We start from the raw sequence: 58146 nt of genomic DNA, 5'->3' as shown, positions 1-58146 counted from the left end.
AAATTTAAGGGACCTCACATATTTCTTGGGACTGGAAGTGGCTCGCAACAAATCTGGTTTACATATCAGTCAAAGAAAGTACACACTTGATCTTCTCCATGAAACGGGAATGCTGGATTGTGCCACCATGCCTACACCCATGTCCCATTCCTCTCGCCTTTCTTCCACGGACAGCGTCCAACTCAATGAAGAATCATCATCTACCTACCGTCGACTTATTGGACGACTGATCTATCTCACCAACACACGGCCTGACATAGCCTTTAGTGTCAACAACTTAAGTCAGTTCGTCTCTTCCCCTACAAAGCACCATCAACAAGCTGTTTTTCGCATCCTAAGGTACCTTAAGGGTAATCTTGGCTCGAGAATTTTTCTCCACAAGAATAGTAACAACCAGCTTCGAGGTTACAGCGATTCTGATTGGGCCACATGTTCTGAAACCAGAAAATCTGTTACTGGCTTCACCATTTTCTTGGGTGAGTCTCTTATGTCATGGAAGTCCAAGAAACAACCTACTATCTCAAGAAGTTCTTCGGAAGCCGAGTATAGAGCTCTTGCAGCAACCACTTGTGAAATTCAGTGGCTGACTTACATTCTTAAGGATCTTGGTATCCCCTACATTGAACCTGCAATTCTATACTGTGACAACCAGTCAACAATTCATATTGCCTCAAATCAGGTTTTTCATGAACGAACGAAGCACATAGAGATTGACTGTCATATTTTCCGAGAGAAAATTAATGTTGGTCTTCTCAAGTTGCTTCCAATCACTTTCTCCATGCAAACTACTGACATCCTCACTAAACCACTGGCTGCTTCCACCTTTACTGCTCTCAAGTCCAAGCTGGGAATGCAAAATATCTATTCCCAGCTTGAGGGGGGTGTTAGTTAGCATATTTTTTTATTATTATTTTGGATTGTTTGGGATTTGGGGCCTTCTTTTATTTCTTTCAGCATGTATCTTAGGCTTAGTATTACTTTTTACTTGGTAACTTTTGTAATTCAGTTTTTTCCCAATTCAATTTCACAATACTATTTCACGTTTTTCCCTTCTCTCTGGTCTGATTCTTTCAACCCTTTTATGGTTTATCTTCCCTTCATCTCTGCATCTTTCTCATCACAGGTTCTTTTCATCATTCATGGAGTTCTTCCGCACAATCAACACAAAAGATTTATTTCTATTAATCCATTTCTTCTGGTTAGATATTTTATTTATTCTTGTTGTCAAATTTCCTGGTATAAAATAAGCTATTTTTTTCATTTTACTTGATCTTACAAGGAGTAATTTAGGAATTAGAAATTTAAAATTTTCATACATTATATTTATTTGGTAGGAATTATTGATTTAAGTGGTCATATAAGATAACAAATAATATAGCAAAGGATTTTTAAAGCATATCTATTTGGTATTTGTCACGTAAAAAAAAAATGACTCATTTAAATTTTAATAGTTTTTTTATTACATTATAAAACTCTAAACTCTAAACCTTTACCATAAAAAATGTATTTTGCTTCTTTAATACATCATTAGTGCATGTTTCACTCTAAGTAAAAGAAAAAGACATTATCATACCTGTTTCTTATTAAGAATTAAATATTAAATAAAATAATAGAAAATGTTAGTCCTATGTATTTTTAGAAAATAATTTTCCATGAAGTTAAGTTTTGTAATTACCATGAATAAATCACATAAACAAATTATATCCAATGTCTTTCCCTTTATGTTTTTAGTCATTATGAACTATATGTTGCTTTGTTGAGAAGTTCTTCTCAAATTTTCAAAAAACCCTTATATGATAATTAAATATTATTTTTTGTATGATGATTTTCTATAATGATGTCTAACAACTTTTTTTATATTCATATAAATCATATTTTTCATTGTAAGATTATCGTTTGTAAATTTATTTTATTGGGTAATAAAAATAATTTTTTTTTGAGACACATATAAATACACACACCTACATATATGTATTTTTCTAACCTTTTTAATTGTCTAATTTTTTTATATAATAATACATATATTCCAATTTTCCTCTGAGAAAATTCAATAATAAATAATAGTTATAATAACAAATTTTGTGAAAAAAAAATCTACCCATTGTTATTTTTTATTAAATCTTTTATCATAGATTATATATTATTAATGTGTCTTGTTCTTACAACAGGGACCAAGAACACTCGAAATGGATTAACAAGATTAATTCTTTATGCAAATCCTTCAATCTTGGGCTGGACACTCGGTTTCTCTTCACGACAGATGTTCTCGGCTTCTCCTTACGGCAAGGGCTCTCGGCTTCTCCTCACAGCAAGTGCTCTCGGCTTCTCCTCACGGCAAGGGCTCTCGGCTTCTCCTCACGGCAAGGGCTCTCGGCTTCTCCTCACGGCAGGGGGGTACCTGCAAGTCGCTCCGATGCCAAAGTCAGAAATAGTTTAATGTTCATCAGATAAAATCACTCTTACCTTTTTCTTACTCTGAACTTCTATTTATAGGGTTTCTATAATGGGCTTTCCCCTTTACTTTTGGGCTTTCTTTCTACACCTTTTTATTATTTTCACACCCCTCATGTAAGTTTTATCTTAATTGGGCTTTTATTTTTATAATAATATTTATATTTTGTTTTATTCTTTTATGTATGTCTTTTTCGCTTTCGGTCTAAACCTCTTGGTTTTAGCCTAACACCTCTTGGTTGTTCAATATGTAGTTCTCGGCCTGAACCTCTCGGTTTTAGCCTACCAGTACACTGGCCCCCCGAGACAGAAATACTTTAAGTTTAAACAAAAATATTTGTGTCTTAATATAATATAATAATTTTGACATTTGATTTGATTTGATATTAAATGCCTTGGTTTTCGTGCTTTAGTTTGCTGAATTTAAATTATTTGACGTGAATTTGCTGTTTTAGCCGTTATATTATATATTTTTGAACGGTTTCATATTGGTGCAACGTTTCGAATTCTAGGGTGTATTTTTGGGTTATAAATAGGTTCTTCATTCAAACCTTTATGAATGTGTGTTTCGTTGCTATTGAAAAAGGGAGCTCATTTTCAATCTTCAATCAATTCTTGCAAAGGTAATATGTCTCTTTCGAGTTTTTCTGCTTCTGATGATTTTTCGAGTGCGAGTGGTGAATCAACTGGGCGAGTGGTTCGAGAAGAAGATCATCCAGACTCGAAGTCTTCATCTGCTACTCCTTCTTGTATGAACGATTCAAATGGAGCTCCGACTATTGATGCTCCTCAAGAATTCGGAATTGTATTGCCTCGGAAAAATCTTCGTCCAGGTTATCAATGGGTTAATCCTAAGGTCCGAGTGTTTTTTCGAAGTATCGTTCTGCTATTGAACTTCGTAGTTTTCTTTCCCATTCTCAAATTTATTATTCTGATATTGAAAATGATATTATTTCTTTTCGGCGTGTTGGAGATGTCGATAATGTTTGTCATGGCCGAGAGGGTGATAGCTATGAATTTTTTTATTTTTATGCTTGCTTTTTTAGAGATCTTCATATTCGATTGCCTTTGAACAACTTTCAAATAGGCGTTCTTAACTTCCTTAATGTTGCTCCTACTTAGCTTCATCCCAATGGTTGGGCTGCAATGCAAGCATTTAGCATTTTGTGTAAATTATTATCGCTTTCTCCCAGTCTTGCTTCTTTCTTGTACTATTATAGCTCTCGGCCTGGGAAACGGCCAGGGTGGTTATCCCTTATCAGCAAATCCAATGTTTGTTTCCTTAAACCTTTTACATCATCATATAAGGATTTTAAGGGAGGTTTTTTCAAAATTTTAATAGAACCAGTAGGAAGAGAGTATTTTTTTGATGGAGATTCTCCAAAGTTTCCTCTGTATTGGACGAGGGATCCCGTGAAGTTTAACTCAATATCGTTTCACTCAATGGGTGCGGCCGATCGTCATGTTATTGAAGTTTTTAGTCGTCTCTCGTACCAGGTTCCCACTCGCGCCTTGCTACAATTGTACACTTCATCAAGTCCTCGAGAAGATCTTATTAGTACGTGGTTGTTCCACATTTTCCTGCTTTATAGGATGAGTTTTTTTAACTTTGCTAAGTTTTTTATGGATTTTCAGCTCTGATGGCAAGCACGAATCCGAAAGCTCGATCTTACTTTTCAAAACTACTGAACAAGGTGGGCGATGTAACTCCGCGACGTGAGAATGTGGTGAATCCTGTGGTGGAAGTAGAATTCGTGGAACCGGTTGCACATGTTGAAGTGGGTGAAGTTACACGTAATGTTGATGCTGCCGGTCCCTCGAAGAAGTCAAATAAACGAGACAGAAACAACAAGAGATCACATTCGTCGTCTCGGCATCATCGCCATGTTGAAAATGTTTCATCTGAACCTCTTTCTGAAACAATTTTTAGTGCTTCAACAAAATATGCGAAGTTTGTTCAAACTTCTTTTAATGAACCATCTTACAACATGTTAAAAAATATGGATGCTGCTTCGTTGTCAGATTCTATTATTGAATTGTCAAGTAGAGGTCTGCTGTTTGGAAAGATGATGAAAGAGAAAAATGGAAACTGTGTGTCTCTATCTGAGTTTGAAAAATTGAAGACTGATCTTGCCAAGTATAAGGAAAAAATGAGCTCTTTGTCTTGGCAATTAGAAGAGATGAAGAAACAGAAAAATGAAGAAGAAGCTGTAAAGGAAGGCCTTGGGAAGGAAATTGCTGAATTGAAGAGTGAAAACTCAAGATTTGGTAAAGAGAATGCTCAACTACTTAAAGAAAACCAACTTTTGAGCGAGAAGGTATCGACATTATCCTCTGCAAACGAAGTTGACAAGAACACGATCAAACTTATGGATGAAGAGATAAATCAGCTGAAGACTAACGTTTTTGAAGCTGAAAGCTTTATCTTTGAACAACACAACCTTGGTTTTGAGAAGGCCTTCAACAAGCTAAATATTTTTATAAGATTCCTATTGATGAAGGCAACTTTGATGTTAAGAAGGATTTTTATAAGGGTGAATTAGTTCCTGTTAATGAGATTCCGGACAATGACGTTGAAGATATTAATATTGAGGATTAGGTGGGCACAAGTTTGCTTTGCTGAAAGTGAAATTGTTTTGGTATGCTGATCTATGTATGGGTATCTTGGGAATGCTGACCCATGTATGGAGTTTTGTGGAATGTTGAATGTAATCTCTTTTTTGGAACCTCAATACGTATAAAGTTTAATAGTTTCTTTTTATCAGTTGTCTTATGCTGTGTTGGATACTTTTTATTTGTTACTTCATCGATTGTTATTTAATGTGGTTGTGACCTCTCGGTTGTATGATTAAGTGTCGTGATAGACCTTTCGACTTTTACCATTAGATGCTTAATTTTTCAGTCTGGTAATTGAAAATGTTTGAAATGTTTTAAATGCTTTTAACTTATACTTCTTAACTTCAGTATTTTTAATGATTACTTTTCGGTTTAAGCACTGAGTATCTTTCGGTATTTACGATGTTAAGGCACAAGTATCTTTCGGTTTTGTATGCGAAAGTGTTCCAAAATAGAGGATTCTGCACGAATTTTGTAACTATTAAAAAGGAACTTTTTAGAAGACGTGAGAAAGCGTTTTTGGGCGAACATATAAGATAAAGTTTATGTAAAGTATGATAATGATGGATGAAATTTAGACAACCTTATGCAATTAATTTCACCTTTTCAGGTTTTTTATGCGGTTTACCCTGCTGTGAAGTATGACAGTATGCTTTATTTAATGTGGCAATTATTCGCTATTTGTGTTTTCGGCATAGAATGAGATGTTTTCGGGTGGGTTTTCACTTAGAGTGAAATCATCCAGGATCGAAAGTTGTGTAAATATGTGCCTTTTCGGGTGGGTTTTCACTTAGGGTGAAGTCATCCAAGACCGAAAACTTTGTAAATATGTGCTTTTTCGGGTGGGTTTTCACTTAGAGTGAAATCATCCAAGATCGAAAACTTTGTAAATGTGCTTTTTCGGGTGGGTTTTCACTTAGAGTGAAATCATCCAAGACCGAAAGCTTTGTAAATACGTGCTCTTTCAGGTGGGTTTTCACTTAGAGTGAAATTATCCAAGACCGAAAGCTTTGTAAATATGTGCCTTTTCGGGTGGGTTTTCACTTAGAGTGAAATCATCCAAGACCGAATAAGAATGTTTATGTGTTGTGGAAGATTAAGTATGAAAGCTAACAAGATGAACTTTGTTACTTGGTAATGCTTCTTGATTAGATGATAAGTATGTACACGAAAGTCTTCTATTTACATATATTTGAACTAAAATAGAACTTTAAATGACTCGCATTCCATGTTCTTGGTATTACTTTCTCTTCTAGAGTTTCTAATCTATATGCCCCATTTTGTAAATTTTCCAGTACCCTGAAAGGACCTTCCCAATTGGATGCTAGCTTTCCATGTCGTGGATCTTTTCGAGCATCAGTTCGCATTCTCCAAACCAAATCCCCTTCCTTAAAATCTCTTAGTTTTACTTTTGCATTAAACCTCTTCGTTGCTCTTCTCTTCACTGCTGCTTCCTTTATTTTTGCTCGTTCTCTGAGTTCTTCAATAAGATCAAGGTCAGTCCTTAAGCATTCGTTGTTGGCATTCCAATCTTCCATTTGCCTTCGTAATGTTGGTTCAATAACTTCTACTGGTAACATTGCATTTGTTCCATACGTGAGGTTGAATGGTGTTTCTCCAGTTGACGTTTGAGGTGTACACCTATATGCCCATAATATCTCTGGTAACTTCTCTGCCCATAAACCTTTAGCGCTTCCTAACCTCTTCTTTAAGTGTCCGAGAATAACTTTGTTTGCAGCTTCAACTTGTCCATTTGTTTGCGGATGTTCAACTGAAGTATTTGTTGACTTGATTCCCAAATCTACATAAAATTCCATAAGTTTTTTGTCAATGAATTGTCGGCCATTGTCAGTTATAATGGTGTGTGGGATTTCAAATCGGCATATTATATTTTTCCATACAAACGTTTGAACTTGTTGAGCTGTTATCTTAGTTAACGCTTCTGCTTCTATCCATTTTGTGAAGTAGTCCACAACTACTATCATGAACTTGGTTTGTCCTCGTCCAAGTGGGAACGGGCCAAGTATATCAATTCCCCATTTTGCAAATGGCCAAGGGGAAACAATTCCTTGCAACTCTTGTGCCGGTATGTGGTTTAAACTTCCAAACTCTTGACATTTTTTACATGCTTTAACATAAAGTTCACAATCTTCTCTGATTGTCGGCCAATAGTAACCAGCTCTACAGACCTTTGTTGCCATTGTTCGAGCTCCACAGTGTAGTCCACAAATTCCTTCATGAAGTTCTTTAATTACATATTCGGCTTGTTCTCTTGACAGACATTTTAACAAAGGCATAAAATATCCTCTTTTGTAAAGTTCATCACCGATTAACACAAAACTAGCTACTTTCTTTGCCGTTTTTGCATCTGGTTCAACTCCTTGTTCTTGGCTCTTTATTACTTCTATGTACGTTTTTATCCATTCATCTTTTAAGGTTGCAATATTGAAGCATTCTTCTAAACTCACTGTCGGTTAACTAAGGGTTTGCTGTATGACTGAATTATGTTGCCCTTGTCTCTGTTGGCTTGCTAATTTGGATAATGAATCTGCCTTCATGTTTAATTCTCTCGGAATATATTTCATTTCAGCCTTATTAAAGCATTGCATAATATTTAACACTTTATGGTAATATTTCATTAATAATGGATCTTTTACCTGATATTCCCCTTGCACCTGTCCCACCGAAAGTTGAGAGTCACTTTTGCAAATGACATTCCCGACTCCCATGTCTTTGGCCAGTAGTAACCCTGCAACAAGAGCTTCATATTCGGCTTGGTTGTTGGATGTTCTGAACTCAAACCTTAACACCATTTCTACTTGGAAGTTATCTGGTCCTTCAAGCACAATCCCTGTTCCGCTTCCTCTTTTGCTTGACGCACCGTCTACATATAATGTCCATTGCTCCGGTTGTGTTGCTGTCGGCATCTGAATAATGAAATCTGCAAGTGATTGGGCTTTGATCGGTCCTCTTGGTTCATACTTGATTCCGTATTCTGAAAGCTCCATCGACCACGTCACCATTCGACCTACAAGTTCTGGTTTTCTCAAAATTTTAGATATTGGATAATCTGTTCTCACAATTATCAGATGATTCTGAACATATGGCCGAAGGCGTCTTGCAGCATACACTAATGTTAAGGCGACTTTTTCAACCTTGGGATATCTGGTTTCGGCGTTTTGAAGGGATCTACTTACAAAATATATCGGTTTCTGCTATGGGTTTTCTTGTATTAAAGCTGCTCCTATGGCCTCATTTGAAGTTGCTAGGTAAACTATGATAGGTTGGGTTGACACAGGTTTAACTAAGATTGGTGGTTCGGCTATTATGCTTTTGATCTGAGTAAAGGCTTGCTCACATCGGTCATTCCACTCAAAGGTTTCAGATTTTTTCAACAAGTTAACTATCGGCTTGGTTCTCTCGGCTAATATTGGTAGAAATCTTGACAATGAGTTCAGCTTCCCCACCAGTCTTTGTACCTCCTTCAAATTCTTTGGACTTCCCATTTTCATTATTGCCTCACATTTATCAGGATTTGCCTCGATACCTCTGTTGGTTAACATGAAGCCTAAAAATTTTCCACCTTTCACACCAAAAACACATTTTTCCGGATTAAGACGAATATTGCATTCTCTTATGCGTGCAAACACCTCCTCAAGGTCTCCCAAATGTTTCTCTACCTCCTCCGATTTCACAACCATATCATCCACATATACTTCCATGTTTTTCCCAATTTGATTTTTGAACACTTTATCCATGAGTCTTTGATATATTGCTCCAACATTCTTCAAGCCGAAAAGCATGACTTTATAACAATAATTGGCAGTATCTGTGGTAAAAGCTGTTTTTGGAACATCCGGCTCATACATTTGTATTTGGTCATACCCTGAATAGGCATCGAGAAAGCTCATCATTTCTTGTCCAGACGCCCCTTCTACCAATCGGTCTATGTTGGATAATGGATATGTATCTTTCGAACAAGCTTTATTCAAGTCTGTATAATCGGTACACATTCTCCATTTTCCATTCGGTTTTTTGACTAGCACCACATTGGATAACCATGTTGTGTACTGAGCTTCCTTAATGAAACCAACTTGCATTAACTTCTCGGTTTCTTCAATTGCTGCTTTTCGTCTTTCTTCACCCAACTTTCTTCGTTTTTGAGATATCGGTTTCGCTTCTCGACATACCGACAATTTGTGACAAATTACCTCTGGATCGATTCCAGGTATATAAGATGGTTTCCAAGCAAACAAGTCTTTGTTGTTGCGTAACAATGTGATAAGTTTGTTTAACAATTCTTTGGGCAAACTTCCACTTATGTAAGTGCATTGCTTCTCGTCCCGTCCCAATACTACAACTGTTGTCTCTTCTTTTGGTTCTAACCTCTCATCATTTAACCTGGGGTCCAAATCTGCCATCGCCACCATTCTTTCAGTATCTCTATTTGTTTTCAAATTCATCTTTAAGCCTGTTGCGTAACATTCCCGAGTATCTTTTTGATTGACATATATCGTGGCTATCTCCCCCTTCTCTGTTGGGAATTTCATGGCTAAATGCGGTGTTGAAACTATTGCTCCCAACTTATTCAAAGAAGATCGCCCTAGCAACACATTGTATGATGTGGAAGCGTCCACCACCAAGTACCTGATTTTGATCTTTTTAGTTTTACTGCCTCTGCCGAATGTTGTCATTAAATCAACATATCCTTTAGTGCTAACTCTTTCACCCGAGAAGCCAATAATTTGTTCTCGGAAAGGTACAATATTTTCTTCTCTCAAGTGCAACCTTTTGAAAGTATCCCAAAACAAAAATCAACTGAGCTCCCCTGATCAACCAAGGTTTTCATGACAGCATACTCGGCTATTTCTACTGTTATCACCATAGGATCATCATGATCGGGATCGATTTCTTGAAAGTCTTCATCTGTGAAAAGCATCGGTGGCAAAGTTCTTTTTTTAAAAATGTGATTAATGGTTCTGATACTTCTCCAATGTTGTTTTCTTCCCGATGAAGATTCTTTGCCAGAGAAACCACCTGAAATTGTATTTATAAATCCTCTGACCGGCCTTCCCAGACTTCGTTCCCTACTTCGCCTAACCGACTGGGTGTTTTGATAAAACCTATCACATCTTCGTTCTGGCCTTCCCTCCCTCCTATCATCTCTTTTTTCAACTCTTCTATCTTCTCTTCTTTCAAATCCTTCCACTCTTCTTTGTCCTACCTCTCTCCCTTTCAACACTTTTTCAGGACTTAATCTTGTTTTCGTATTTCCTCCTTGAATGAAGCGTTTCAACTGTCCCGCTTGGATCAATTCTTCTATTCTATCTTTCAACCCGATGCACTCTTCTGTATGATGGCCATGATTTTTATGATACTCACACCGCTTGGTATGATCTACCCTTTCTGGTGTTCTTGCTTTTCTTGGTGGTGGTATTATTTCTGCTGCCATGGCTTCTTGCAAAATTCTTGCTCTATTTGTATTCAAAGGTGTATATTGTTGGAATTTTCGACTTCTGAACTCTTCTCGGGCTCTTCTGACCATAGGTCCGCTTTCTCTTTCCATCACCCTCTTCTCACCTCCATCAACCCTCACTTGGTTTCGGAACTCTCTCAGTTCTTCCATCTGCATAAATTTTGAGGCTCGCTGCCTTAGTTCATCCAAATTGGTTGCAGGTTTTTTGCAGAGGCTATCGGCGAATGGTCCCAGCTTCAATGCTATTATCATATGATGCATGGTAACCTCTGGGCTAAGATCTCGAATACCTAAGGCAACCTTTCCAAAGCGTTCCATGAACATTCTTAATGACTCTCATTTCTCTTGTCTTATGTTCACCAAAGCAATTGATGTTAAATGATGAGGGCGACTGGTTGCAAATTGAGCACCGAACTTTCCTACCAGTGTATCGAAACAATCAATGCTCAAAGGTGGGAGGCGCGTGAACCAACTCAAAGCTGCTCCTTTCAGCGTCGTAGGGAACACTCTACACATAATAGCATCATTCCACGTATACAAGCTTATCTGAGTGGTATATATTGCAATGTGTTCATCAGGGTCTGTACTTCCATCGTATTTGTCAATTGTCAAATTTTTCCAATTGTCAAATTTTTCCAATTGTCAGGTAATGGAGTATCAACTATAACATCATAAAACGGATGCTTTATGGAGGATGCTCCTGAAAAAACCCCAGAGGTATCAAGCAATCTTCTTTTGGTTTGGGAACTTTCGTTGTGATGAAGTCTTTCATTCATTTGTGCTTTAGGTTGAACAGTTTCAAAGGACGAATTCAGAACTGTCTCTTCCTGCAGTTTTCTCCTCATATGTGCATTTTCGGCTCTCAACATGCTTAGTTCTTCTTCATTATTCTTTTTTAACATCTCGAATTCTTTTTGTAGTTGTACCAACATTGCCATTGGCATGTTAACATTGTCTTCCTGTTCTCCACCTTGTTCTTCTATTTGGTCCATCTTGTCTTTAACCCTTTTCAACTACTTCTCGGCCCCACGGTGACCGCCAAAATGTTCTTACAACAGGGACCAAGAACACTCGAAATGGATTAACAAGATTAATTCTTTATGCAAATCCTTCAATCTTGGGCTGGACACTCGGTTTCTCTTCACGACAGATGTTCTCGGCTTCTCCTTACGGCAAGGGCTCTCGGCTTCTCCTCACAACAAGTGCTCTCGGCTTCTCCTCACGGCAAGGGCTCTCGGCTTCTCCTCACAGCAAGTGCTCTCGGCTTCTCCTCACGGCAGGGGGGTACCTGCAAGTCGCTCCGATGCCAAAGTCAGAAATAGTTTAATGTTCATCAGATAAAATCACTCTTACCTTTTTCTTACTCTGAACTCCTATTTATAGGGTTTCTTTAATGGGCTTTCCCCTTTACTTTTGGGCTTTCTTTCTACACCTTTTTATTATTTTCACACCCCTCATGTAAGTTTTATCTTAATTGGACTTTTATTTTTATAATAATATTTATATTTTGTTTTATTCTTTTATGTATGTCTTTTTCGCTTTCGGTCTAAACCTCTCGATTTTAGTCTAACACCTCTTGGTTGTTCAATATGTAGTTCTCGGCCTGAACCTCTCGGTTTTAGCTTACCAGTACATGTCTAAATACATTTCATTAGTTTTTATAAAGTTTTTAAAACTTCAAATATTATGAATGACATAAAAATAAGTAAGAAGGCTACTAAAACATAAATTATGTTTTATACTCAATTATTGTTATAATTTAATAAATAAATTTATTAACAATGTTATCCTAAAGACTAATTTTTTGTTTTATCTCTCACTTACAAAATAATGATAATTTAAATTAATGTTTTCTTTTTTAGAACATATATGTACATTAATATGTTTTAAAAATTGTAACATAAATTTATCTTATATATTAATTCCAATAAATTTACAATTATAATAAATTTATAATGTAATATCTATAAAACACAACAAATTTTTAAAGATATTAAAAAAATTGGATTCCTTACCCATTTAACTTTTATCAGTATAATTTGTTTTATTATTTTTCCATTTCAATTTTGTAACTATTTTTTAAATTCAATTAACTATTTAAAATACAAAACTTCTATAATAAAATTGTAAAAGCTATTTATTTTATACTGGTCAAATATAAAACGTTTTATAATTAAAGAGTAGAAATTAAAAACAATTATTTGTTTATATATTGGTACAAGTATGGTAAAACGGTCTAATGTAAGAGTAGAATAAGAGAACAGTTATAAAAAAATTTATTCTCATAAATGATTATTGAGTTAACAATTTTTATCCTAATAATTAAATAATTAACTAATTTAATTTCCCTCGCTTTTGAGCCACTTCAAAATTCAAATTGCAGTCTCTGCGCAACACGCACCGTTCACGCCCTTTCGATTTTGAACTGAATTCGAAATTAGGGTGTCAGAATTTGCATGACATGCTGAGGAGAGTGTTCTGCTTCATTATCCGTTTCTTCTTCCGATCCTTCAACAAAGTAATGGGCTGTTTCTTCGCCTGCTTCCGGATCAGAGACGCTCGCCCTACGCCCACACCGCAACTGATTCCCACATCCAATCGTTCCAACGTAAAATTTCACATTTCGCATCTCTCTCTCTTTTAATTACTTTTTGTTTGTTTGTAATAATTAGGATTTTTTCTGTGTTTAAATCAGGGAGTTGTGATATCTCGGAATAGTTCGTCTTCTTTGTTATTTGAAGGTGCTTTTCGTTTTCTTTCTTTCTTTCTACTTTTATGTTTTCTGTTCTCTTTTTAGTAGTTTCACTAATTCCGTCTTCTAACATTTTTTAGCAGAGAGAGATGATTCTGCACGGATTGATGGGGTGGGGTTTCAGGGAGATTTCCAGGACCTTAAGGACGAGGTATTTTTATTGTGCTATTAATATTGGTCTGAAATGATTTTTTATCTGGTTGTTTTTGGTTGTTATAATTTTTTGTTTGAGCAAGTTAGGGCATTGAGTAAAATAAGATTAATAGTTTATCTTTTGAGTTCGCGTCAAGCTGGATAAAATGAATCTGCAAACTGACATAAGAAGCTTCTTGAATGTAGTATACAAGCAAAATGTGAAGAACAAAAGGTGATTTTATAAACCTCTTTGTGTAAGAATGGTGGAAACAATTAGAACCATTAGTATTTTTTCAATCTGGCTTGTTAAAAGTCAGTCATATCCATTGCTCTCTGTATCATCTACAGCGTATTCATGTTATAACTTTTTTGTATTCAATTTCTAAAACTGTATATGCGAACCATGGTATATATCAAATTTTAAATAGTACTTAGTTTCTTTTACAATTTGTTTATTATTTTTTCTTCTCACATTCGATCTTGTCAATTGAATTTTGATTGTCTCATTACTTAAACTACAGGCTAAGTTTCTTAAAGCTTGTGGGACCTTAACAGGAACTCCTATTGAAATTTGTAAAGCATCTGAGAAATTGAAAACATCACCATCTCCCGATGACCCTTCAAGATTTCATACTTGGTTTCCTAACACGTCTGTGGAAAAACTGCAACCAGATGTCCAACCATTTGATCAACCAACTCCCATAAAACTTTGTCAAAAGTGGGGAAATAGTATGGATTCATTTGAGCACACGCCAAGCAGGTTATTCGTGATTTTGAATTTTTTTCTTATGCTGATATTGAAATTGAACAAGTGATATTTGATGCATGGCAGGTGAATCTTCTGTTTTTTACTTAATTTTTATTATAGTAAGCGGTGGATACAACATTCCTAACAGTTAGAGCTCATGGTAGAGAAACTGTATCGAATAAAGAATCAGATCATTTGTTGTGTTTTTAAGAGAAATGTCCTTCAAATGGTTGTATTTCAAATGATGTTTTGGTTGGAAGTTAGAATTGTCCACTGATAGTGTAAAATAGTGGGAGGGAGAACTAGAACCTGATCAGATGTTAGTTTCATTTCATTTCTTTTGCAGTTGCATCTCCAAAGCACAAGATACTCAGGATGACTCTGTTGACTGCATAGAAAAAAGTTATGCAGGGATTCTTCATAGGGAAGATAGGTCCGAAAGGAATGCAGCTTTAGTTTCACCTTTGCTACCCGCCAATACTCAGAGAAAGAACAAGTCTGTTCGTTTTGAAAACGAAACTGACTTGGCATCCTATGGAAGCTCATCAGACGATTGGCATACGAAGGAAAACAAATCACCAAATAACCACCAAAGTGCATATAGACAATCTCCTTATCCTACCCCGTTGAAGTTATTTGATGAGATGCAAACACCAGGAACTGTGTATCCTGCATCATTAGAACAGTTACAGAGTGGTAAGGCTCAGGTTCGTTGCCAGTTTGTCTATCCAACAAACAACCCAAGTGATAATATCTTCCGGTGCAAAATACTAGAGGACGGAGATTCTAACCCTGAAGAAGATTCAAGTGAGCTGAGTGATTTGGTTGACCAATCTCAAAATGGAACTCCTACCCCAGAAGAAGGGTTGAAGAAAATTTCAAATGGATATGAAAATGAGGAGAAATCAATTTTGTCTTCTAGATTAACTCCTCTATCAGTCATTGAGGAGAATTCCCCCATTTCTCTTAAGTGGTGGTATGGCAATGGCATCCCGAATTCAACAACTAAGTACAAGGAGGTATGTCTTGCAGTCATTATTTGGTGTTATATGGTTTTTAAATCTGTATACTCCATCTGATCACTGCACTTTATCTAATTGTCCACAGGACCAGAAAGTAAAATGGCACGCAACCCCGTTTGAAGAGAGGCTGGATAAGGCACTGTCTGAGAATTTTATATCAAAAAGGTTTCTCTACTTAACAATTGATTGTAATCTGCTTACCAGTTAAAAAGGTTAAAGGACCAAAAGAAGGGAGAATCTTTAAACTTGTAAAATTTTTGTGAACCACATGACAAGAAGAGTGACAATTTCATCAAGGGCATGCTAGATGCATTCCTTAGTAATGGTTCATTTTTGTTGACCATAGAAATTTCACTCGAGTTGAAGGATAAAAATTCATTCCTAATGATTGAATTAGAATAGCCATTTGTTTGGCATGTCTTTGTTGCCACTACTTCACTGTGTTTTAATCAATTAGTTGTTTCATTCTGATTAGGAATTTGTTGTTTTTATTTTGAAATAGCAGTATTCTGTTTATATTTTTAACTCGTTAATTCTTAAAATATGTATGTGTAAATGTCCTAATTTTTTATTTGATTTACAGGAAGCTTGTTCGTGGGAAACCGGTGGAATTTGATGACATTGAAGAAAATGATACTGCATCATCACAGCAGCTATAGTCAAAACTCATGTTTTATGTGGTGTCATTTTGGTATCTGTATATGTCCGTCTCATCCCATCGTAATCTCTTCATAGGGAATTAATTCAATATTCTGGAAACCAATTACTAATAATAAACACCATTTAGTATGCTAATTGGTTTGTATACGCTGTTTATTATACAAATTTGCAGTAGCGTAGAAGTATCTATCTGTCTGTGACAATAGTCTCATCTCATGCCTGCGTAAGCACTAACAAATACTTCATTCTCAGGAGGAAGGTGAGAAAACTACTGAAATGTTTGAATGAGAACGGTAGGAGGCTTCTTTTAATAACATTTTCAGGATTTCTTATGATACTTGTTAGTTGTAGATTAGAAATGCTGCCGTTGATTTTTGGCGATAAGGTGTCTGTATATTTTTAAAAAAGTCACAGATTTATTGACTGAATAAGTTATTTTATTGCAATGTTCATTTTTTTTTATATTACTTCACATTTTTAGCTTTTAATGAAGTACATTCGTATCTCAGGTTGTGTTTTCTTTCCTTCCGGTTGCGTTTTGTGTTTTTCTTTAGGCCATTCTGGGTTGGGCCAATTACTGCACATACCCTCTAGGCTGATTCTTCCTGTATCATATCAATTCAGACTCACGTGAAATGTTCATTTTATCTTTAATGATTTTAAATTTTTGTCTGAATATTTATATCCACAAGTTAAATTACAAAGTTCTGGATCTACAAATGTAGAACTAATGTTACTTCCGGATTTCACCATCCGAAAACTTATTTGAACAATATAAATGATCTGGATCTCAAGATCTGTAAGCAAACATAAATGAGTTTCGAATTTCAGTTCTCAACACCATTTATAGCATACCATTTTAGATATGAAAATTTGGAACTCATAACTCACTTTTGGATATGATCATCTAGAAGCTTAAATGAAATATGAAAATAACCTTTCGGATTTCGAAATCTAGAATGTATAAAAATGTCTTCCAAAAATTAAAATTTGTAAACAAATGTGTGAAAAGGACAGATTGGAGTTTTAAAATTTTCGTTGGATGCGAGTCAAAATTGATTGGGTGCAGGAAGCAATTGCCTACCCTTTAATGACAATTTCTTCTTTCACTCCGTTTCTTCTTACACCTCCATAAATATTTTAATTTCAAAATTATTCATAAATATTTTAATTCCAAAATTATGCTTTGACAAAAGGTATATGTTTTGTTTTTTTATTGATTTTTAAATTGTATAATATAGACCTTGTAAAATTCAAAATACAATTTTATATTCCAAGTTCAAATTTTAAAGTTTAAAATATATTTTCAAATTCAAAAGATATCTTCTAAATTTTAAAATTTAGAATATAAAATTGTATTATATATTTCAGATTCAAGAAATAGGAGTGTAAATAAAAATGATGAAGTTATAATTTCAGTATACGGAAGGAATGGAGGTGGTGGAAGGTGGAAGAATTTGATCTTGTCTGGGTACATTTGGTTGTACCTTTTCGTCAGTTTCTATTGAGAGTGACAGGTGCGTGAGTAAGGTGACCTCTTCTGATGTTTGCTGATGTGATTGAGAAATAATAAAAGTCTTTGGACTTTGATCCAATCTTTGAAAAATTCTATACATTTCTATTTCTTCCAAGTTAACAGATCAGAAGTGTCAATGTACTTATAATTTTTTTTCATTTCTAACCTATAATAAATACATCTTGGTTTTTCAAAAAATTTAATGAAATAAAATAAAAAATATTTTGAATATCCATCCTTAAAAAGTGTAACTTTATTTATTTCACATGTGAGTAAACTTCCCAATGAAAAATATAATTTCATTTTTAAATGAGATAGCTTAGTTATTTTTTTTTTCCATAATTTATATAAGAAACAAAATCTTGAAATAACATTATAATGGGAAAATCTTGAAATAGAGGAAGCAAGAGTGGTAATCATGGATTGCTAAACTGCCATTGTTATTGAAGACGGCAAGTAAGTGATTTTCCCAAAACCAAGACGGAAGAGAACTTCTAAATGGAAAAGGACATCATAATCTTTATCAACCCAATAAATGTAAATTTCATTTTATTAAGTTTAAATATTATTTTCTAATAAAATAGCAAAATATATTAAGGATTTACCCCAGTGAGATTGAAGATCTTGAATCAATTAAAAATTAAGAAGTGATTCTTCCACCACCCTCCATTTCTGGAATCACTTTATTATTCTATTGCCAACTTTTGACCCTGCACAACATGCTTTCATTTAAATTACATAAATAAATATAATAAATTATCTCCTGTTTCTCCAAACACGGCACAACAGATCCCCCCATCAACACCTATATTTTTTTTTAAACCAGCTGTACCCCAATCAATACAGATTCAACCTAACATGACCTGGGAAGAGTTAAAATGAATTTAATAAAAAATAAAAAAATGTTACTTTGGATGCCCACATCATTAAATGCATCTGTTTGTAATCATTTAAACATTTCTTTATCTTTTCAAATAGACTCACATTTTATTTTATTAAAAGATTATATTTTCTTATACGAAACAATTTGCTATTAATAAGTAATTTTTCAAAGTTTACATCATGTTTATCAAAGTACCATTTACCACATCAAACTCATTTATCATATATTTGTTAAAAGAGCAGTGTTGATTGAGAGTTTTTAAAAGTGAGTATCCAATAAGTTTTGGTAAATATAATGTAAACTTTTGAAAAATTATTAAGTGTTAAATGAGAGTGTGTCAGTAGAAAGTGTGAACATATCACTGCTCAACTAAGTGATGATATATTGAAAGTCCTACACCAAGTTACAATTGAGAAAAGAAATTTTTTTTTTCTGAAATCTGAACCCACAAATAAAGCAATTTTTACACTTGTCAAAGTATATTTAGAAAAAACAAACTCTAGCAACCCCAAATCTTCTATTAGTAAGTAAAGAGTTTGATTCTATCCTATCCATTCCAAATCCATTTACAACTATAAGAAGTGTTGCTAGGAAGTAGAAATTGTGTTTGGCTCTTTCACTTCACTCTTGTTGAAGGGTTTCTGAAGAGAATCAAAACATGGTAGTGAAGGTGTACGGTCCTCACTGTGCTTCCACTAAAAGGGTGCTGGTATGTCTCCTTGAGAAGGAGGTCGAATTTGAGGTTGTCCCAGTTGATCTCACTAAGGGAGAGCACAAGGCTCCCGAGTTTCTCAAGTTACAGGTTCAATTTTCTTTTTTTCCTCAGACTCATCACTCTTCAAGATTACGTCTTTCTTTATCTTCTCATTCATCTTCTTTATTTATCATATCTGCAGCCCTTTGGAGTTGTTCCTGTCATCCAAGATGGAGACTACACCTTATATGGTTACACTTTCAACTTCTATATACTTTTGCCTTTTTGTTCATATTTTGTTTCTTCAGTTATTTTTTCTTATCTTACTGCTACCACCTTTTAAGTTGTCTGTGTTTGATCTGTTTCTGCAGAATCTCGTGCTATAATGAGGTTTTATGCAGACAAATACAGATCTCAGGGGGTTGAGCTGGTGGGGAGGACAGCAGAAGAGAGGGGTGTTGTGGAACAATGGCTAGAAGTTGAAGCACATAACTTTCACCCACCAGCCTATGACTTGGCTGTGCATCTGTTGTTTGCTCCAATATTTGGCATGACTCCAGATCCAAAGGTGATTGAGGAGAGTGAAGCAAAGCTGTTGAAGGTGTTGGATGTTTATGAGGAGAGGCTGTCAAAGAGCAAGTATTTGGGTGGGGATTTCTTCAGTCTTGCTGATATAAGTCATCTTCCATTTACATATTTTATAGTGAACCAAATGAATAAAGGGTATCTGATAAAAGAGAGGAAGCATGTGAGTGGTTGGTGGGATGACATAAGCAGTAGACCATCATGGAAGAAGGTTATTGAACTCTACCCACCTCCAGTTTAGTTCCAGAATGAAGTTCATGGATGATGCATTTAGTATCATCCATCTCTGCACTGCACCTGCTTCTGCTTCTCAAGAATAAATGTACTTTTATCCAATTATGAGTGATGTTGCAATATAAACCCAAAAGTCTTTAGACAACAAATGTTTTCTAAACTTAAATAAAAGTGTAATAGTTTGAAACTTAATGTTCAGTTGGAGACTTTAAATTGGTGTCCTAAAATGCTATAAGTCATGTTTTTATGTGGCAGTTTTATTTATAATACTTAGTCGGTTTCTTTCTCCAAAAATTAGTGTAATTTTAGTCCAAATTTTTCTAAATGGACAGATTAGTTTCTTGTTTTAAAATTGGATAAATCCTCGTATGTGTCAAATACGAGTTTTATGTAGATAATAATTTCTAAAGAAATTATAGTTGTAAAATGTGATTTTAATTAGGAAATAATTAAATTCGTATAATATAAAAACAATTTTTTTAAAAAGATTTCTATAATTGAATTTGTATTTTGACATTATAACTTCAGTGATAGTGATATTATATCGTATTGAAATCATTACAACTTCAGAATTATATTTGTACTATCAGATTGTATTAAAATTGTATTTAGTATGTATGACTTCATCAGTTTCAAAAAATTGTTTTTTTTTTTAAATGGTAAAATATTTATGAAAGATTTAGTTATGTTATTTTGATTAAATTTTTTTTTGCATAAAACTTAATAACAATAGTAAAACGCTAAATCTGATACTAAAAAATTAGGGGTGTTTCTCCCTTCATCATATCATTTAAGATATTGTCCAACATTGTCCTATCTTCTTGACATTGTCCTATCTTCTTTGTGTTGAATTATTTTTTGGAGAATTCTTGACATTGTCCTATCTTCTTTGTTTTGAATTATTTTTTGGAGAAGAGTGTTTTTTTTATACTGTAGTTACTGAATTTAGCGAACAATATAGTGTCGAATTTGCGATCGAAATAACTTACAAATTTGTGATCGAAATAGCGACTGATTAATCATGTTAGTTAGTTTTGCGAACGAATTCGAAATGGCGACTAACTGAATTATTAATCATGCTAGTTAGTTTAGTTTTGCGAATGAATTCGCGACCGAACATAAAAAATAATGTTAGTTAGTTTTGCGAATGAATTCGCGACCGAACATGAAAAATCATGTTAGTTAGTTTTGCGAATGAATCCGTGACCGAACATGAAAGTGACAAAACCGTTGGTCGTTAAAGTGGTGATTGTTTCGAATAAATTGGAAAAAATATATTTGCAACCGAATTAGCGACCGAATATGTTTATTTTTTAGCCACCAATTTTATTTTGGTCACTAAATTTTATTATTTTTTTTCTGCCACCAAATTAGGCACTGAATATATTTACTTTTTAGCTACCGATTTTCTTTTGGTCGCTGAATATAAATGTTTATTTTTACTACCGAACCAGCCATCAAATTTGTTTATGTTTTAGCTACCGATTTTGTTTCGGTCACTAGATATAATTATTTATTTTTATCACTGAATCAGCCACTAAACACGTTTATTTTTTAGCCATCGAAATTTTTTAGTCGCTAAATCTTGTTTATTTTACAACTACTATTAATGATAATAATAATTTATTTTTATTTTAAAAAACTATACAAGCACTTTGAATATTAATGAGTACTCATCCATTTAAAAAATAATTAATTGTATTACTGATTTTTTTTATTTAAAAAATATGTGTCAAATATATTTGTAATTTATTAAATTTAGATAAAATTTATTAAATATTTTTTTAAAATATCACCTCAAATAATTTTTTTAAATAAAATTACATAAAAAAAATAATTATTGTTAATAAAATTAATCCTTTAAAAAAAATAAATTATGCTAAATAATTAAATTTAAATAAAATGATCTTTTTAAAACAACTTTAATTTTATAAAAATAAATAAATTTTCAGAATTAAATTGTAAATAATTTTTTAATTATTAATTTTTTTATTATAACAGTTTTATTACTTGTTTCTATTTTTTTCAATTAAAAATTATTAATAGAGGTAAGTATCTGCTAGTTAGAAATTATAAAATGTATTAGTATGAAAATTATTAATTAATTAAAATATTTATATTTATTATCATTGATATTTAAATACTCCTTTAATATTTATTTCTTAATTTTACATAAATACTATATTTTTTAATATTATTTATAAAGAGGTGACTTCAGTAAAAAAAGAATGTGACAATTAGATAAAACTTGGAATTTGATTTTTTGTAAGCTTCAGAGTTATTTGGAAGTTGTAGGTGCTTTTAGGACACCAAATACCCAAAAATGGACGTGGTGTGAACAAAGGTGCAGAGGAAGCTGCAGGCGGTGGTCGGAGGAGGAGGAGGAAGTTGTGGGTGGTGGTCGTGGTGCGAACGGAAGTACGAACAAAGGCGAACAGAGGTGTGAGCGGAGGCGAACGGAGGTGCGAGCGAAGGAGAACGAAGGTGCGAGCAAAGGCGAACGGAGATGTGAACGAAGGTATTTGATTGCTTGCATTAATTTTAACCTCAATCCTTTTGTCTAGGCTTGCTAGTTTTTCTTGTTTCTTCTGTAATGTTGTTTGAAGGTCTCTGAGCATGGCAATCACACAAGAATTTATATTTGATGGGTTCCAATAAATTGAACATAGTGCTTTACACTGGTTCTACTAACGGACTTGACTGAAAAAAAATGGAACTTGACTAGAGCGGGTCGGGTCCAAGCCATAGCCATCACTTTCATCACCATGTACCACAATGAATCACTTTTGCCCATAAACATTCAAGCCAAAACCCACATGTTATCACTTTGGTACCTAAAAAATATTAATTTGACTTTGCTTCAATCCTAAAAATACTTACTATCATTACCCAAGTCCTTCAAAAATCTGTACGTCACTAAAGTAGCCTTTCTGCTAATGTGCTTTACTGCTTAGGTAGCTTTGCCGTGTGGATGCTTAAGAGGCATTTAATAGGCTACATAAGCACTTAATCTTCTAAATTAGGCTCCATTAAATGGATTTTTGATAGATTAGAGGGTGAGAAAGAGACCATCACAGGTGAGATTTTCAATAGTCAAATAAAATAATAGCACACAACTTTGATAGATGAAAGTAACTCCTTTTTGCATATTTTGTCTGTCATAGTTAGCTTTAGGAATGAGTGGCATAAAGTAATTATTTATGTAGCAGTGCAATTTCTTTTCTGAGGCAGCCAGTGGAATGAATAGTATAATTGTATAAACTATTTGTATATTTCAAAGAGCATGGTAAAAGCACTATTTGAAATTTGATTAGAGAAATTTTAAAAGAGTAAGAACTGAAATAAATTGGAAAGTAGGGGTTTCAGACTTTAAATAGCTATGCATTGCTTCTGCAGTTTTAATGCTGTTGCTCCCATCATAGTTCATCACAGAAAAAAGTGAAGCTTTGTGATTTAAATGCTGAACCGTTTTGAGTGGTGGTGAATTGGGTTGGTGTGGTGGTGGAATGAAGTCATTACTTTTAAGCGTGGTGTGGTGTAAATCTTTTATGAGGTAAGGAAAATTATTTACGTTTTGTGTTTTAGTTGATAATGGGGTTAAGTTGTTACCGAATCGTGATATTCGGAAGGCTTCATATTTAGTTATAGATGCAAAAATTTGAATGTGGTTGTTATATACTCCGGACTTCGATATTCAGAAGATCATTTTTATATTTCATTTAAGTTTTTGGATGATCATATCCGGAAGTGAGTTATGAGTTTCAGATTTTTATGTTCGAAATGGTGTGCTATAAATGATGTTAAATATTAGAATCTCGAGTTCATTTATGTTTGCTTATGGATCATGGCATCCAGAAGGTCATTTATGTTGGTCAGGTAAGCTTCTGGATGACTAAATCCGAAAGTGACATATTAGTTTCGAACTTGCATATCCAGAACTTTGTAATTTAACTTACGTATATGAAAATCCAGAAGACAAAGTCTTTTAAATCATTAAGGGCAAAACAAATATTTCATGTCAAATTAGGTGGCAATGTCGGTTGGTCCCTCCCATGTTTGACTCGCAAAACGCAGGTCAGGTTGGTCCAACCTATATAAGAAATGCAAGTTCATTTGACCATCCTGTCCCGCATAAGAAGTAGTCCGTGTAAGATTCTATTCATCTATGTTTCAATTTATTAGAGAGAGAGAGATAGAGATAGAGAGATAGAGAGAGAGAGAATCTTGTTAAGATATAATTGGAAACTATTTTAATTAATTTTAATCTATTTTAAAAACTAATTTTAGTCACTAAAAATAATAAAATTTAAAACTAATTTTGTAGTTTCTAATCATTATATAATTATAATGAGATACTTAAATTTCTAGTCACTATTATTTGAATTTAAATATTAATTTTGAAGTAATTAAATTTTATAAAATTAATTATTAATTTATAAAATATTTTAAATTGATATGAATAAATTTAATAATTTAATAATTTTAGTATAATATTAAAATAATTAATATAAATTTAAAAATTACATTTAAAATAGTATTTTAATCTTTTAATTTTATTTAAATATAAAATTAAATTAATGATTAATTCAAAATATTATTTAAATTAAAATTTTAATAAATAAATTTAAATAAAGATGCATATTTTTCAAAAAATTATTTAATTTTTTTAAATTTAACCAATTGGTATGTAAGGTTTTGAATTTCAAAGTTTATCTGTTTTCTTTAACTTTTTTTCTCATCTCTCACTCTTAGCACTCAACAACCGGAAACCACACCCTACAACGACAACGCACCTTGAGACGGTAACGCACCCGCAACAATGACGTTTCTCTGTTTCGAATGAGACTAACCTCTTTAAGCTTATCATAGTAAGTTTCAATTCGTGTTTCATTCTCGCTCTTTGTCTTTTATTTTTGTGTTTGCTCATCGAAACTTCACAACTTTACTCAATGTATCTTCCCATCTTAAAATCCTAGATTATTACACATAAAAGGTACTCTGTTGTAAGTTGTGTGGCTGTTAGTTTTGAAGGTAATTCTAGTAAAATAATAAGCAACTGCATAATTAATATGGGGATATTAATTTGAGGTCTTCGTTTTATTTGTCTAGTTTGATCAAGTTTCATTAACTTGTGAATATCTTTATGCACGGTATATGGTCAGTGTTGTTGGTTTAGTTAGGCCTTAGGCTTGCAAGCTCAAACAAAAATTCAAAGTTTATTGAAACTTTGACATCGTGCTAACTACCTAATTGTGTAGATTTTTGTGTATCTGATTACATTTCAATGGTATTGTTAATGTGGTTTTTATTTATTTATTTAGAACTTGGAGATATTGTGATTTGTGTAGTATAATATAATGGTATTTGGAGCATCAAAAGGTTTAGTACGCACCTACAACTAGTTTAGTTGTTTTCCCTTTATTGAGACAAATGCTTTTGGAACTTTGGAAAGACTTTTTGTCAGACAAGGCATGCTTTAATTAGTAGAAACTAGAATCCAAATATGTGGGATTGGGATCAATACCTCTGCTTGCCTCTGCAAAACCAAATGCATGGAACCTGTAGAGTGGAAGGGCTAACTTTATAATTTTATTTACTGTGCTTTCTTCTCTTTGTAGTGTTAGTACTCAGTGAGGTATGTAATTTCTTGTGCACTTTGTTAATGACACTAATATTGTAGTTAAACCAAAATTTTGTTTACTCTGAAAATTAATCTTGGGTTGTTAAAGTATTTGACAAATTGCTTTTTTTTCCTCTTTGTTGTGAACACTTCTTTCCTCAATGAGGTGTATCTTTTTAATCTTTCTAGCCTCTCTTGGTTAAGGGCTTTATAATCCTTCTAGAACTGAGTTATTTCGTGTGCACCTGGTTCATGATGCTTGATCCATGTTACAAAAGTTGTGGGAGTCCAACATAAATTTTTACTTTTATAAATTAGTGATAATATTAAAATGATTAGATTAGTTTCATATTATTGTATTGTAAATATTGTGGCATTTTTCATCAGTACATTTCAAAGTTTTTATTTTTTTAGTTTAAACCTCAAACCAAAAAGAAAGTACACTTAGAATTTAAAATAAATTGGTTGATCATTAAAAGACCGACCATCTAATGCAGATGAAGACTTGGTATCCGTTACGTTGCCCCTGCCATCAATTTTGACATCCTCTAGGGAAAACAGGTGGAATGATACAAATTCTTATGGTTCAAAAAAGATAATTTTGGCCTTGGATTTCAATTTTTCTCTGCTGCTGTGTTTTGAAATCAGTTTATCATGGTACCTTCTATTTAGTTATTTAAATGAATCAGCAGTTTTATTCAACCTGCAATATAGATACAACCAAGATATGATCTATGTAAGCTTATATCTCTTAATTTTCTATCTTGATTTATTTTCCTAATCATAACCTCTTTAAGTGCATAACTATTTAATTCAGATGAAAGCTGGGCCTGTTTTGGTTGCCATAAATCCCTTTTAAGAAAGTTACTTTGTATGGTAATAATCAAATTATCAAACTCTAAGGTTAACTCGTAAACCCTTACGAGTTTGAGTTTAAGAGTCAGGTGAAGGTTGGCGAGTCAACTCGGGAGTAAACTCGTTTTTGAGTAAACCCGAATCCGAAGTTGACTCGGTCAAACTCGGCTAAACTCGTGAGTTTAAGGTCGAGTTATCGAGTTGCGTAAAATGGACTCAAAACGATGTGTTTCCTTGTGATTAGGTTAGATTTTTTAGGGTTTTACCGCTCATCACACCGCACCGCTCCTCGCCTCGTACCGCGCCGCTCCTTGCCTCGTACCGCGTCGCTCCTCGCCTCGCACAACCCCACACTGCTCCTCGTACCGCACCGCTCGTCGCATCGCGCCGCTGGTTGTCACACCTCGTTTCACAATGATCCTCGTCACACTACGCCGTTCGCGAAACACTTTGATGGGTAAGTCCTGCTGCTGCGGTGAGGACGGATTGGGTTAGGGTTTTCAAAATTAGGTTTGAACTTTTAAAAATGGGTTGGGGCGTTTTTGTTCATTGGGTTGGGGCAGATTTTTGGACATCCTGAAGTTCTTTTACTGCTTTGGACATATTGGATTTTTGTTTAATTTTAAAGCAGAATGACTAATTGATTGTTTGTTTTAGAGTTAGATGATTTTCTTGAAGAATTAGAAGAATGAGACTTTTAAATTATAACATTTGTGTTGTTTTAGTTATTTTATTAGTGTATGAACTTGTTTATTTCAATATTATGGATTTGTTTTCATGAATTATTTTTTTGTTAAATTTTTTTTATGAAGTAGACTCTTACGAGTTTACGAGTCGAAAGTCAAGTTTAATGGAGTCCCACGAATGATAGTAAACTCTCTAGTATGATAAAATGACTATATTGAAGCCTACAAGTGTAAGGCAAGTGAAAGCCCTCATTTATATGCAATTACTGACAGCCATTCGAGAAATGATACGAGACAACTTTTTCCTTATTTTTTATAGAAATTAAGTTTTAAAAGGTTAAGCTGTTTCCATTCGTTTTGTACTATAACTTTTTAATCTGTCTATTGCTTTGTTTGCAGATGAAGTGAATCAATCCATAATTATAAGGTCAATATTTCTTGATTAATTTTTCTCTTCCGAGCGACTAGTCATAAAAAACTATTTGGTTTTTGTTTGCTTTTTTAAAAGATGCATCTTATTTGGTGTTTAGAACAAGAGACTTGTAGTTCGGAGAGTTTTTGGTTGATTTCATATAACTAACTTTATTTAATTATTTAGTTCAATTTTATTATGTATGTTAGTTTTACATATAATTAACTTTGTTTTTTTATTAATGCAGAAGAAGTTTTCGATTTGTGCACCAGATCATAAGTGGGCAAGAAATAATTTTGAAATGCGAGATGCTATAATAATGAAAAATAATTTAAATAAGGCTCGACAAAGAAAGATTAAGCTAAATTGGATTGTTCCTTCTAATGATTTAATTTCCTTCATGTGCATACTTATATTGAAACTAGTTTTAGACACAAGAGAATATCTTAAAATATTTCAAATGAATTGATTTTTCCATTTGATAAATTTTTTTTTTTTACAAAAAATTATATTATTTGGAGACCATTATAGTGACCATTTTTTTATATTTATATATTTGGTCACTAAATGAGTTTCTATATATTTTGGTCACTAAATTGGTTTCAATAAAATTGGTTGTTAATTTGATTTCTATATAATTGATTACTAAATTAGTTTCTATATATTTGGTCACTAAGTTGGTTTTTATTGATAACTAAATTGGTTTCTAAATTAGAATCTAAATTGGTATATAAAATTAACGAAGATGATTTTAGCCACTTACTACAATTAGATTTTAAATTAGTTTCTAATTAAGTTATTGACTAATTTTATCATTTTAGAAACTCAAAAATTTAGTTTCCAAAAACAACTTTTCTTATAGTTTAACCATTGCATTTATGTATTAAATTATTTTTATAATTAACTGAAACTTAATTTGCAATTATTATTGATTTAAGTTACAATACTATTTCATATCTACATCTTTCGAATAATATAATATAGAAAATTAATCTATTAAAATATTTTTATTTAAATATTTAATTTAAAAATAGGTTAATTAATTGAAAATATCAATTCGACCAGTCGCGAGGTTTAGTAGGTCTTAGTGTTATGAGTACTTTTATCATAATTGATGGTTATTTTGACTAGATAACAATAATAATAATAAGTAGGTGTTGATGAGTTGGTCCTTAGAAGAAAAAAGGAAAAAATATGAGGATATAATTCTTACAACTTTCCAAGGAAGCGAAAAGAGCACTTTTTTATTTATTTATTTTATTTTCAATCTTAGACATTTTTAATATTTTCCAAATTTTTACTAAGGCTTTACTTGAATTATGAAATATGGGATATAATTGTTAGAACTTCCAATTATTTGCCATCTTATGTTCTTAAGAAGCGAAAATGACACTTTTTTTTTATTCAATTTTATTGCTAGACCATTTTAAGAAATATTTTCTAAATTTTAACTAATGCTTTACTTGAATCATGAGAAAACAATAATTCTTAATAAATAAAACAAGTTGGATTTTTTGGTTGGGAGTCACTTATTTCAAAAGACAATATTATTTTTATTTGGATAAATAGTTATTTCAATACAATAAGTTTTTTATTTTAATAAAAAAAACTTACATTTTGTTGGATTCTATTATTTAATACAATTAAATACTTTTGTATTTGTAACTATCACGTATGTTTATTCAAAAATTTTAAAAGAATCACAAAGAATTTTTAATGTATAAAATAGAAAATATAGGTTAAAGTTAATTACAGGTTAAAGTTATTATTTTTCTTCTCCAATAAACACAAACACACGTGACAACTTATTAAAGACGAAATACTTGTTTAATTGTGTTAAATATTAATAGAACTCAAATGAAATTAACATAATTAAAATGTTTGTATTGCAATAAAAATAAAATATGTCAATAATTATTAAACTATTTAATTTTTTATTTCATTGTTTATTTATAAATAATACCTCAACTTTTAATTAAACATCTTTAATTTCTACTTCATATTTATTTATTTTTTTGGTGGGAAACACGTTCTAAAATATTTATCTCTTTCTTAACTTTCAATAAAAAAATAATACTATAAATTTAACTTTAATAGACATCAATATAAATGTTATACTTTTATACACAGTAATCCGAATTCTGTACAATTAAAGGTAGCACATTGATTATTTGTCGACCACAATAATATCCACCCCCTCATCTTTACTTTCTAAATCATTGCCCATCATGTTTGGTAGTTGTAATATTTATATTCACATCTTCTTTTTCCTCTTTTCCCAAAGGACCAACCACTCGAAACTTCTATCTAATTCCACACAAATCTTTTATTATATTAAGTAAAAGAGTTTGATTCTATCCTACCCATTCCAAATCCATTTACAACTACAGTGTGAAAACATGCGCTTGATTTCACGCGTAGGGGCACTATAAGAAGTGTTACCAGGAAGTAGAAATTGTGTTTGGCTCTATCACTGCTTCAGTCTTGTTGAAGGGTTTCTGAAGAGAATCAAAACATGGTAGTGAAGGTGTACGGTCCTCACTGTGCTTCCACTAAACGGGTGCTAGTATGTCTCCTTGAGAAGGACGTCGAATTTGAGGTTGTCCCAGTCGATCTCACTAAGGGAGAGCACAAGGATCCCGAGTTTCTCAAGTTACAGGTTCAATTTTCTTTTTTTGCCCACCCTCATCACTCTTCAAGATTACGTCTTTCTTTATCTTCTCATTCATTTTCTTTATTCATCATATCTGCAGCCCTTTGGAGTTGTTCCTGTCATCCAAGATGGAGACTACACCTTATATGGTTACACTTTCAACTCCTATATACTTTTGCTTTTTTGTTCATATTTTGTTTCTTCAGTTATTTTTTCTTATCTTACTGCTATACCACCTTGTAACTTGTCTGTGTTTGATCTGTTTCTGCAGAATCTCGTGCTATAATGAGGTATTATGCAGACAAATACAGATCTCAGGGGGTTGAGCTGTTGGGGAGGACACCGGAAGAGAGGGGTGTTGTGGAACAATGGCTAGAAGTTGAAGCACATAACTTTCACCCACCAGCTTATGACTTGGCTGTGCATCTGTTGTTTGCTCCATTATTTGGCATGACTCCAGATCCAAAGGTGATTGAAGAGAGTGAAGCAAAGCTGTTGAAGGTGTTGGATGTTTATGAGGAGAGGCTGTCAAAGAGCAAGTATTTGGGTGGGGATTTCTTCAGTCTTGCTGATATAAGTCATCTTCCATTTACATATTTTATAGTGAACCAAATGAATAAAGGGTATCTGATAAAAGAGAGGAAGCATGTGAGTGGTTGGTGGGATGACATAAGCAGTAGACCATCGTGGAAGAAGGTTATCCAACTCTACCCACCTCCAGTCTAGTTCCAGAATGGGCTTCATGGACCATGCATTTAGTATCATCCATATCTGGACGTGCTTCTGAAGAATAAATGTACTTTTACCAAATTATGAGTAATGTTGCAATATAAACCCAAAGATCTTTAGGCAACAAATGTTTTCTAAAATTAAATAAAAGTGTAATGGTTTGAAACTTCATGTTCAGTTGTAGACTTTAAATTGGTTTCCTAAAATGATATAAGAAGTCATGTTTTAACAGTTATGTGGCAGTTTTATTTATAATACATACACAGTCGGTTTCTTTCTCAAAGTATAATAATTTTAATCCGAATTTCCGCAGACAGACTAGTTTTTTATTCTAAAATTGGATAAACCATGGAGTACGATTAGATTTTAAAGAAATTATCAATTAAGTATTGTGAGCTCCCATTTATGTGGCAAAACGATCTCTGAAATTAAGGTAATGGCCGAACCTATTTAAGCTTTATAGCCGATATCTGAAATTAAGGAAGAAAATTCCATTTAATTGGGAGAGTGTTTATTACAACAATTGGTTGGATATACGGGACAGAACTAGATATAAAAGAGGAAAAAGAGAGGACTTAATATAATAAGAGAAGGAGACTATAGATAGAACAATTTAGCTAAAAGTCAATTTTTCTGGTTAAACTAGATGCTTGAGAGATATACCTCTTGGCTAGAACATTGTGTCCATTATGAGATATGTAAAATAATCTTATGTCGTAAAAATTTTCTAGATGATAATAAGAGCAACACGGCATACTGTAATAGGAGGAAGGCAATGAAGCACCAGATGCAACAGAGACCTTAATGAAAATGATGGAGGCGATGAGAAAGCAAAATAAGGAACGAGTTGAGGAGTTTAGGAGAGCCCAATAAGATTTGAGAAGGGAGAATGTCCAAACGAGGGAGATGTTGGAGGAATCTTTTAGGGTTCAGGACCAATTCCAAAGGAAGAATGAAGAGTTCCAAAAACAAATCAATCATCAATTCCTAGGTCACCAAGACGAATAGGGGGTCCAGTCGGATTTCCAAACATTCTCGAATTTACAAAGTGGGTGGAAGTAGAACCTTTAACTACAATAACAGCTGGAAAAATATAGAAATTTATTTGAAAATCTATAATATGCAGGTTTGGAGTACTAAGGGAGGTGATGTCAGATAATGGGACACAATTTGTAAGTAAAAAGGTGCGGGACATCTGCAAGGAGATGTGAATTCATTATGTTTTTTCAATGGTGGAGCATCCCCTAACAAATAGACAAGTGGAGGCTGCAAATAAGGTGATTTTGCAGGGTTAAAGAAGAAAGTGGGGAAAGCCAAGACAAGGTGCGTGGAGTTTTTATCAGAGATAGTTTGGTCATACCACACTTTATTTCAATCAACAACAAGGGAAACTCCTTTCAGGTTGGTGTACAGAAGTGATGTAGTATTATCCATTGGGTTAGAAATTCCATCTAGAAAGGTAGGAGATTTTGAGGAACAGAAGGGAAGACTTTTCCATTTGGATACAATAGATGAGTTGAGGGATAAAGAAAAGGTGAAGGAAGTCGCTCTCAAGAGAAGAATTGAAGCAAAATTTTTAAGCAAAGTAAGCCCAAGAGAGTTCTGAAAAGGAGATTTGGTGTTAAGGAAAGCAGGAGAAATTCACATGGATAGCAAGCTGGCTGCAAGGTGATAATTAGAGTTCTTCAAACACTTTTAAAGGTTTAAGAAACTCTGTGAAGAAATCCATAAGAGGAATCAAGTTATCCAAGAACACAAACTGTTTTAAAGTAAAACACAGAAAAAACAATCGGTTGTTTCTTCGAATCAATCAGTTGTTTATACCTGTTAAAACTTAAACTGCTTAAAAACAAAATATAAAGGAGTTCAGAGAAAGAGAAATGCACAGAAACAGTTTATACTGGTTCACTCTTACAATAAGAGCTACATCCAGTTCCCAGAAACCACTGGGTAATCCACTGAGCAATCAAACCAGATTACAAACACCACACACCAAACTTGAACCCCTCAAGAAATACACTGCCTTTGGCAAACCACACCAAGAGTATTGATCTTGAACACCTCAAGAACACACAACACTCCTTGGCAATACAACAAAAGAAATATAGAAGATTGAGAAAAGGATTACACCTGATCAAAGTACAACTGAAAAGAATACAATTGCAATCATATTCCACTCTCACTTGAAAATCCAAAGCTTGATGTGAATCTTGAAAACTTGAAATCAAATATGTCAAATTGAATTTCTCAAAACTGTTTCTTACACTTCAGAAACATATAACAAACTATTTATATTTTCCAAAGATTGGTTAAAACATTTAATGAAGGAGCATATTCAGTTAGAAATCATTTAAGATAGATTCACCATTCAAAACTGAATTCTGTTAGGATTTTCAAAGAAACAATCAGTTGAAACCACGAAACAATCGATTGATTTGGTTTGACAGTTAAGTCAACCAAGTCAAAAACTTTCAACATTTTTCAAAACCTCTAAGAGCAAAACAACCAGTTGATTCGACAAAACAACAGGTTGTTTTTCACTTAGTTGGAAAATCATTTAATTTAGAAAAAGGTTTTAATTCACATCAGTTTTAGATTCAACAAAAGAGTGGATCACACTTTATTCTACCCAGATCCCACTCACACAGCAACAACACCAGCCTTTCATCAAACACTTTGGATTTGGATTCTTCAAAGCTCTTGACCACTCTTGATCAACAATCTCCCCCTATTTGATTAAGACAAATCCCTGGTTGCTTGTGTTGATCTTGTTTGAATCTGAAACAGCACGTGCAAAACATAAACTATGCAATCTAGAGCATCTCTAATAGCAGGTTATGATGATACATCAACTAGTTTTTCTACATAACCACAAGAGTAGAAAAACCAGCCACAAACTATGCCAAAAACATCAAAACTACAGCACCAAAATCAAACAACATATGCAGCCGAAATTAAAGCATACTTTATAGTAGTTTTAAGACAACTCATAAACCATTTTCTCTCCCTATTTGTCTCCACAAATAGAATTAGGAAGAGATAAAAACATAATAGTTCAAAATAAAGCAATACTCACATAGAAATTTAACGAAACTTGGCTTCAATCATCTTTCCCATATTGCAGCTCATAAAGTTGGTTTTGAACAACTTCAATTTGTTCATCAAGGTTCTGAAAATGAGTATCCATGCTTTGAAATCTTTTGTCAAAGTTCTGAAAGTTTGTAGCACAAAGATCATGAAGATTTCTTTGATTTTCAACAAAGTTGTCCAACCTATTTACCATGAATCTCTCAAAAGGAGACATTGAGAGAATTTTATTTCCTTGATTTCCAGCACTTGTTCCAACACCTATCTCAGTAGCAGGTTGATCTTCATCTTGAGCATCAACATCAACACCTTCAGCAGCTTCTTGATCTTCTTCATCATGTTTAGCATGTGCACCACTTGAGGAACCACCATGTTCACCATCCTTGCTTACCCATCTTCCACCAATCTTGGTAAAACCCATCTTGCTTAGTGAACCATTGTTCACTTCATATGTTGATTTCCTCAATTCGGATGTTTCTTCCTCAAGATCTACTTTAAAATAGTTTATGAATTTAGAAATCAAGATAGCATAAGGATAATGATAGTCACTTAACCTCATAGATATTTGCATGTGTTCCTTGATGATATGGATCCAATTGATCTTGACTTTGCTCATAATGCAGTATATGTAGACAAGATCTTCCTCAGTGAGAACAAAATGATTGCTCCCTCTTGGTGTTAGAATCCAAGTTACAATGAGAGCCAACAACCTTTCATTCAACTTGAACCCTCCAATAGAACAAGTTCTTACTTGTGCTTGAGGATTCTTCAAACAACTTCTATAATACTTAATCTTGTTGAAATCTTCCACCACACCAATATTCACTTTGTTGATTCTCAGCCCAGCATACTTCAAACCAGTTACTGCAGTCCATACCTCATGACTAATCTCCATATCCACACCTTTGACATGAGAAACAAGGTTGTTGTCAACAAACTTCAAGTTGGTGTAGAAAACTCGAATAAGATTAGGATAAATGTTCCCTTTCATCTCCAATAACTTCTTTAGCAGTTGTTCCTTGAGAAGATTTCGCACATCATCCAGTTTTTGACTTTTCAGCTAGCTGAAAGAGACAACTTTTGGGTTGTTTATCACTTTTCGACTTGTTTCAAAGCGATATTTTTCAATCAACTCATTGTCCCCTGAAAACCAGCCTTCAAGACCGTCCTGTTCTTACAGCCCTGATTTTGATCCTTTTTTATGATGGAGGAGTGGAATCCATGATAACAGAATGGAAAAAAAAAATAGAGAAAAAATTGAGATGTAGCTAGAGATGTGCCAATTGATTGTTTTTGTGTAGAAAAACAGCTGCAGAGGGTTTTATAGCAACAAAAAAACCCTCTTTGATCCTTTGGTTGCAGTGGGTTTTAGTCTTCAAGAAGAGGAATCTGGTCTAAGCTTGCATAGAAAACATGTCAGCCCATACCAGAAAAACACATGGTCAACACATGTGGATTTGACTAGTCATAAAGGCACTTGAATTTCGAAGATATGGAATATATTCCTTTTATGACAAGAAGTAACCTCCTCCTGAACCAAATCAGATCCATATGACTGCTTTATTGACTCATAATTCCTTTAAGATTGAAATCTGTAAAAGATAGAATGCATAAAGAAATTAAATCAGTTTTATGCAGTGCTGTCAGAGGAGAAACAATCGGTTGTTTCGAAAAAATAATCGGTTGTTTTTCTAAAGCAACAAATAATTAGAATTTTTAAAAGCAGAGAAGAATCAAAGTGTAATTGCTCCACATATATCACAATTAGATGAAGATTTAACACAAATTAAGAAAAGAAAAATAACAGAAACAAAGAAAGCCTTATCCTTTTGTCATAACGCCCCTTCATTGAGTCATAATGCATGATCAAGAGAACTTCTTTTGGCTTTTAAGAAGACTTAAGCTGGTACAGAATCCTTAGTTCAATTCCAGACATAATCTTTTCCTTCCAAAAGCTTGATCTGATGACTCAAGAGTCCATGCTTCTCTTAGTATTCCTACAACACAATAAATTCAAGCAACAAGATTCGGTCCCCTTACAAAAGTGGGTCCTTTTGATTTACTTTTATCATTGGGAACTTCAGAATCTTTGGGAATTCATCTCATAATATCTTTAGGAACAAAATATTTCCTAATTTTACTGAATCTAACAGAGTGGCCTCTCTTCAAGCAATAAAAACATGTAACAACCGGTTGTTTCGATTTTTCAATCGGTTGTTTTTCTGACACTTTTGAAAAAGGCTTTGTAATCCTATTTTTCTTGCTTTGAGGATTAAATCCCAAACCAGATTTTCCAAAAACACATTTTTGGGATGCTAAGAGATTTTCAAAGTTAGATTTACCCTTTGAAAGTTTATCCATAGTTCTTAGATAGTGGACTTTACTATCAAGAGTTTTACAATTTTCACAAGCTTTTGAGTGACTCAAGCAAGAAGAATTCTTGCAATGCAATTCAATATTTTCAAAATCAGTTTTTGAATTTTCCAATTCTTCTTCAAGTGTCTTGACTCTATTTTCAAGCCAGTTGTTCAACCCTTTCAACCGGTTTCAAGAGAGCCAATCGGTTAGCTTCCTCATAAGTTTCTTTAAAAGCTTGAAGCAATTGACTATAGTTTTCAGCATTTAAAGAGGCACAAGAACTTACACTACTTGAATAATCTTCTCCCCTTGCCATCAAACACAAATTGGCTTTTTCATCTTCACTTAGGGTGTGTTTGGATTAGAGGGTGTGGGGGAGTGGAAAGTTGAGGGTGAGTGGGAGTGGAAAGTTGAGGGTGAGTGGGAGTGGAAGTGTGAAGAAAGTGTGAAGAAAGTTGAGGTTGTTTGGATTGGGGTATGTTAGAGTGGATGTGTGAGGAAAGTTTATTGGAAATTGTGAGTGATGTGATAGTTGTAAGAATATTATAAATTATTTTGAAGAGTAAAGTTTGTGAGATTACAATTTTACCCTTGTATATAAAAAAGAATAAATAATGATTAATCCTATTTCATATTTTAGTTAATTATAATTTAAAATTAAAGTATAATTATATTATTTAACATTTTATTAATTAAGAATTATTTTTAATTTAAATTAATTTATTTACATAATTTTAATATTATAAATGATTTTATAAATTATGTTATGTTATATATATACAAATATATATAAAATATATTTAAAAAAAAATAGAAATTTCGAATATAACATGAAAATTAAGTAGGTGTCAAAATATATAATATAAAGTCATTACATGAAGAACATAATAATGTTAATTAGAAAAAGAAAAGACATTCTCAGTAATAACATTTGAATCCTTCTTGTGGAGACCTTCAAACGGTTTTCTAGAAGACATATCTTATTCTGTTGTATGATAATAATTTCATCTTTTTCATCGGCAACGTCTTCAATGCACCATTTGAAAAAATTACAGCCTAGAACCATGCCACTTCTAATCTGTTTTGAAGAAAACAATAAAATTGAACAATGAATAAGTTTAAAATAACATTCTTAAGTTTGTTTGAAACCTAATTGAATAAATTTTACCTTGTAGTTGGGACAACCCCAAAATTTTTTTCCAGCATTTTTTTGTGTTGTCGCTATTCTCAAAACAGCAAATTGTCCACAATGACAAATAGGATCAACGAAGGCACTTGTGGTCCCAGTAGCATGGGTAAAAGTACCACGTTTTTGCACACTACAACCAGTACAACTAGATGACGACGTGTTGTGATACGCAGACATTAATGACACTTAACCAATGTTGTCGAAGTAATAAGATGGTAAAAAAGTTGCATTAAAAACAATATGATTATGTAAATAAGTAGCATGAAAAGTAGCATAAAACCTTAACAATAACAATGTCAACGTCAAAAATAACAAACACAATTCATCAATGTTCAACATGAAACTTAGAAATAAAAATAACAATGACAATAACAAAATAATAACACACTCAATAGCCTTGATGACGTCGAATGTCAGCCAGAGTAACCTCCATTCTGTCCAATCGGGTATTCATCCTTTCCATGCCGGACAAAATCTGATTTAACAATTCCCTTTGAGTGGGGTTTTCCTCCTCAGGTTGACCACCTTCATCATCTTGTGGTGGCAATTCATCCTCTTCATCATCTTCTTCGTTTGCATGTTGTGGTCTACCAAGTTGCCATATGCCATTGACCTGGAATATATTTAATTTTGTCATACTTTTTTTGCCAAAGTAATTATTCCAGCCTAGCATTGTTGCTTGTTCATTGGACAAGTCAAAGCCATACACCTGCAAGATCCTCGTTATCAAATTTGCATATGGGAGAGGCATCTTGTTATCCCGGCATTTGATGATCTGTTGCATTATGTAATGAGGCCAATTAATGCGTACATTATTCTTGATTAACCACATCATGAAAATATCTTCATTCAGCAGTTGTGCATAATTGCTTCCTCGAGGGCACAAGATATGCACCCATGTGTAATGCAACAGTCGGTCATTCATGTTCAGACTATCGACATTTTTCAGATTTTGACCTTCAACATCTTCACGAATCATGGTGGATAGTGCTAGTGCTCGATCAAAATTCACTTCCTCAGGGATCGTCCCGGGGGTTAACTTAAGACCGTCATACTGTAGATGAGCAATGGTCATCCAATCCACTTCTTTGATGTGTATCATTTTGCCGCAAATCTCAACGGCAAGGTGACCAGCAGGTGTGAATTTTGCATTTGTATAAAAAACCCTTACCAAATCCTCATAATACGGAAGATTAATTCCGAGGAAAGGTTGTAAACCTTGCCAATTCAAAAGATTTTGGAATTGAAATCCTGGACCACCAAAAAATGGAGTATGCATCACTTTTGGTGGTAATACTGCTCTTGCGTGAAAGTTCTTTTCAAAAACCACCATTTGACGCCTGGTACTGAAGTATCTTGAATAATCAAGAACTTCTGGAATCCTCGTTGGTGGAGGAGGAACATCAACATCTTCTGCTGGAGATTTACCCTTACGGGTTCTGTTACGTTTGTGGGATGATGATGCCATCTATAATGCAATTACTACAATAAATAACTAAACAGAAGTTAACATAATATCATAAAGCAATAATATAACAATGACAAAAACCAAAATATTACATTGCAAATGAAAGTAGGAGTTCACAAAACAAAATATTAGATGTCCAATAACTAACACAGACAGTCAAATATTACATGCCCAATAACTAAGAAAGAGAGTCAAATATTACATGTCCAGCTACTAACAAAGACAGTCAAATATTAGATTAATAATAATTAAAGCTAACCCCACGCAGAGATATGAAATCAATGCCTAGTCATAAAGCCAAACAATTTTGTCATTTGACGCTCATATGGCATCCCAAATAGTTGCTTAACTCTTCCGGGATGGTCACATAAAAACTCATAGCATTGATCCATGAGTTGTTCATCTTGAATGTTTAGCTCCACGAGCATTGCCCAAATATCAGACTCTGAGTACTGGTACGAGGCATGGCGTCGATGGTGGTGTACATGCTCAGCATATAGGTCGTTTCTTCGTCTAATTTCGGCAGCTATATCTTGAGCTGCCGTTGCCTGTGCACGAGCAATATTAACCAACTGAGAGGCATTTTCATTTTCATCCTTCATTGATGACACGCATTGTTGAAGATTAGTATTCAACATTGCAAATTGTTCATCAATGCCGTACATAGTGGGGCCTTTTCTCTTTGATCCTCGGGATGAGGATGTGCCCGCAGAGCCAGCAGACGGCATAGAAGGAGTGTTTGATGGTGTGTCTGAAGGAGTGTCACCAGATTGGAATTCAGCAGCTGGTGATCGTGGGACGTAGTCATCTGCCTCCTCAATGTTCGGTGGTTCGGGGATATAATCCATATTATTCTCCCCAAGGTTGACATTGAAATTGGTCATGTCAGGAGGTGAATTCATGTCACGGGCTGTCCTCACCCGACTTCCCGTGGCTCTATCATTAGACCACAACTCCTCCATGAGGTCATAATGGCGAATGAGAGTGAAACGCCATTTTGCCGCAGATGGTTTGGCCTACATACATCTCACATATTAGTATATCATTCGACATGTGAAGTTAAATGTTCATCTTACGTAAAAAAGTACTTATCATTGTACCTTAATCAGCTCACTCCAAACTTCGTCCTCGGCTTCAAAAAGTTTAGTGGTCTGGTTCCATGCGAAACCACTCAATCCACCAAACAAATCATGGATTTCCCTCCACCTGTCCTTCAGGCTTTTCTGCCGGTTCTTCACATTATTTTTCTTAAGACCCGATAAACCAGCCTCATTTAAAGCCATAACTATGTTAGTGTATCCTTGAGTGGTCCAGCTACCATCAATTCTACACCCTTTTCGTACCTCGTCAATCATTGCATTGAGCAAAATTAGGTCCATCTCCGCCGTCCACTTGGTGAACTCTCGATAAGAACCTGATGAATTTGAAGCCACATTTTTTCCGCGATCCATCTAATTAACTTAAATAAAGTTAGGATGACAAACATTGAAAAATGGTAGAAAATAAATTATTTCATTAAATTAATTGTTTACATAATCTTGCCACATTTCGTTTGTTATAGCATCCCTAATATCACACCCTATCCTGTAATCATGTTCACGAGCATGGGTGGTGCTTGGTTGGACATCTTGTTCTAACAATTCATTATCTACTTCTTCAAGCAGAGACTGATCATTGTCGACCCCGCGTAGAAAGTTATGCAGAATACAACAAGCTAGAACAATTTTTGTCATAGTATCCACATCATAATGTGGCTCAGTCCCACTGGCTATAATTGGAAAACGTTTTTTAAGCACCCCAAAGGTTCTCTCAATTACGTTCCTAAGTGATGAATGTCGATGATTAAACAACTCTTTTGCATTTTGTGGCCCTCTTCGCGAATATTCTTTCAAATGGTATCTCACCCCGCGATAAGGTGTTATTATATTTCGTTTTAACATAAAACCTGCATCACCAAGATAGTATTTTCCTACAAAGATTGTGGAAAACTGGGTTAGTATATATTACTACAACCTTTTAATTTTTCTGCACACCCAATCCCCTATAACTAACCTTCTGGAATAACCAAAGGATCGCCTCGTACCAAAACATCTTTCAATATCCTTGAATCGGAGGCAGTTCCTTCCCAATCGGCTAAGACATATGTGAACTTCATGTCAAAGTCACAGGCTGCAAATATGTTTTGGGTTGGCCAATCTTTTCTCCCTCGAAAACGAGGCGCATCAGCACGTGCAACCTTAACACGTACATGACTCCCATCTATGGCCCCTAAACAATCCTAATGTAAACAAAAATTCATAACTTTAATTAACCACAAACTAAAGAAGACATTACACATAATTTGAAGTAATGTTTTTATCAACAAACCTTAAAGTAGGGGAAAAATCGACTGTTGTTAAGGATGTGTGGTTCTACAACCGTTCCATTTGGTTGAATTAAAAATTCTCCCTCCAACCTTAAAATGGCACTCAAAACATTATGAAAGTGACGGGAAACTGTTTCTCCAGACCGATGGAAAAAGAATGACACGCTTCGATTCTTCACATTATGCCCAATAATGTGCAGAAATTTCGCTACTTGTTCTTCCACGGTTGATCGATATGCATCTTTAACAAGTCCAGTTCCCCGTATTCGTTCACATAATTTAATGAAAGCTTCTGGTCCCATGCGAATAATGTGACGAGATTGTTCAGTGTGAACCAAGTACTCCATCAATTCTTGTCTGCGACGCTCTTTTTGTGGTTGGGACTCACTGATACAGTTGCTTGTAGTAGGCATTGTGCGTAACAATTTCAATCCAAAAGCAATCATACAAAGAATCATGACTGATGCACCTTCATTATATTTTTTTATTTGTTCTTCGATTTGTGAAATTAAGTTCATGTTTGCCGCAACAAGATCGTCATAAATTGCAATTGTTTCCTCAAACTGTACCATCTCTGCCTCGTCATAATTTCTTTCTGAATTCATACCGAACGCGGTTACCGTATCGGTGTAAAAGTACACCAATACAGTTACCCTAAAACGTACTTTTAATTAATTTTAATAAAAAAATAATCAAAATTACTATATCATTCAATAACATAATTTAATCAAACAACAAATAAATATAAACAAATAAAATAAAATAAAAACCTAAAATTTCTATTTCTACTTCTAAAAATATTCATTTTAAATACATAAATTTGTATCTTTGTAATAATTTATGTACAATCTAAAATAATATTAACTACAGATTATTAATTTTTATTTGGATTCTTTAAACTGATTTTTCTTTGTAATAATTTATTATCAATCTAAAATAAATTTTTTTTGACTTTTTAAATTAGTATAACATTTTTTTTAACATTTAATTCTAACACCAATAATTTATGTGAAATACAAATTAAAAAAAAAATAACTCAAAATGATATTTCTACTTTAAACTTTTACTGTTTTTTTAATTAATACAATATTTTTATAATGTTTTCTATTATAACATTAATAAATTATGTTTAATCTACAAAAATAAAAACCCTATCAAAATATTTTTAAAATTTTAATTCCATTCTGTCAAAAAAAAAACAAATTTAAATCTGTTTCATAAACAATTCATTTTGAAATAAATAATTATTTTCTACATTTATAATTAAAATATCAATTAAAAATAGCACTTTTAAAATATCAATTACTTTTTAAAAACCCTACAAATTAAAAATTTCTATTTTCACTTGTAAAAATATTCATTTTAAATACATTTATTTTTATCTTTCTAATAATTTATGTACAATCTAAAATAATATTAACTACAGATTATTACTTTTTATTTGGATTCTGTAAACTTATTTTTCTTTGTAATAATTTATTATCAATCTAAAATAAACTTTTTCTAACTTTTTAAATTAGTATAACATTTTTTTTTAATATTTAATTCTAACACCAATAATTTATGTGAAATACAAATTAAAAAAAAAACTCAAAATGATATTTCTACTTTAAAATTTTACTGTTATTTTTAATTAATACAACATTTTTATAATGTTTTTTATTATAACATTAATAAATTAGGTTTAATCTACAAAACTGAAAACCCTATCAAAATATTTTTAAAATTTTGAATTCCATTCTGTCAAAATAAATATTTTTAAATCTGTTTCATAAACATTTCATTTTAAAATAAATAATTATTTTCTACATTTATAATTAAAATATCAATTAAAAATAGCACTTCTAAAATATCAATTACTTTTTAAGAAACCTACAAATTACACATTTCACATTATTCCACTTGTAAAAATATTCATTTTAAATACATTTATTTTTTTCTTAGAACAATTAAATCTCATAACAAAAATTACAAAAACATTTTTTTTAATCTTTTCAACTAATAACATTAATAATTTATGTCCAATTAAAAAAAAATTAACCATACAGAATACAAATATTCATTTAAAAAAGTTATCTATTCTCTTATAAACAATTAAATTAAATGTTAAAAAAAATTAACTTTGTATATTTATTATTATAAAATATTTCAGTTTTCTTATACAATATTTATTAACTTTGTATATTTATTATTATACAATATCTATTCTCTTATAAACAATATTTATCTTAAATTTTTCACTTTTCTTTAATCACAACAACATTTTTTTATTTGATTTAATTATAACATAAATAATTTATGTTTAATATAATAAAAAACATAAAATTTACAAATTTCTGTTTCCATTCTCTAAATAATTCATTTCATAGAAATAAAAAATTTTCTTAAATGTTAAAAAATTAATAACTGTCTACGAAAATTAAAACAATAAATCAACTGAAAAAATTAATTTAATTAACTAAACTCCTTAACATATTTAATTAACTATCTAGTAACTACTTAACATAATTAACTAAACTAAACTCTAAAAAAATTATATTACAACAACAGCCTTAACATAATAAACTAAAATAAATTCTAAACAAATTATATTACAAAACCATAATCATAAATATAAAACACAAATTAAATAAAATAATTTTACATAAAAAAAAATTAAAACCTGAAGATAAGCACTCAACAACAGCAACAACAGCAATAGGATGCCTTATAGGAAGATCAACACACCTGAAAATAACAGAAAACAAATAAATTAACAAACATTTTTATTTCAAAAATTCAAGAACATAATCGATTATGGCATCACTTACACAGAGAGAATAATCGATTATCAAAGCATAATCGATTATGTTAGTAGGCAAAAAACAAGCATAATCGATTATCACATCCCATAATCGATTAGGACCCCTTTCACACACATCAGATAATCGATTATCAAAGCATAATCGATTATGCTGCTAGGCTAAAAACAAGCATAATCGATTATCCCAAACACATAATCGATTATGAGCCATTTTACACACTATACATAATCGATTATGCCTGGAAAATTTTGCAGATTACACCATAATCGATTATTTTGCCTGTGATATTTGAGCCATAATCGATTAACTGTTGAATGAAACATATAAACTCACCTCAGATGAACCCAGAGATGAACACACCACTTTCAGATGAATAACCTCTGCGTTAATGAAGCCCCTAACACACACTGTGACTTATGAATCTCTCCAACTACACACTCTATGCTTCGCTCTCTTTGCTCAGTCCACTTGCTTATCTGTGAATTGTGAATGGAGGAAGCAACGTTTATAAAGAAACCACGAATCTCACACACCTACCTCTCACCCACTTCATTGATGAGGTTTCAAACTTTCACATGGTCAATAGATTCCTGAACCAAGTCAGGAATCTCTTGCTTTTCACTTGGCATGCATGCAGAGGCACTGTGCTTCTTGAATCCAGCAAAAAAGTAAGGACAAGATTGGAAATGCGTGGTGATGATTTGGCACTTCCACTGCACAGTGAAACTTTCTCTTCAGCTTTCAGAAGAAACAACATTCCCTCAACTTTCTCTTCAGCTGCACTCTCACCCGCAACGAACCATGGAACCAAATGGGGTGGTGTTGTGACTTCCGTCGTCGACAACAGTACCACCCCTGGATCCAAACGTAACCTTAATGAGGAGCTTGATGAGGAGACTTCATTTTCATCCCAAGCAATGTAGGCCTTTTTTGATTTCCCTTTCTTGCTTGACTTCTTTTCCTTGCCTTCTTTATTTGGGCATTCATCTTTCATATTCCCTTGTTCTCCACAACCAAAACAAGTATAATTGTTAGGATTAAAATCACTAGTTTTCTTGTTTCCATACTTTTCTTTGTTGGATTCTTTGTTGCGGTTTCTCTTCAAGAATTTGCTGAACTTTTTGGACAGCAAACTAAGAGTTTCTCCCTCACTTTCATCACTTGAGTCTTGCTTATTTTTGTCTCTTGGCAGCTTTCAAGGCTATGTTCCTTACATGCTTGTCTTCACTTTCTTGAACATTGAGTCTATTCATCTCCAACTCATGTTCTCTAAGCTTTCCAAACAAGGAGGTTGTGGTTAAGGATGTCAAATCCTTAGACTCAGAGATGGCAATAAATTTTGGTTGCCAAGATCTATCAAGACACTTTAGAATCTTGATGTTCAACTCCTCCTTGTCAAAGATTTTTCCAAGACTCATTAGATGATTGACTATGTGGGTTAATCTCTTTTGCACTTCAACAATTGATTCTCCTTTGAACATTATGAACATCTCATACTCTTGTATTAGAGTATGTTTCTTTTCCCTTTTCACATCATTTGTCTCTTCATGGGTGACCTCTAGAGTATCCCACATTTCCTTAACCGATGTATATTGTGAGATCCTAAAAAATTCACCAGAGTTCAAAGCAGAGGTTATGATATTATTTTCAATGCAATCAAACTTGGCCCTTTTATTTTCAGCATCAGTCCATTGGGACCAAGGTTAATCAATAGAAGCACCTTCCTTTTCAAATTTTGGAATATAAGGGTCATTTTCAATTGCTTCCCAAATCCCTTTATCAAGAGATTCAACAAAGATTTTCATTCTAACCTTCCAAAACTGATAGTTCAAACCACAAAACAAAGGTGGCCTGTTAATTGAGGCACCCTCCCCAAAAGGTAGTTTTTCAGCCATAGAAAAAAGATTTAGGATCGAAAACTTGAGTAACTACAAGAACTTAGCTCTTGATGCCAATTGTTAGAATATATGGCCTTAAACAAGAGGGGGGCTGAATTGTTTATAAGATATTTTCGAAAACTTTTGAAGGTTTAATGAAACTCTGTGAAGAAATCCAGAAGAGGAATCAAGTTAGCCAAGAACACAAACTGTTTTAAAGTAAAACACAGAAAAAACAATCGATTGTTTCTTCGAATCAATCGGTTGTTTATACCAGTTAAAACTTAAACAACTTAAAAACAAAATTTAAAGGAGTTCAAAGAAAGAGAAATGCACACAAGCAGTTTATACTGGTTCACTCTTACAACAAGAGCTACATCCAGTTCCCAAAAACAACTGGGTAATCCACTAAGAAATCAAATCAGATTACAAACACCACACACCAAAGTAGTGACCTTGAACCCCTAAGAAATACACTACCTTGGCAAACCACACCAAGAGTATTCTTGAACACCTAAAGAACACACAACACTCCATGGAAATACAACAACAGAAATACAGAAGATTGAGAAAAGGATTACACCTGATTAAAGTACAACTGAAAAGAATACAATTGCAATCCTATTCCACTCTCACTTGAAAATCCAAAGCTTGATGTGAATGTTGAAAACGTGAGATCAAATATGTCAAACTGAATTTCTCAAAATTGTTTCTTACACTTCAGAAACATATAACAAACTATTTATATTTTCCAAAGATTGGTTAAAACATTTAATGAAGGAGCGTATTCAGTTAGAAATCATTTAAGACAGATTCACCATTCAAAACTGAATTCTGTTAGGATTTTCAAAGAAACAATCAGTTGAAACCACGAAACAACCGATTGATTTGGTTTGACAATTAAGTCAACCAAGTCAAACAACTTTCAACCTTTTTCAAAACCTCTAAGAGCAAAACAACCGGTTGATTCGACAAAACACCATGTTGTTTTTCACTTAGTTGGAAAAACATTTAATTTAAAAAAGGTTTTAATTCACATCAGTTTTAGATTCAACAAAAGAGTGGATCACACTTTATTCTACCCAGATCCCACCCACACACAGCAATAACACCAGCCTTTCATCAAACACCTTGGATTTGGATTCTTCAAAGCTCTTGATTAACAGCTAATCTTCGTTTTTATTATAGATGAAATTATTTGGAACTTTGTTATTTAGATTTACTAATAAGTTGTAACACTTTTTTTGGTTGTTTCAACGAAAATAAATGATGAATGAGAATTTGTTTACATCTTAACATATTGTGTTCAAGTTATCAATTACATATTATAGATGAAGAACAATCATGCACAAGTCTTAACTTGGTATGTGTCGACCATGCTCGGTCCAATTTATTGAAAATCACTTACAGGTCTTAACTTGACGTGACGAAAAAACATGCACAAGTCTTAAATTGGTATGGTGTCGACCTCGTTCGGTCCAATTTATTGAAGACCACGTACATGTCTTAACTTGACATGTAGAAAAACCATGCACAAGTCATAACTTGGTATGGTGTCGACCTCGCTCGGTTCAAATTATTGAAGACCACGTATAGGTCTTAACTTGATGTGGAGAGAAACCATGTAAAAGTCTTAACTTGGTATGGTGTCGACCTCGCTTGATCCAATTTATTAAAGATCATGTACAGGTCTTAACTTAACGTGAAGAAAAACCATGCACAAGTCTTAACTTGGTATGGTGCCGACCTTACTCGGTCCAATTTATTGAAGGTCACGTACAAGTCTTAACTTGATGTGAAGAAAAACCACGCACAAGTCTGATAAGTGCCATATTTCAGTAATATTCCATATTAAAACTCGCTCAAGCAAGCTCACTCCAAAGGAACTCACCCAAGACTCACTCAGGCGAGTTCACTCCAGAGAAGTTTTTTTTTCTTCTCAAACTTGTCCAAGCAAGCTATAACCCGCCTAGGCGAGAAGTCACTTAGTCCAAGCCCAACTAGGTTAAATATGAGGTGTGAGACATAACCCAAGACATCATTGGGAGAATAGAAGGAGATAGAAAACCCTAAAGGAGGTAGTCGTCAAGGAGAAACATCCTGGATCTTATTTTCTTGCTTTCCATGCTTGTAATGACCAACATGAGTGGCTAATTCTACCCTTTAGGATTGTGAGTAATCTGTTCAAACTCTTATGTATTGAGGGGAGATTTAAACATAATATTTTGTTCTTGATTGATGGTTGATATTATCATTTTATTCTTAACACTTGAATTATCATGATTGTGATTCTTAGATTTGACTGGAAAGTACGTCTAAGTATCTAACCTAAATGAAATGATAATGCTTAACATATTTGAATGTTAAGAATAGATTTGAAATGTTAATTTTTATCAACATTTGTTCGTAACAATTAGGAGTTTTTATAAATATGCGAGGAATTGATATTTATGAGACTATCTTAATAATTTTATATGCGAGGAATCGATATAAATGAATTTTATATGGACATCAATATTAATCAAATATATGCTTATCAAAATACAAAAGAGTGAGAAGGATGAACCTCAATCCCAATTTTTCCAATTGAATCAAACAACTCTTTACTTTGCTTTATTTACATTCTTGCAATCTCATACATAACAAACTTCCAACAAACTTTTATATATTGTTTTCTATTTAGTGAATATTATACTTGAGAATTCAACTGTTCCTTATGGGTTTGATATTCGTCCTTAGGGACAATTTATAATTCTGACATGGTACATTTGCCGTAAAATAGTCATCAAAGTCTTAACTTCGTTTGGTGTCGACCTCGTTCGATCCAATTTATTGAAAGCCACGTATAAGTCTTAACTTGATGTGGAGAAAAACCATTGATGACTTTTTACGACAAGTGCACCGCGTTGTCAGAAATAATAATGTGTCCCTAAGGACGAATATCGAACCCACAAGGAACAGTTGAATAAAAAAAAAATATTCACTAAATATAAAACAAAATAATAAAAGTGTGTTGAAAGTTGTTGTGATGGCAATGATTAATAAGAGAACAAGTCAAAGACTTTGTTGCTTCAATTTGAAAAATAGGGATTGAGTTTCATCTTTCTCGCTCTTTTGTATTTTGATTAACATGTTAATATTGTGTCATTTGATTGATATTGATGTCCGTATAAAAATCATTTATATCGATTTCTCATAAATAATTAAAAAAGACCAATTGAGCGAGAATGCGTCAGAAAAATTGGGTCATTTTATGTTTTTATCATTAAGCACATCAACGCGACGCAGGATGTCACCTAACCCTAGCAAATTAGGTTAAATAGGAAGCTAGAGATAAACCCTAGTGTGCCAGATTGAGAGGAAAACACCATTGAGTGAATTGTAACCAATTGGGAGAATGGAAGGTGCCAGAAGTATGCATGGCTAATTCTATCCTTTGGGATTGGAAGTAATATGTTTGAGCTCTTATGTATTGAGGTGATATTTAAATATGATATAATATTATGTTCTTAATTGATTATTGGTATTGTTGTTTTGATTCTAAATAGTTGTGACATGTTTGAGAATCTTAAATCTGACCGAGAGGTAGTTTTAGGCTTCTGACTTAAACAACAATACTTAACATATTTGAGTGTTAGAAATAGACTTGAAATGTTAATTGCTATTAACGTCTAAGCGCAACTCTGAGTTGTTTTTATAAGTATGCAAGAGATCGATATTTTGGAAACATATATGAGAGATCAATATAAATGAATTTTCTACGGGCATCAATTTATTATGGAATAGAGCTGGAAAAAGGACTATATACAAAAGAGGGAGAGGAGATGACTCGATATAAAAGGGGAAGAAGACTGATCAAACATACAAAATAACAACTCCGTTGGAAACCACTATTTATATGACTAAACTAAAGACTCTAGTTGAAAGAAATTTCTCTAAGTTAAAACGAATACAATTTTGTAAATTTTGAAAGAATCCGTATGTGAGAAATACAAGTTCTATGAAAACTGCATCTAAAAATAATTTATGAAGAAATCGTAGTTGCAAAATACGATTTTAATTAGCATGTACAACTTTAATTATATCAAATTGTATTGAAATCATATTTATTACGTACAATTTTAGTTTAATGATTTTCTCTTTAGAAAGAAAATTTGTTTTATTTATAAAAAATGAAACAATTTAAAAAAATTTAGTTGTGTTATTTAGATTGAAATAATGTATAAAAATTAATAACAATATTAAAACTTTAAATCTGAGACATAAAAATAAATCAAAAATCTAAAATTAAACGAAAACCAAAAAATTGAGAACTTTAACCATAAAATTTAACTTGAAACGTTAATTGGAAAATTTAACCGAAAACTTTAAACTAGAGATTGTATATCCAAAATAGTGAGCAGAGAAATCATAAAAGCTAAAACTTATAGTTTAACTAATGAATGAAATAATACTCTGAAATTTTTATCCAACTCTATAGTTATTTAACTAACTAATAAGATTAATGTTAATATTAATAAAATTGATAATAATTAAAATAATATTAGTATTAATAATAATAATAATAATTTTAATGATAATAATATTAATATTAATAATACTAATATAACATTATTGTTAATAATATTAAAATTATTATTATTATTAATATTATTATTATTATTAATAGCATAATAAGATAGCTTTAATAATAAATAATATTTTTATAATATTAATAATTATTGACGAAAAAATAATTTTTCTTCGTTGCTTTTCCGTCAATATTGAACGCGACTAACAACCTTTTTTATCTTTTTGAAGTAGGAATTTTGACCGTCGTTAATATGATTTTTTTATAGTAATTAAATAATCTATAAACTTATGTCTCTCTCTTTTTTTATTCTTAATTTATTTTACTTTAACAACCTTTAGTTATATATATTTTTATTCTAAAATCGTTCGATGACTATTAAGTTCATTCAAATTTTTATGATAATTTTTTTTCAAATTTTTGTAAAAATAATAAATGTTGTAGTTGTTAATAAATTTTAGTTATGTGTAATTTTTTTCTCTTTTGTATAATTACTTAACATTCATGCAATTAGTATTTAGTACTCTATTTATTATTTATTCAAACAAATTCTTTAATATTTGATATGGAAGAAAAGAAAATATATCCTTTTACATTGATCTTTAATAATATTATGTCTTTTTTATCAAAATATTTATCTTTTAAAAAAATTATTTAATTAATATTTAATAATATATATATATATATATATATATATATATATATATATATATAAAAGGCAGACACACATGAAAAAGATAAGACTAAGAGAAAAAAATTGTAAAGTGAAATCACACTTATAACACTTAGTAGCAAGGGTAGTTTCTTCCTGCACCCCTATATTTTTCTTCCTGTACTCCCACAATGTTATGCAAAGACCAAACTGTCCCTATTAAACCCTAAAATGCACTTGAATTGTATTTATATTTTTGCAATCTGGATTATGGAATCTGGTAAAATTTTGGATTGGCACTTGTGGTAAAATTTCGGATTCACTAATCCATAATTCAAAATATGCATTTCACATTAAAAAAACATTATGGATCCACCAATCCATAATATAAATATGTATTCCGGATTCAGAAATCCATAATTAAAAAAAAAGTTCTGATCCACCAATCCGTAATAGAATTAAAATTAGGCTTCCAGATTCAGCAATCTGAAAATCAATAATTTATGCAAAATTTGCTTCCAGAACACTCCCTCATCCAAAAAAAATAATTTAGTTCTAGATTGATGAATCTATAACACACTCCCAGATCTCGATTTTTGATAACCATGATGCCCTTTTTCAAATAAAAGGTCAAAGTCAGTTTCAGGATTTAGAAAATTGTGGGGGTGCAGGATGAAAAATGTAAAGATGCAAGAAGAAGAAGCTAGTAGCAAGATGAGTCAGCCCAAGTGATTTTGGCTCATAAAAAATGACATAAAACCGTAATAAAATTGGTTGAAAATCTTAACTCTACCTTACCAACTTCTTTTTATTAAATTATATATATATATATATATATATATTTTAGAAAAATATTTAATTATATAATATTTTTTAGGTTTTTAATTAATTAATTGATGTCTTTAAATGAATAAATTAAATTAATTATTACATTTATGTATTCAATTATTTCATTATAATTAATAATTGAAATTTAATTTACAAATATTATTGATTTAAATTACAATACTAATTCATATTTTCCTCTTTCAAATAATATAATATAAAAATTTATTATGTTAAAACTATTTTTTATTTAAATTTTTAATTTAAAATACGTTGATTAATTGAAAATATCAATTCGACAAGTCGCGATAATTGACCTACGGATCAAGTACCACCTCTTATAAGGACTTAGTATTATCTCAATATTAGTATTACTATAACATCACATAATACTTTTATTAGTTGTTAAATTGTTAGTATTTTTATCCATAATTAATTGAAGGTTATTTTGACTAGATAACAATAATAAAAAAGGAAAAAGATGAGCATATAATTCTTATAACTTCAAATTATTTGCCATATCTTGTGTTTCTAGGAAACGAAAAGAGCACTTTTTTTTTTCAATCTTAGACATTTTTAATATTTTCTAAATTTTAACTAAGACTTTATTTGAATTATGAAATATAGGATAAAATTCTTACAACTTCCAATCATTTGCCACCTTATCTTCTTAAGAAGCGTAAATGACATTTATTTATTTATTTTTAATTTTAGACAATTTTAAGAAATATTTTCTAAATTTTAACTGATGCTTTACTTGAATTATGAGAAAACAGTAATTCTTAAAAATAAAACAAGTTGAATTGTTTGGTTGAGAGTCACTTATTTTAAAAGACAATATTATTTTTATTTGGATAAATAGTTGTTTCAATATAATAAATTTTTTCTTTTAGTAAAAAAACTTACATTTTGTTGGGTGATTCTATTAGGTAATACAATTAGTATTTTTGGTTTATAATTATTGTTTATTAAAATTTTTTGGAAGAATCACAAAGAATTTATAAAATAGAAAATAAAGGTTAAAAGGCTTTTTTATAAGTTAATTACAAATTAAAGTTACTAATTTTTTCTCCAATAAACACAGCACACGTGACAACTTATTAAAGAAGAAATATTGTTTAATTGTATTAAATATTAATAGAACTAAAATGAAATTAACATAATTTAAATTAATTGTATTGTAATAAAAATGAAATATGTCAATAATTATTAAACTATTTAATTTTTTTATTTTTTACTTCGTTTTTTATTTATAAATAATACCTCAACTTTTAATTAAACATCTTTAATTTCTAATTCATATTTTTTTATATTTTATTGGGGGAAAGTTAATAGTCACGTTCTAAAATATTTATCTTTTACTTACAACTTTCAATAAAAAAAATAATACTATAAATTTAAGTTTAATAGACATCAATACACTATAAAAAAAATCATTAAATAGTAACTAAATAAATAAAAAATAATTAGTCACTACATTAACTAAATTAAATACTAATTTAGAAATTAAAAAATTATTTATATTTAAAATAGATTTTATTATTAATAAAAATTTGTAAAAATAGTTTTATCTAAATTAGCTATCTAAGTTTAGCAACTAATATTTTAAATTCTAAATTAATATCTAAAAGACTAATAAAAATATATACTAATAAAAATAATATATAATATAAAGTAGTAAGTAGCTAAAATTTTAGTAACTAATGGTTAGATATCTGTTTAGAAATTATTTTGTAAATTTCTATTAATAATAAAAATTACTTTAATTAACAATAGTTTTTTTAATTTATGAAATAATTTTTAATTTAATTAAGTAATAATTAATTATTATAATATTTAAAATTAATTTTTATTTAATGATTTTTTTTATAATAATATCAAATATAGAAATTATTTTATAATTTTTGAATAATAATAACAACTATTTTATATACTAATAATTTTTAAAATAGTTTCTAATTTAATTAAATAATAATTAATTATTTTGATATCTAAAATTAATTTTTATTTAATAATTTTTTTTTAAGTTATATAAATGTCTTAATTTTATACACACTAATGGGAACTCTATACAATTAAAGGTAGACATTGATTATTTGTGGACCACAATAATATCCACCACATGAATTGTGATCTCCTCATCTTTACTTTATAGATCATTGGCCATCATGTTTGGTAGCTGTAATATTTAATTATATCTCAGATCTTCTTTTTTCCAAGGACCAATCACTCAAAACTTCTATCTAATTCTACAGAAATCTTTTATTATATTAAGAGTTTTATTCCTAATCAGTGCTTGATTTCACGCGTAGGGGGCACTATAAGAAGTGTTACTGGGAAGTAAAAATTGTGTTTTGCTCTTTCACTGCATCACTCTTGTTGAAGGGTTTCTGAAGAGAATCAAAACATGGTAGTGAAGGTGTACGGTCCTCACTCTGCTTCCGCTAAACGGGTGCTGGTATGTCTCCTTGAGAAGGAGGTCGAATTTGAGGTTGTCCCAGTTGATCTCCTTAAGGGAGAGCACAAGGGTCCCGAGTTTCTCAAGTTACAGGTTCAATTTTCTTTTCTTGCTGAGACTCATCACTCTTCAAGATTACGTCTTTCTTTATCTTCTCACTCATCTTCTTTGTTCATCATATCTGCAGCCCTTTGGAGCTGTTCCTGTCATCCAAGATGGAGACTACACCTTATATGGTACCACTTTCAACTCCTGTATACTTTTGTTTTTTTGTTCATATTTTGATTCTCCAGTTATTATTTCTGATCTTACTGGTACCACCTTTTAAGTTGTCTGTGTTTGATCTGTTTCTGCAGAATCTCGTGCTATAATGAGGTATTATGCAGACAAATACAGATCTCAGGGGATTGAGCTGGTGGGGAGGACACCAGAAGAGAGGGGTGTTGTGGAACAATGGCTGGAAGTTGAAGCACATAACTTTAACCCACCGGCCAATGACTTGGCTGTGCATGTGTTGTTTGCTCCATTTTTTGGCATCACGCCAGATCCAAAGTTGATTGAGGAGAGTGAAGCAAAGTTGTTGAAAGTGTTGGATGTTTATGAGGAGAGGCTGTCAAAGAGCAAGTATTTGGGTGGGGATTTCTTCAGTCTTGCTGATATAAGTCATCTTCCATTAACATATTTTATTGTGAACAAAATGAATAAAGAGTATCTGATAAGAGAGAGGAAGCATGTGAGTGGTTGGTGGGATGACATAAGCAGTAGACCATCGTGGAAGAAGGTTATCGAACTCTACCTACCTCCAATCTAGTTCCAGAATGAACTTCATGGATAATGCATTTAGTCTCATCCATCTCTGCACCTGCTTCTACTTCTCAAGAATAAATGTACTTTTATCAAATTATGAATCATGTCTGCAATGTAAACCCAAAAATCAACACATGTTTTCTGAAATTAAAATAAAAGTGTTGCAGTTGTAACTTTGTGTTCGGATTGGGTAGAGAGTGAGTTGGAGTGTCTTCAGAGGAAAATATAAATAAAAAAAAAAGATTGTTACTCTAAAGTATTTTAAAAAATATTTTAGAGTAGGTTTGTGAGAAAAAAAAGTTTATTTCCTTTTACAATAATAACTTTTTTATTAGTAAAATAAATAAATTAAATAAAATGAGTATTTCAAAAATGTTTCAACCTTATATAAGACCTTTAAGTTATCATAGGCAGAACTCAAGACTATTCCATCTCTGCCTAGCAAAAAAAGAGCAATCTAAAAAAAAAAAGTAACGCAAACCACAAACTCCAGGACCATAAAAAAAGCACACGCTTACTAGCTAAAGCTAACCAAAGAGCCGCATAAAATAACTACACCAGCAAACCAGCACCAGCATACCAGAACCAAGGACACCAGTTTTGTAAAACCTTCACCAAAAAACAGATTGCAGATATAGTTGCTGTATAGCAGCAGAGCTGCCTCACACTTCTAGTCGCTTCAATCCTCACTGTCGCTTCCTCAGAGTTTGACGCCACATCTCTCACTTCTACAACAATTCCTTCACCCCTCCATCAACTAGATCGCCATCTCCCTCTTTACACATAGTTTTTTTATGCATAGATTGGAATTGAGATGCCAATATGAATAGGAGCAAATAAAAGTACGTAAGCTGTATTTCAGCCACATTCAAGATCTAAGTTGTGCCAATTGGAAAATTTCTTCCGTGTCAGGGACTCCTTGCCTAAAGACAACATAATTTCTTTGTTCCCATATATTCCGTACTACAGTCGCCCACAAACCTGTCCACACCTTATTCTGCTTGGGGTTTAAGTGCGCTAAATAGAATTACTTGAAATGGTACCTTAGGTCCTTATGTTGGATGGCCAAAATACCTATCCATCTAAAACATAGGGACCGGACACATTGAGCTATGTCACATTCCAAAAACAAATGCTGAGAGTTCTCTTCCGTTTCTTGACAAAGCGCATATAAAGGCGAACTGACCCTCACCCCTCTCCTGATTAAGCTGCTCCCTTGTAGGTAATCTATCTAACAAAATTCTGCATGCAGTTACCAGAGCGTTAGGGAAAGCTTTAGTTGCCACAACTGGTTGAAAATGCCCGTTTGGCCCTCACTAGAACACAAAGCTAAGCATTTATAAGCTGATTCCATAGTAAACTCACCATTGACGTCACCTCCCCACTTCTAAAAGTCCTATACCTCCTTGTTCAGAGAACCCGTGGAGATAAACCTTAACATTTCTTCTTCTTATAGGGATTCCCACTCAAATCTGGTTCGCCTCCATCCAAGCCGCCATTTCCATACTGAATCTTCCCACTCTCCAACCTCACCCACTGTCAGTCCCTTGTCCAAAGAGATAGAATATAACCTTGGTTACAAGGACATAAGCTCGTTATTGCCTACCCATACATCCTCCCAGAATCTGACTTTGTCCCCAGCTCTTGCTTACCATACCAGAGCTTTCTTAAACCATCCTTCTACATCATCCTTGGCACAAAATTTAGACAAGTCCACCACCAAGATTGATATTTCTTGAGCATCTGACCTCGACTTGATTCAGCTCCATATTTAGAGATCATAATATCCTTCCACTTCTCTCGTTCTTCACTCACCAGCCGCCATTTCCATTTGGCCAGAAGAGCTCTGTTGAACTTTCTAATGTCTTTAATCCCCAATCTCCTTCCTCCAAAGGTTTGCAGACATTTTCCCAGCCGACCCAAGAGATTGTTCTATTCTCCTTTCCTCGCCCCCAAAGGAACCTCCTTTGAATACTAATGAGTCTATTGTAAACCGACTCCAGCACTTTATAGAACAAGAGGTAAAATAGAGGTAAGGCTGTAAGAATCGACTTGATTAAGCAAATTCTCCCTGCCAAAGATAAGAATCTCCCATTCCAAGCACTAAGCCTCGCAGTAAATTTATTCACAATTGGCTCCCAAAACTCCTTTTTTTTTCTCGGATTGCCACCCACTTCAATCCCCAAATATTTGACAGGTATCCTCATAAGATTACAGTTAAAACATTTTGCATAGCATTCAAGGTTACTCCTAACCACATTTACTCCTGTCATCATTGATTTATGAAAATTAATCTTCAACTCGGAAGCCAACTCGAAACACCTTAGGATTGCTTTCAAAGTGAACATGTTAGAGAACGAGTCTTCACACATAAACACAGTATCATCAGCAAATTGGAGCAAACAAGAGTCAACCTCATCCCTCCCCACCTTCACCCCATGTGAGCATGTTAGACTTGATAGCTTGCCTAACTAACCTAGACAATCCTTCAACCACAACAAGGAAGAGGAATGGAGCTAAAGGGTCTCCCTGCCTCAACCCTCTCATAGGGTAGAACTCTTTAGTAGGGTTTCTGTTAACCAGCACAAACACTAAGGCAGACTCCACACACCTTTAATCCACTTGATCCATACATTGTGAAAACCCAATCTCTAGAGCATATCATATAAGAATCCCCACCTTACTGAATCATAAGCTTTTCCAAAGTCCACTTCAAACATAAATCACTCCTCCCATTCCTCCGTAGCTCCTCGATAACTTCATTGGCCATAAGAACGTTGTCTAGCATCCCCCTATCCCCGAGGAAAGCCGACTGACTGACATTAATGACCAAGGGTAGAACCCTCTTAATCCAACCTGATAACACCTTGGTAATGCCCACTAAAGATATGAGTTTATATTGGTCTACGCTTATGGGATCGATTACTTTAGGAATGAGAGCTAAAAAAGATGTGTTACA

The 58146-nt window shown here is 32.7% G+C and overlaps 6 protein-coding genes and 1 long non-coding RNA gene across 9 annotated transcripts; 5 read left to right on the top strand and 2 right to left on the bottom strand.

Moving 5' to 3' along the window:
* Positions 1-7541: 7541 nt before the first annotated feature.
* Positions 7542-8090, bottom strand: LOC137825354 (uncharacterized). The gene has a single exon (XM_068631025.1). It carries the CDS (start codon positions 8088-8090, stop codon positions 7542-7544), a length of 549 nt encoding a protein of 182 aa, XP_068487126.1.
* Positions 8091-9844: 1754 nt separating this feature from the next.
* Positions 9845-10867, bottom strand: LOC137825353 (uncharacterized). Its single transcript, XM_068631024.1, has one exon. It carries the CDS (start codon positions 10865-10867, stop codon positions 9845-9847), a length of 1023 nt encoding a protein of 340 aa, XP_068487125.1.
* A 2039-nt stretch (positions 10868-12906) lies between these two features.
* Positions 12907-16312, top strand: LOC137827172 (protein JASON-like). 2 transcript variants are annotated; one of them, XM_068633395.1, is made up of 7 exons: positions 12907-13151; positions 13239-13284; positions 13376-13446; positions 13952-14190; positions 14525-15197; positions 15286-15365; positions 15784-16312. In XM_068633395.1, the coding sequence occupies exons 1-7, from the start codon at positions 13005-13007 to the stop codon at positions 15857-15859; spliced, it is 1332 nt and encodes a 443-aa protein (XP_068489496.1). In that variant the 5' UTR covers positions 12907-13004; the 3' UTR covers positions 15860-16312. The 2 variants fall into 2 exon arrangements, with proteins under 2 accessions (XP_068489496.1, XP_068489497.1); XM_068633396.1 differs by having other exon boundaries at positions 12928-13151; positions 13379-13446.
* A 1908-nt stretch (positions 16313-18220) lies between these two features.
* Positions 18221-19999, top strand: LOC137827171 (glutathione S-transferase F9-like). The gene is made up of 3 exons (XM_068633394.1): positions 18221-19061; positions 19156-19204; positions 19325-19999. The coding sequence occupies exons 1-3, from the start codon at positions 18918-18920 to the stop codon at positions 19777-19779; spliced, it is 648 nt and encodes a 215-aa protein (XP_068489495.1). The 5' UTR covers positions 18221-18917; the 3' UTR covers positions 19780-19999.
* A 2063-nt stretch (positions 20000-22062) lies between these two features.
* On the top strand, positions 22063-27390 carry LOC137827151 (uncharacterized). Of its 2 annotated transcripts, XR_011083671.1 has the most exons (4): positions 22063-22290; positions 23169-23325; positions 24525-24640; positions 25890-27390. It is a non-coding gene; the product is annotated as an uncharacterized lncRNA (long non-coding RNA). The 2 variants fall into 2 exon arrangements; XR_011083670.1 differs by having other exon boundaries at positions 24525-27390.
* A 2128-nt stretch (positions 27391-29518) lies between these two features.
* On the top strand, positions 29519-30962 carry LOC137827170 (glutathione S-transferase F9-like). Its single transcript, XM_068633393.1, has 3 exons — positions 29519-30004; positions 30099-30147; positions 30270-30962. Exons 1-3 carry the CDS (start codon positions 29861-29863, stop codon positions 30722-30724), a joined length of 648 nt encoding a protein of 215 aa, XP_068489494.1. The 5' UTR covers positions 29519-29860; the 3' UTR covers positions 30725-30962.
* A 23084-nt stretch (positions 30963-54046) lies between these two features.
* On the top strand, positions 54047-55360 carry LOC137827168 (glutathione S-transferase F9-like). Its single transcript, XM_068633391.1, has 3 exons — positions 54047-54473; positions 54568-54616; positions 54737-55360. The coding sequence occupies exons 1-3, from the start codon at positions 54330-54332 to the stop codon at positions 55189-55191; spliced, it is 648 nt and encodes a 215-aa protein (XP_068489492.1). The 5' UTR covers positions 54047-54329; the 3' UTR covers positions 55192-55360.
* The last annotated feature ends 2786 nt before the right edge of the window (positions 55361-58146 follow it).

The sequence above is a fragment of the Phaseolus vulgaris genome, chromosome 8, assembly GCF_000499845.2.
Source record: "Phaseolus vulgaris cultivar G19833 chromosome 8, P. vulgaris v2.0, whole genome shotgun sequence".
NCBI classification, from domain to species: domain Eukaryota; kingdom Viridiplantae; phylum Streptophyta; class Magnoliopsida; order Fabales; family Fabaceae; genus Phaseolus; species Phaseolus vulgaris.
Note: the sequence above shows the minus strand (reverse complement) of the source record. Positions and strands in the feature narration are given on the sequence as shown.

What these genes read in the sequence shown, in the direction of transcription:
- LOC137825354 (XM_068631025.1), bottom strand. Translation starts at nt 8,090, where the DNA reads ATGGTGACGTGGTCGATGGAGCTTTCAGAATACGGAATCAAGTATGAA.
- LOC137827168 (XM_068633391.1), top strand. Translation starts at nt 54,330, where the DNA reads ATGGTAGTGAAGGTGTACGGTCCTCACTCTGCTTCCGCTAAACGGGTG. An exon ending in CCGAGTTTCTCAAGTTACAG is followed by an intron (nt 54,474 to 54,567) that starts GTTCAATTTTCT and finishes TCATATCTGCAG; the next exon opens with CCCTTTGGAGCTGTTCCTGT. An exon ending in TGGAGACTACACCTTATATG is followed by an intron (nt 54,617 to 54,736) that starts GTACCACTTTCA and finishes CTGTTTCTGCAG; the next exon opens with AATCTCGTGCTATAATGAGG.
- LOC137825353 (XM_068631024.1), bottom strand. Translation starts at nt 10,867, where the DNA reads ATGTTCATGGAACGCTTTGGAAAGGTTGCCTTAGGTATTCGAGATCTT.
- LOC137827172 (XM_068633395.1), top strand. Translation starts at nt 13,005, where the DNA reads ATGCTGAGGAGAGTGTTCTGCTTCATTATCCGTTTCTTCTTCCGATCC. An exon ending in GTCTTCTTTGTTATTTGAAG is followed by an intron (nt 13,285 to 13,375) that starts GTGCTTTTCGTT and finishes AACATTTTTTAG; the next exon opens with CAGAGAGAGATGATTCTGCA. An exon ending in GAGAATTTTATATCAAAAAG is followed by an intron (nt 15,366 to 15,783) that starts GTTTCTCTACTT and finishes TTTGATTTACAG; the next exon opens with GAAGCTTGTTCGTGGGAAAC.
- LOC137827170 (XM_068633393.1), top strand. Translation starts at nt 29,861, where the DNA reads ATGGTAGTGAAGGTGTACGGTCCTCACTGTGCTTCCACTAAACGGGTG. An exon ending in CCGAGTTTCTCAAGTTACAG is followed by an intron (nt 30,005 to 30,098) that starts GTTCAATTTTCT and finishes TCATATCTGCAG; the next exon opens with CCCTTTGGAGTTGTTCCTGT. An exon ending in TGGAGACTACACCTTATATG is followed by an intron (nt 30,148 to 30,269) that starts GTTACACTTTCA and finishes CTGTTTCTGCAG; the next exon opens with AATCTCGTGCTATAATGAGG.
- LOC137827171 (XM_068633394.1), top strand. Translation starts at nt 18,918, where the DNA reads ATGGTAGTGAAGGTGTACGGTCCTCACTGTGCTTCCACTAAAAGGGTG. An exon ending in CCGAGTTTCTCAAGTTACAG is followed by an intron (nt 19,062 to 19,155) that starts GTTCAATTTTCT and finishes TCATATCTGCAG; the next exon opens with CCCTTTGGAGTTGTTCCTGT. An exon ending in TGGAGACTACACCTTATATG is followed by an intron (nt 19,205 to 19,324) that starts GTTACACTTTCA and finishes CTGTTTCTGCAG; the next exon opens with AATCTCGTGCTATAATGAGG.